Genomic DNA, 72,089 nt, shown 5'->3' with positions numbered 1-72,089 from the left:
TGCAGGATGCCAGAAGGTCCAAAACGCCCCACCACAAGCTCCTCTGCATCCATGGGAGTGGCCCTCATCTCCATGGCAACGGGTGCACATTGATTTTGCTGGTCCCTTCATGGACTCGATGTTTTTAATTGCGGTGGATGCACATTCAAAGTGGCCAGAGGTAATAAAAATGTCCTCAACCACCACGGAAAAAACAATCACAGTTTTGCGAACCATATTCGCCAGGAATGGGCTGCCTGAACAGATTTGCTCTGACAATGGACCACAGTTTGTGTCTGAAGAGTTCCGGAGGTTCTTAAAGAACAATGGCGTTAAGCATTACACATCTGCCCCATATCATCCAGCCACTAATGGATTGGCCGAGAGGTATGTCCAAACATTCAAGAAGGCTATCAAGGCAATGTGTAATGAAGATATACCCCTACAACACAAGGTGGACAACTTCTTGTTTGCCTACCGGAATGCGACACATGCGGTTACCAACCAAACTCCAGTCATGATGTTCTTCAATCGAAGACTACGATGCCGCTTGGATTTGGTTAAGCCAAACGTCCGAAGAGATGTGGAGAACAGGCAGTTTCAGAATATGAATGAAAGGCCGACCAGGAGTTTTAAGATAGGTCAACCAGTTTTGGCCCGGGACTACCGCACTGAGAAATGGCAGCCAGGAACGATTTGTACACGACAAGGACCTCTCATGTATACCGTGGACGTTGGGGAGAGCATTGTAAGACGCCATGCTGACCAGATTCTAGAGTCACTGGAAAACGTCAACTCCACACCACGATCTGATACACCTGGTAATGAAATTGACGTTCCAATTGCAGCTACCGCAGAACCGGTACTATTGGAAGCAGATGAACCAAACAAAGACATTGATCCCGACGCAACATTGCCAGAAGAACCTGATACCCCAAAGAGGCGTTATCCAGACAGAATCAGGAAGCCTCCTCAAAGACTGAACTTATAATTGCTTAAACTTAACCAATGTATCTAGCAACAGTAATTGTGATTGTAATTCGTTATCATTTAGTTGTTAAATGAAGTTATGTACTGTTTATCTAAAAGGGGAGGAATTGTTGTGTATGTACCTTTAAGAGAATAACTGGTCTCAGACTGCAGTACCGGCAGTGACCACCCCTGTAATAAAAGGCGCTAGCGAGCCTCTGTTTGTTAGTTTCACTATTGACTTCCACCAGTAAAGACTTGTTTGTTTTCACTCCTGCTGGTCCGTGTCTCAATCATTCATGGACTTAACAATTACTCCATCTCCAACCTCCATTTCCTCTGCAAGGTACTTGATGGTGTCATTGCCTCCTGGATCTGAGTCCATCAGTCCCATAACCTTTTTGAATGCCCCTTGTCAAGTTTCTGCTGCTCCACAACACCAAAACATCCCTTACCAAGGTCACAAATGACATTCTGTGTAACTGTGACCAGGGTGCATTATTCCTCCACAGCCTCTCTGCAGCCTTAGACAGTCAATCACACCATCCTCCTCCAACACCGCTCCTCCATTGTCCAGCTCATTCGGACTGCCCTTGCTTGGTTCCACGCTTAACTATCTGATCCTAGCCAAAGCATCTCTACCAAAGGCCTCTCTTCTCACCCCCACACCATCACCTCAGGAGTCCCCCAAAGATCTTTCCTGTCCCTCCCTCCTCTTCCTCTTCTATATGCTGCCCTTTGATGACATCTTCCAGACATGGTATCGGCTTCCACCTGTACATTGATGACCCCCAGCTCTACTTCTCCACCACCTCTTTTGACCCCTCCATTCCACTGTGCTGGCAGATTGCTTGTCTGACATCCAGTTTTGGATGAAATGTAATTTCTTCCAACTAAACATTGGGAAGGGCAAAGCCATTGTCTTCAGCCCCCGGCACAAACTCTGTACCCTCGGCACAAACTCCATTTCCCTCCCTGGCCACTAACTCAAGCTAAACCAGACTGTTCACAGCCTCAACTTCCTGTTTGACAATAAGCCAAGCTTCCAACCTCATATCCTCTTCACACACAGACTCCATACTTTCACCTCAGTAATTTCGCTCACCTCTGCCCCAACTTCAGCTCATCTGCCACTGAAACTCTCATTTATGTCTTAGTCACCTCCAAATTTGATCACGCCAATGCTCCTGGCTGGCGTCCCATCTGCCGCCCTCTGTAAACTTCAGCTCATCCAAAACAAAGTTGCCCCTATCCTATTCTGCACCACATCCCTCTTGCCCATCACCCCTGACCTCGCTGCCCTACATTGACTACAGTCCCCCAACATCTCAAATTTAAAATTCTCATCCTTCTGTTTAAATCTCTCCTTGCCCCTCCCTATCTCTGTAACCTGCTCCAGCCCTACACCTGCCCCCGCCCCAACACACCCTCAGCGACATGTTTTCTCTCTGAGTCCCCCAGGCCATGTTGCATGGATACAACCTGCTCCCAAGTTTCTATTTAAGCTACTCGTTAGCTATCCCTCTGAGATGAACAAGAGCAAACAATGCAAGTTAAATTTCCCACAACACAGACGGGTACCTGAAATTCGAATCTCTGTGTGTGGGAGATCACAGCCACAAAGCTGCTTCCTACCACTTCATGGTATAGTGCCTTTGCAAACTAACTTGCTTCTGTACTGGGACATCAGAAAGTAAACATTTAGAAGAGAGCTGCAATAAGTGACATATTGATATATATTTACAACATTGAGATTGAGCTCTATTTTCAGAGTCTTCTACCACATACAATACAACTGCAAAGCTACAATCAGTTGGAATTTGATTGTAAATTGGTTGTATATGCGCAACTCAGACAGCCTCTGTGGGTTCCTAAGCAACAAAACAGGCCATTGCTGTCATGGATGCTGCACTTATTATTTTTAACGTGTGTTGAACAGAGATCTCAGCAATTTGAGACCAGCAACTTGTATCTGCTAATGCTCCTCATGTTGATTTGGAGTGACATAACATATAGCACAATTTTTACATTACCTATACTTTATTGCAATCTCAATTTAAAAATCATACACAACAGATTTAAGGTATACATTAGGATAAGGTTGATGTTCAGAGAAATGACAAGTGCCACCAACCCCTTTCCTCAACCTTTCATAGCTGCATTTCTGGAGATAACTAAGCAGCAGACTATGTGTAAGAATGGGCATTTATTTTAAATAAAGGCAATAACAGAAACCGAGACAGTTACAGAGAGAATTATTCATCAGTATGATCTTCTTTACTTATTTTCAGACTCCAGATAAGGTGGTATCCAAAAAGAGACAGACTGCAGATCGAAATCAGCACTGGGTCACTTCACTGCAACAGGACATTATAACATCTCTTTTGTTCGGTCGAACCTGAGTATGCAGCAAAAGGAGGGTTATTGTTACCTACATTTAGCATTTAGTCAATAGAGCCAGTAAAAAATGAAAGAAAGCTTTATTTTATTGTTTTGTTCCCTGATTTGGCATTCTTGTCAATGGTGTTTTTAGGGCGATTACTATCCTGTCAGAACTACCATGTGCAAGACGCCAACAGATGTCTTTAAAAAGCAAAGGGAATTTCAAGATTCAGGGAAGAGTGGGGTACAGAGTGGAGCTATAGTAGGGGGTGATTTACGGCCAAATACAGAGGGAAAAACAAGTCAGCTGGGAAGGCAGAGCAAATATGTGAAGGCAAAAGAGAATATGGCAGGGCTGGAAGGCATTTATTTTAATGCAAGGAGTCTTGCAAATAAGGTGGATGAACTGAAGTTGTTGTTGAACACATGGGAGTACGATATTGTTGCTATCACGGAGACATGGTTGAGGGAGGGTCAGGACTGGCAGCTCAATATTCCGGGGTATAGAATCTTCAGGCGAGACAGAGGGGGGTGTAAAAGGGGAGGGGGTGTTGCAATATTAATTAAGGAGTCAATTACTGCTGTAAGGAGGGATGATATATTAGCGGGTTCCTCTAATGAGGCCATATGGGTAGAACTTAAAAACAAAAAGGGGGCAAGCACTTTGCTGGGAGTGTACTATAGGCCCCCAAACAGTCAGGGGGAGATAGAGGAACAGATATGTAGGCAAATCTCAGAGAAGTGCGAAAATAATAGGGTAATAATAGTGGGGGATTTCAACTTCCCCAATATAAATTGGGACAGTCAGAGTGTGAAAGGCTTAGAGGGTGCAGAATTCTTAAAGTGCATCCAGGAGAGCTTTTTGAGCCAACATGTAGAAAGTCCTACAAGAGAGGGGGCGGTACTGGACCTAATTCTGGGGAATGTAGCCGGGCAAGTGGTGGAAGTGTCAGTAGGAGAGCATTTTGGCGACAGTGACCATAATTCGGTGAGATTTAAGGTGGTCATGGAAAAAGACAAAGACGGCCCGGAAATAAGGGTTCTAAATTGGGGGAAGGCCGATTTTAATATGATAAGGCAGGATCTGGCCAAAGTGGACTGGGAGCAGCTGCTTATAGGAAAATCCACATCAAAACAGTGGGAGACTTTCAGAAGGGAAATAGAGAGAGTACAACGCCAACATGTTCCTGTAAAGGTCAAGGGTGGGACCAACAAGCAAAGGGAACCTTGGATGACAAGGGATATACAAAAATGCATTAGAAATAAGAGGGGGGCTTTTGGCAGTTACAAAAGACTAAAGACGGAAGAAGCCCTAGAGGAGTATAAAAAGTGCAGGGGCATACTTAAAAAAGAAATTAGGAGGGCGAGGAGGGGCCATGAAATAACACTGGCGAGCAAAATAAAGGAAAATCCTAAGATGTTTTATAAGTATATTAAGGGCAAGAGGATAACCAGGGAAAGGGTAGGGCCCATTAGGGACCAAAGTGGCAATCTGTGTGTAGAGCCAGAGGATGTAGGCGGGGTTTTAAATGAATTTTTTGCATCTGTGTTCACTATGGAGAAAGACAATGCAGACATAGAAATCGGGCAAGGGGACTGTGACATACTTGAACATATTAGCATCGAGAGGGAGGAGGTGCTAGCGGTTTTAGCGGGCCAAAAAGTGGATAAATCCCCAGGCCCGGACGAGATGTATCCCAGGCTGCTGTGGGAGGCAAGGGAGGAGATTGCAGGGGCTCTGACACAAATTTTCAGAACCTCTCTGGCCACAGGGGATGTACCAGAGGACTGGAGAACAGCTAACGTAGTGCCATTATTCAAGAAGGGTAGCAGGGATAAACCAGGGAATTACAGGCCAGTGAGTCTAACATCTGTGGTGGGGAAATTATTGGAAAAAATTCTGAGGGACAAAATTAATCTCCACTTGGAGAGGCAAGGATTAATCGGGGATAGTCAGCATGGCTTTGTTAAGGGTAAATCATGTCTAACAAATCTGATCGAATTTTTCGAGGGGGTGACTAGTGGGGTGGATGAGGGAAATGCTGTGGATGTGGTGTACATGGACTTCAGTAAAGCTTTTGACAAAGTCCCGCATAGGAGACTGGTCAAGAAGGTAAGAGCCCATGGGATCCAGGGTGCCTTGGCGCGTTGGATCCTAAACTGGCTGAGTGGCAGGAGGCAGAGGGTGATGGTCGAAGGTTGCTTTTGTGACTGGAAGCCTGTGTCCAGTGGGGTACTGTGGTAAACCACTGTATTGTATATTGCCACCTCTGGGTGGCGCTGTGTATGGAGGCATGCCTCAGCTGACTCCACCCACCACTGTGTGGGTCTCGTTCAGACTTGTTCAGTCACTCACGAAGAAGCATGGTCTCTTCTTAGCTAATAAAAGCCTTATTCATCTCTTCTTTCGACTCATCATCTCTTCTTCGACTCATCACCTTTTATGAAGTAATTGATAAGCGTATCAATTTTATTAGCTAAAAGTTAAATGGCGACACCTGAGGAGCAACAACAGCAACGGATACAGCAGACATTGCTGAGAGCCCTCAGACCACCACGCCTGGACCTCGACCCTCAAGATGTGGGTGCATCAGCCAAGTTTGAACACTGGCTGAGCTGCTTTGAATCCTTCCTCGCAATCTCACAGGTTACAGAGGAGGATCACAAACTGAAAATTTTGACCGCCCAGGTGAGCCATCAAGTATATATGCTAATCCGGGACTCTAATACGTACGTGGCGGCCCTCGAGCTACTAAAAAGGCAATATACGCGCCCAGTGAACACAATTTACGCCCGACACCTCTTGGGATCCCGCAGGCAGCAACCGGGAGAATCGGTAGGGGCATTTGCACGGGCGCTACTGGCACTCTGCAGAGACTGCGATTGTAAAGCGGTAACGGCTGTGGAGCACGCGCAGGGACTCGCCTGTGATGCCTTCGTCAGGGGCCTCCAGTCAGACCACACCCGGCAGAGACTGCTAGAAAGCAAGGAACCTGACCTGAAGACGGCCATTGCCCTTGCGCTCTCGTTAGAGGAGGCCCACCGAAACCTCGAGGCATACCCCCGTAACGGCGCCGAGACATGGCAATCGAAACCGTGGGACACGGGACCGCCGCCCCCGGCACCAACCGCTGCAGCGACCCAACCGAGACAGCAGCCTCCGGTAAGAACTGCTTCGATGCCCAGTAACCAGGCCCAAAAATGCTATTTCTGTGGCCAGTTAAAACATCCCAGAGCGCACTGCCCAGCTAAGACAGCTACCTGCTCGGGCTGCGGGAAGAAAGGCCATTACGCTAACGCCTGCAAGGGGAAGCCAGCCAGCAGCGCAGCGTGCGGGCCGTGGGAGCAGCCATCTTATCCGCCATTTTGTGTACCCCCGGCCGCATGGCATCCGCCGCCATCGTATCCAACGCACTCAACCGCCATTTCGTCACCGGAACCGACCACCGTCTCGGCGGATGACTATAGTGACTCACTAAGCCACATACTGGCCTCCGTGACGCTGGATCAAGCCCTCCCTCACCATCTATCCAGCTCCATGATGGATATCGCGGTAAACGGCCGCGCCACCAGTTGCCTGATCGACAGCGGGAGCACAGAGAGTTTCGTCCACCCCGACACGGTACGTAGCCACTCCCTCACGATTCTGCCAACGCACCATCGCATTTCTATGGCGTCCAAGTCCCAGTCAATGGACATCAGCGGCTACTGTGTGGTGACCCTGTCAGTAGGGGGCACTGAATATAAAAAATTTAAACTGCTAGTCCTGCCCCGTCTTTGCGCTGCCGTCCTGCTAGGGTTGGATTTTCAGTGCCACCTTAAGAGTGTCACACTAGCATACGGTGGACCCCTCCCCCCACTCACAGTCTGCAACCAACAACTTTTAAATCGCCCGCTGCAAACCACCTGCAGCCTTTCCACATTAAAAGTCCCCCCCCCTCCCCTGTTCGCTAACCTCACCCGCGACTGTAAACCCATCGCTACCAAAAGCAGGCGGTACAGTGCCGGGGACAGAGCTTTTATCAGCTCTGAGGTGGAGCGGCTCTTGAAGGAGGGCATTATCGAAGGTAGCACTAGCCCCTGGCGAGCCCAGGTTGTAGTCGTTAAAACCACTGCAAAACGCCGCATGGTAATCGACTACAGCCAAACCATAAACCGGTACACCCAGCTGGACGCGTACCCCCTCCCTCGCATATCTGATATGGTCAATCAGATTGCGCAATACAAAGTATTCTCCACCATCGACCTTAAGTCAGCGTACCACCAGCTGCCCATCCGCCATGAGGACCGCCAGTATACTGCCTTCGAGGCAAACGGCCGCCTCTACCACTTCCTTAGGGTCCCCTTCGGCGTCACCAACGGGGTTTCGGTCTTCCAAAGGGAGATGGACCGAATGGTTGACCAGAACGCGCTGCGGGCAACCTTCCCCTATTTGGATAACGTCACCATCTGCGGCCACGACCAGCAGGACCACGACGTTAATCTAGCAAATTTCCTCCGTACGGCCCAACGGCTGAACCTAACGTACAATAAGGAAAAATGTATGTTTCACACCAAGCGCCTGGCCATCCTCGGCTGCGTGGTGGAGAACGGAGTCATCGGGCCCGACCCCGACAGAATGCGCCCCCTAATGGAGCTACCCCTTCCCCACTGCCAAAAAGCACTGAAGAGATGCCTGGGGTTTTTCTCCTACTACGCCCAGTGGGTGCCCCTCTATGCAGACAAAGCCAGGCCCCTCATCAAAGCCACCTCCTTCCCCCTGACACCAGAGGCGTGTGCAGCCTTCACTCTTATCAAGAACGATATCGCGAAGGCCGCAATGCACGCGGTGGATGAGTCCATCCCCTTCCAAGTGGAGAGCGATGCCTCCGACTTCGCCCTAGCCGCGACCCTTAACCAGGCGGGCAGACCCGTGGCCTTTTTCTCAAGGACCCTCCAGGGCCCCGAGACGAGACACTCCTCCGTCGAAAAGGAGGCCCAGGCTATTGTAGAAGCGGTGCGTCACTGGAGGCATTACCTGGCCGGGAAACGATTTACCCTGCTCACTGACCAGCGTTCAGTAGCTATTATGTTTAATAATAAGCAGAGGGGTAAAATCAAGAACGACAAGATCTTGAGGTGGAGAATCGAACTCTCCACCTACAATTATGATATCTTGTATCGGCCAGGGAAACTCAATGAGCCCCCAGGTGCCCTATCACGTGGTACATGCGCCAACGCGCAGAGTGATAGGCTGCAGTCCCTCCACAATGACCTCTGCCACCCGGGGGTCACCAGGTTTTTCCATTTTATCAAATCCCGTAACCTGCCCTACTCCATCGAGGAGGTCAGGACCATGACCAAGAGCTGCCAAATCTGCGCCGAGTGCAAACCGCACTTCTATAGGCCGGACAGAGCAAGCCTGATCAAGGCCACCCGCCCCTTCGAACGCCTGAGCGTCGATTTTAAAGGGCCCCTCCCCTCCGCTGACCGCAATGTGTACTTCCTCAACATAGTTGATGAGTACTCCCGTTTCCCCTTTGCCATCCCTTGCCCAGACATGACCAGTACCACGGTCATCAAGTGTCTGAATGACATCTTCGCTCTGTTCGGGTTCCCCAGCTATATACATAGCGACAGGGGCTCATCGTTCATGAGCGACGAACTTCGGCAGTACCTGCTAACAAGAGGTATCGCCACGAGCAGGACCACCAGTTACAACCCCCGGGGGAACGGCCAGGTGGAAAGGGAGAACGCGACGGTTTGGAAGGCAGTCCTCTTAGCACTAAAATCTAAGGGCCTTCCGACCTCCCGCTGGCAGGAGGTCCTCCCTGCAGCGCTCCACTCCATTCGGTCACTGCTTTGTACTGCCACTAATGCGACCCCTCATGAGAAAATGTTCGTTTTCCCCCGGAAGTCTACATCGGGAACCTCGCTACCGGCATGGTTGACTTCTCCTGGGCCCGTCCTACTGCGGAGGCACGTGAGGACGCATAAAACGGACCCCCTGGTCGAGCGGGTGCACCTCCTACACGCCAACCCCCAGTATGCCTGGGTGACATACCCAGACGGGCGGGAGGACACGGTCTCCATACGAGATCTCGCACCCTCGGGTACCCCTGAATTACCACCGTTATCCCCCTTACCACCGTTATCCCCCTTACCACTGTTATCCCCCACCACCCCTCCCAACCCAACCCTTGCAGACGGCATGCCAAAGCCCCAGGAATCTTCGCCAACCACCCAGACACCAGACCCGACGTCGGATGCTGTAACACCACCGCCGCCACCACGACGATCAGGACGTCAGACAAGGCCTCCTGATAGACTTAACTTGTAGTACCCTTCACCCCGCCGGACTTCACATTAAACAAGGGGTGAATGTGGTAAACCACTGTATTGTATATTGCCACCTCTGGGTGGCGCTGTGTATGGAGGCATGCCTCAGCTGACTCCACCCACCACTGTGTGGGTCTCGTTCAGACTTGTTCAGTCACTCACGAAGAAGCATGGTCTCTTCTTAGCTAATAAAAGCCTTATTCATCTCTTCTTTCGACTCATCATCTCTTCTTCGACTCATCACCTTTTATGAAGTAATTGATAAGCGTATCAGGTACCTCAGGGATCGGTGCTGGGTCCCTTATTGTTTGTGATCTACATAAATGATTTGGATGAAAATGTAAAAGGTATGATCAGTAAGTTCGCAGATGACACGAAAATTGGTGGGGTGGTAAATTGCGAGGAGGAAAGCCTCCGGCTACAGGGCGATATAAACGGGTTGGTCAGATGGGCAGAAAAGTGGCAAATGGAATTTAACCCTGAAAAGTGCGAGGTGATGCATTTTGGACGGACAAATAAGGCAAGGGAATACACAATGAGTGGTAGGACCCTAGGAAGTACAGAGGGTCAGAGGGACCTTGGTGTACATGTACATAGATCCCTGAAGGCAGCGGAGCAGGTAGATAAGGTGGTTAAAAAGGCATATGGGATACTTGCCTTCATTAGCCGAGGCATAGAATATAAGAGCAGGGAGGTTATGATGGAGCTGTACAAAACGCTGGTGAGGCCACAGCTGGAGTACTGTGTGCAGTTCTGGTCGCCTCACTATAGGAAGGATGTGATTGCTTTGGAGAGGGTGCAGAGAAGATTCACCAGGATGTTACCTGGGATGGAGCGCCTCAGCTATGAAGAGAGGCTGGACAGGCTGGAGTTGTTTTCCTTGGAGCAGAGAAGGCTGAGGGGGGACCTGATTGAGGTGTACAAAATAATGAGGGGCATAGATAGGGTAGATAAAGAGGAACTTTTCCCCTTAGTGGGGGGGTCAATAACAAGGGGGCATAGATTCAGGGTAAGGGGCAGGAGATTTAGAGGGGATTTGAGGAGGAACTTTTTCACCCAGAGGGTGGTTGGAGTGTGGAACTCAATGCCTGAAAGGGTGGTGGAGGCAGGAACCCTCACAACATTCAAGAAGCATTTGGATGAGCACTTGAAATGCCATTGCATACAAGGCTATGGACCAAATGCTGGAAAATGGGATTAGACTGGACAGGGATGGATGGGCGGCGCAGACACGATGGGCCGAAGGGCCTCTTTCTGTGCTGTAAAACTCTATGACTCTATGACTGTGCCAAGTCTGTTTTTCTCATTAATTTAGCTCAACCTAGTAGAACAAAATCCATGCATAAAGAAGCTAGAATCTCAGAAAGAAACACTTCATATGACTGCACGCACTATCCATAACCAATTGTGAAATGGCATTAAGCTGCTAGTTAAAATTAATTATATAATGAAACCCTCACACCTACATTAACAGCACTGGTCTACAACATATAACAGGTGTTCTTCCATCTATAAACATATGTTAACCTAACAATCATTTCCTCTTCATCTGCTAAGAATCTTCAAACTAAATAGTTTTCTAAGTAAATTCAACCCACTTCCAAGATGATTTAACTTATTCTGAGAGTTTATTCAAAAGATGTACTACTAATCAGTAATATACACTGAATTAAAGTGTTCTTCATATGGATTCAGTCCAGTCACAACTCCAAAGAGGAAAAATTATGCAACTACATCTTTAAGAATTTGTACTGGATTGCTACAACACAAACAAATCTTTTGGTTCATCAAGTCTGTTTTTTCGCTTTACTTAAGCTGCCTAGTCTAATCCCACTAGCCTGCTCGCTCCCCATAACCTCCAAGATGCCCCTTTTTCACAAGATAATCACAGACAAGGAAGGCCATTTAACCCATCTTAATTCATCCATCCAGAACGACCCTACATTCCCCCCAATGCAGCATCAAATTGGTTTTTTAAAAATATATTCCAGGCTTTTCACTTCTACTGTTTCTGATCTGAAAGTCCATTGCAAGTATTGATCATTTTTTGTGTGAAAAATTTCCTTATCTCAATTTTAAATTGACCTTTATTAGTTTAAACCAGTTTGCCTTTATCCTACTCTTACAATTTAATTGAATTCCAGATATACCATTTCTATGCCCTTAAATATCTTATATACCTCTATAAGATGACCTCAGACACTTCCTTTCCAGGTTCAAAAACCCCAAGCTTCTCCAGTCTTCATAACTCAGACCTTTTACACTAGGAATCAGTCTCACGCCTTTTCTCTACAATGCTTCCAGCACTTAAGTGTCTCCCTTATTTCTCAGTGACCACAACAAAACACAGAACTCCAGTTGGAGTCTGACCAGTGAACTATACAGATTAACCAGGACTTCCTCTGACTTAGGTTCTACTGTTGTAGCTGTTTAGTTCAACTTTCTTTGGTTTGATTACTGTTGCTCTGCATTGGCTGAAGATGTTAAGTGGCAACAACTGAAAATGCTAGAAACACATGGCAGGCCAGTCAGCATCTGTGGAGAGGACAAGTCAAAGTTTCAGGTGCAGACCCTTCTTCAGAAACAAGTCAGCTTGTTTATCATCTGCTGCATTTTGCTTTCTACTTGTATGTTAAGCATCCAGCCTACTAAGACCAGTCTCTTTCAACTTCATCCTCAGCTATTTCAACACCATTTATACAGTGCATATGTCGACCATTTTTCCACCCTATGTGCATTAAATTTCACCTGCCACTTTCCTGCCCACTTAACATATTTTTCCAATTCATTCTGCAATTTCTGATCTGCCTCCTTTGATTCCACTGTCCCTAATTTGTTATAATTTCCAAATCTGCCTAATTTGCATTGAGTTTCTAAATCCAAGCAATTGATTTAAATTAGAAACAGTAGTGGTCCCTACACTGCATCCTGGGGCACCCCACTCTGTACCCCCCCGTCACTCTCAACATAACTCCTCTATCGAGTTGCCAATGTTTTCTACGTTTCAGCTGTGTAAACTGGCTGCTGTGTTTTCTTACATTATAACAATGACTACACTTCAAAAGTAATTGATTGGCTGTGAAGCAATTTGGGACGTCCTGAGGTTGTGAAAGGCGCTATATAAATGCAATTTACTTCTTTCTAATGTGGCATAATGAAATTCTGCACCACTGACATCACAAATGAGGAGCGCTGCCCACAGCTCATCATTCCCATTCACTGTGCAACATTAGTAGAAGTTCTGTACAAAATGCTTGCTTCCAGGTTGACTCTAGATAGCTTTTTTAGTCCATTAAGTCCACTAAGACAATGGAAAATTGAGATTTTTTCTTTATAGCATTTAGGTTTGATGCAATAATTTTGGTAGGATTCACTTCCCTTTAATGATCTTGTGCTAATGTGAAAGAGAAATAAGATGGACAAGTCCTACACTGATTAAATTAGATAATTCTGTTGCTAGGCACTTTATAAATTCAGCTGTTCAAGAGGCCTCAGTAGAGAGGAAGTTAGTATATCTCAGTATGCAGAACTTATTCATAGAATATGGATTATTCCACTTGAATAATTTCTTATTTAATTTTTAGGTCCTCTACATAACATACTGTAGGGATTGTTACTGAAGACAAAATTGACTACCACACTCCGGATCTCTAAGACTATTGAAACTGATAATATTTGGTAAATGTAAACTGCCGCTTTATAAATGTCCAAAGCTATAAAGAAGCTAACCAATGAAGTGGCTATTGCCCTTTCAACAACCTCTGCTGGACTTCTATTAAATGGTAACAAAATAGAACATACCCTTTGGAACCCTGTGTGATCCTACTTTAGAAATGTGCTAGAATGACTGCATATTGCTGTTTTATATATGTCACCCAGTCTTACATGCTTGTCACTAGCCCAAATGGTAGTTACTGCTCTTGTGAAATGGCCTTTGATGTTGTTAAGAGGATCGTTTCCTTTCAACGGGTGCAATATAGAATAGAACTATGTTAATGACCTATCTATTCACCAATGAGCGAATTCTTGATATGGTTTTTTCCCCCCCCATATGACACGGAGGAATCAGAAAATCTTTAGACACACCATTCTGTACCATTGCAGAAAACATTCCTTATATATTCACAATGAAACCCATCATTGCCTTTGGATTTGGGTGGACCAAATAAAGTTATAATGCAGTAATCTCCTAGATTAGCTGGAACGCAAAATTGCACTTGTGCTAAGAAATTGAAATGGTGATGAAGGCGTCTTCGCCCTTGCCTCAACTCATCCGCTGCTGAAACCCTCATCCATGCCTTGGTTACCTCTAGAATTGACTATTCCAACGCACTCCTGGCTGGCCTCCCACATTCTACCTTATGTAAACTTGAGGTCATATAAAACTCAGCTGCCCGTGTCCAAACTCGCACCGTCCCATTCACCCATCACCCCTATGCTCGTTGACCTACTTTGGTTCCTAGTAAGCAATGCTTCAATTTCAAAATTCTCATCCTGGTTTTCAAATCCCTCCATGGCCTCGCGCCCCCACCCCCCGAGATATCTGCACTCCTCTAATTCTGCCCTCTTGAGCATCCCCGATTATAATTGCTCAACCATTGGTGGCCGTGCCTTCTATTGCCTCGGCCCTAAGCTCTGGAATTATCTGCTTAAACCTCTCTGCCTCTTTCCTCCTTTAAGACACTCCTCAAAACCTACCTCTTTGACCAAGCTTTTGGTCATCTGCCCTAATTTCTCCTTATGTGGCTCGGTCAAATTTTTTTGTCTTATAATACTCATGTGAAGCGCCTTGGGACGTTTTACTTGTTAAAGGCGCTATATAAATACAAATTGTTGTTGTTGGTTTTCTCTGTGCCATATAAGGTACGGTTGATCCATGATCTGTCAGCAGCTCACTTACTCTTCAAGGTGACATCATGGGGTCAATTTTAACTCAGGTGCGGGGAATTGTCGGGTTCCCCGAATGACTCTAAATGGGTCTGTGAGATTGATGCAATTTTAACTCAATTGGCCAATTGATTTCCAACGTGTGGGAACCCTTGGCAAATGATTATTTCCAGTCAGAAAGTCGCAGAATATGACATCATCATTGCTGCTGCTTTTAAGGTCCACAGCAAGCCTTGCATCTTCTGCAGACTTCCAAACTTTACCATTAAGATGGCACAGGAGCCTGCAGGAGCAATGGCCAGTGGGAGGGCAAGAGCTGCCCCAAAATTTGATGAGGCTTCACTCCAGGCATTGCTGGATGGTGCTAGGGCCCACAGGGAGGTCCTGCTCCCTTCTTCAGGGAGGAAGAGGCCTCCCAGTCAGACCAAGGCTGTGTGGCTACAGGTGGCTGGGGAAGTCAACTCCTTGGGGCTCACACGGCGCACCTGGATGCAGTGCAGGAAAAGATTCCATGACCTTCATCGCACTGGAAAAGTAAGTATGAAGTTTCCATCACCCTCAATCTGATCCCCATTGCCTTTCCTCACCAGCAGCAATCTCTTCCTCCACATCCCACTTGACACTCACATCCATGCACCCTTAGCCATTCCCTCTCTCTCTATGCTCACATTCACCTAACTATTCGACCATGCAGCCCTCACACTCTGATGCTTTGAACACAACTGACAACACACAGGGAGGGCCCTTGGTCTTGCAACCTCACTCCATCTTTGTCTCCTTCTAAGTATCTATGCTATGCAATCTCTGCACTCACTCCTTCATTCTCACTCAACCTCCGCTTGTCTCCCTCATTGCAGGAAAAGAGAGCTCACAACAGGAGACAGCGAGCCAGGACAGGAGGAGGGCCACCCTCATTAGCCCAGCTCAACCCCTGGGAGGAAGCCGTCCTGGAGATTGTCGGGGCTGACAGAGATGCGGAAGGACAGACAGGTGCATCCCCGCAACCTGGTGACAGAATAGTTTTCCATCTCTCTCATTGGCATTGCATGAGTCGCTGATAATGATTCTGAAGCTACATCATATGGACTTATGATCATCTGCAAAATGCAATGTGCATGTAACCTTGGCATCACATCTCTATTTCCTTGACTCCCCCATAGAACCATCGACAGCCCCCGTCCCCAGTGTGCAGGAGGAAGAGCCTGAGATGCCAGACTCCTCAGAGTAATCTGCAACCTCTGAGGGCGCAGCGTCAGCAGAAACAAGCGCACCCAGCACCAGCACAGACACTCACACCTCGGTGGGACCTTCGGGACATAAGAGTAGAGTTGTCACCTGGTGTATCGCAGCTCACAAGTGAGCATCAGCAGATTGTGGAGACAGGGACAGCAGTGGAGAGTCCTCGTCGGAGGGCGCAGGACTCTGCCAGCTCGGTTCAGCTGCATGTCGACCCTCTGCCTCTGGGTCCATCCGTAAGATCAGAGGTGATGGAACTCCATGCACAGATGCAGGAGTCTCTGGCAGGTTTTGTCTCCAGGGTCACTGCGAGTGTGGAGTGAATGGAGGAATCCATAGCGAACATGAGCAGAGCCTTTGTGGAGTCAGTGGTGCATGAACGCATCAACACGGAAAGGATGGCTACCTACGTGGAAATGATTGCTGCCTCCGTGGTAAGGCTGGCTACCGTAGAGGAGAGGAGGGCTACGGCCATGGAGGAGGTTAGTCGCCAGGGTATGGAAAACATGGTGAGTGTTCAGAATAGAATGACATCTCTTGAGGAGTGATGGGCATCTATTGAACAGAGAAACCAGACTTTCATGGAAGTCCTTCTGAGTAGGACTGCCATTGCAGATATGGGTCCCCATGGCTCCCCGGATATGCAGCAAGGTGCTCTCAAGCCACTTGCAGGCACTGAGGGGGACCTGACCTCAAGGAAGTGGGGGCTCCTCTCCAAGCGCTCACACTTCCATGCCACTGCAGAGCCCTCGGTCAGAGCCCCGCCGGAGTCCACACCCAATTGAGATAGACATCTCAACTCCTGCACAGCCGCAGGAGCAGCAGACTGCTGACGAGCCCTCACAGGCTCGCCACCTGATGCGCCATCAATTACTCAAAAGACTGAGGTTGAGCGAGTAACAATCAGGCTTTTATTAACTAAAGAATGAAGGTCTTGTCTCGAGTGGTCGACCCGTCCAGAATACTAAGGGACTGGGAGGTAGTCACTTATATACCTGGAATAGTGGGAGGAGTCAGCCGAGGCATGTCCAGACCTGTACCTATTGGAATACACATACACATACAGACAGGTAGAACAGTGGTTTACCACACCACCCCAGAGGACGCCCGCCAAAGGTGTCGAGACAAGAGCAGCAGGAAAGCGAGCAAGGGGCCTCCACATCTGCTGGAGCCACAGGGGAACCACTACATAGGAGCACGCGTAAGAGGAAAATAAAGCACAAAGTCACAAGGGTAGTCACTTGGGTGAAATGTTGTGTATTTTGTAAAAACGCCATCAGTTGTTTGTTTTGCATAAAAATTCTGATGGCAACTGCTGTAGTTCTGGTGTGTGTCATTTCGCGAATGGGGCTTTCACATTGAGGGCTTAGGATTACTTGCAGTTGTCAGGATGCTGGTCAAATAGCTCGGAATCCGCAGAGTTTGGCCATTGTCGATGCTCAGGTAAGAAGCTGCGAGGCAAAAGAGTTTGATTTACTAGGCTAAGCAAATCTGGCCAGGATGAGTGCGTTCCTTGCATCCTGGGCAGCAATGTTCTCGCGTAATGCTGCCGCTGGTTGATGGGCCTCTGCAGGATGCTCGTTTTTGCCCTCCTCCTCCTCATCATCATCTGAAGAGGGTATGTGAGGAGCCAGTTGGTCCTCAGGAATCTGCAAGCCACAACGCTGTGCTATGTTGTGGAGTGCACAGCAAACCACAACGATTCTGGAGACCCTGGCTGCTGAGTACTGCAGGGCTCCACCTGATCTATCCAGGCATCTGAAGCGCATCTTCAGCAAGCCGATGCTTTGCTCGATTATGGATCTGGTGGAAATGTGGCTGGAGTTGTAGCGCTCATCTTTGTTGGCTGGCCTCCTGAACGGCGTCATTAGCCAAGTCCTCAGGGGATAGCCCTTGTCTCCAAGTAGCCATCCGTGAAGTTGGTCTGGCGGCCTGAATAGCGGAGGCACACTAGACTGGCGCAGTATGAAGGAGTCATGGCAACTGCCAGGGTACTTGGCACAAACATGCAAAATCTCCTTCTTGTGGTCACACACCAGTTGAATGTTAAGGGAGTGGAAGCCCTTGTGGTTGACAAAAATACCTGGATTGCGATGGGGTGCCCTAAGGGCCACATGTGTGCAGTCAATGACGCCCTGCACCCTTGGAAAGTCTGCCAGATGAGCTAATCCAACCGTTCACGCCGTCACATTGGCGCGATCCCTGGTGAAATGGATGTGCTTGCGCGCGAGGGCAAAGGTTACCTGTGTGATGCAAGTGTGTGCAGCCGACTGGGAGATGCCGCTGATGATCCCTGGAATGAGCCTGAGGCAAAAAAGTTGAGTGCGGGGGTGACTTTGATGGCCACTGGTAAGGAGTGTCCACCTGGTCAGCAGGTCTTGCTGTATCATTGCGCAGATGTCAGTCACTACCTGTCGCGAAAGTTGGAGCCACCTTTGGCACTGCTGCTCAGTTATGCTGAGGTAGCTAACCCTGTGTCTGTAGACCCTGTTTGGGGGGTATCTCCTGCGCCGACAGGCTTCCATGCACTGGCCCCTTCTGGCCTGTGCTACCACAGGTGGGTGAGCAGCAGCCTGTCGCTCCTGCTGCTGCTGTTGTTCCTGGTTCTGCTGCTGCCGCGCCTGGTGCTGGAGGCCCTCTAATGCCAAGAAGGGAAGGAAAAAAAGGCCTCCCATGCTTCTGGTAGATGCCTCAGTTGAGGAAGCGCCGAGTAGGGTTTAGTAGGTCACACTGGAGAAGTGTGTGAGGCTCCAACCTTCCACAGGTGTGGTTAAGCCTGGTAAAAGTTGCCCAGGCCTGAGACAACAAAGTCCTGCCACCTGCAAATGACGACTGATCAAATCTCCTCTTTAATGGTTGACCTGCAGCTGATAGTCAGCAAGCCAATAGTGCTCACGCCAGGTTTCACAGGCGTGATCCCCACCAGGCGTGTTTTACGTGGGAAAAGGGTTAAACAGACAAGAGCCTGTTAAAATGGGATTATAAAGACCAATCAGTGCTGTTTAAGGGCCCTAAAGACCAGTCCCGCTTGTTGCAGGCGGGACTGATTCGGGACCATCAGACACGCCTGGGTTAAAATGGCTAGGTGTCAGGAACCAGGCCGGGGGGGGGGGGGTCCCAACCTCCAGGTTTTGCGATTTTAACCCCCCACACGCCTCAAAGCCCGCCTGATAGCCGAGTTAAAATTGAGCCATATAAGTCTACAATTATCAGAAACAGGGTAGAAATGTTTAGGCAATACAAAGCTCGAGTCGCTACCTTTGATAGGTAGTAGAGTTTTCATGCCCTTCATAATGGCTACCTGTTTATGATCTAAAAATAGGGAATATGTACCCTAATACATGAGGGACTAGAGCTCTGCTCTGACAGCTATTGGAAGTAGCATATCACTTTAGTTTGCCACACGGAGTTACATTCCCTATTCTGATACTACAATAGATTTTTTGGGTGTGAGGCTGCCTCAAAGTTATGATTGCATCAATCAGCTTTGCAAATCTTTATTAACTTATGCTTGGATGATTATTACTGCATTAGGTTCAGTTACAATGATTTCATGTACAGCACTGCATCTGGGATTACAAAGATGGTGGGTGCCATCTAGCCTAAAACCCTGGCCTAAACTATTACTGCGATCAACTGTCCAGTGCAAACTTCACCAGGTCCTTCTGGATATACAGAAACTGTTCTTTGAGTAAGAATACACTTGTTGTGAGACTACAGAATATCAAGTTACATAAGTCTGTACAGATAGCATTTGCATGGAGACAACATGGACTGAGTGGAAGAATCCATTTGTATTGTCGGTTTTTCATGTCTCTCGAGATCCAGCTATTTCAAGGCAGTTAGTCACACACCAATTGGTCTGCAGTATGATAGAAGACCTTAAAGTACTGCAAGTATAAATTGTTATAAATCATACATTCATCATTTACAGTAGCATTAAATTTACATACAGCAGAGATACATATGTCAACATGCTTCAAGTAGCAACTGATACCCAGGATCAAACAATATTCATAAATAGCAAATCTCATCAACTTTATATTCTGATCCTTAAAAATGTCTCATCTTAAACAATCACAATAATCACATTTTATGATAGTCTCAGAAAGCAGATGTTAACTTCAGGGTTTTTTTTTATATACAAAATAAATTGCTATACTGCAACAAAGTGATTTGAATCTGTAAAACAAAAAATTCCAAACTGAAATAAACTGAGTTAACAATAACAGCATGGACAATTTCCTGTTTCAGTATTCTGCAAAGTGCTATCTGAATTTCAAAGGCCTACAATCTCCAAGTATAGGAATACTGCATGTATTGCTGTTGATGTTGAGAAAATAATTTTCTAGAGACGGTTTACCCTATCCTTGCAAGGTAAAGAAAAAAAGAATTCACGGAAGGTTTTCTTTTAGGTATATCTATCTATCTATATATATATATATAAACGGATCAATCTGTCTGTCTATCTGTCCTTCTGTCCTCCGGTGTGCGTCTGTCCGGCTATGCACTCGAAAGTTAGAGCGTTCCTACGCGTGCGTTACCTCCAAAGAAAGCTTACGGTTCCGGGACGGTCGTAAGCGTATTTACTTTTTGGCCGGACGAAAATTGTTCGCGCCTTATGCAAAAAACCTTCAAAATTAAACTCATTATCTGCTACTTAGCATTGATTGACTGACGTCAAGGTTCGACCAATCCTGTGCCCACGATTGACCAATCCTACAGTTCAGTCGCCTGATGGTTGGCCAATCGCTGCGTCTGTGGGCGGGACTAATCGTTTTCATCTCAGGGATGTGGCAGCCATTGCCTCAAGCTAAAAACCCCATTTACTTCCAGCTCAAAATCTGCTCATCCGGCTTCAAAAAAGTTAGTATCTCTTATGTTATTTTTAAAAGATTTACCAAAAACGTTTTATAAGTACTTTCACTTTCATCTTTCAAGGTATTAAAAAGGTAGAAATGTTGCCCGGCAGCAGATTGAGAGAGGGACACAGAGACAGGGCCCAAAAGCCTGGGACTCGATTTAAAATGTTGCCCGGCAGCAGATTCACAGAGGGACACAGAGAGGCCCCAAAGCCTGGGACTCTATTTAAACCACCCGGCCCAAAACATCCCTGGCAAAGCCGGGCTCCCCCAGCTAGTACATTATATTTTAGCTTTCATCGTTTCATATTTACTTTCTCCATCAGAGAGGAGACACACAAGAATATAAGTAATAAATATCTCACTGAGCACATTTGCCTAGAATTATGCTGGCAGGAAGCAAAAGCCAAAGTGAGGGTCTAAATTTAGATTATTAGTTTTTATGCTCACTTACCACCTTGTAGAAAATGCAATTCTGTGAAAGAACTAACTGCAGCAGCGTCAATAGTATCTGTATGACAAACTAATTGCTCAGTACTAAAGTTATTGCCATCTCTACTGACAAGTCATGCAAATTATGAATTATAATTTTTACAAAAATTAGCACCCTTGTGACTTGATGAGTATATGTGCAGTCAGCTGACCCACTGAGCCATTCAGTCCAGGGGGTCCCAGGTTCAGTGTCCAGTTTTTGCCGAGTTAGCTGATCTATGATCTGGGGTTTTGTGGTACAAGCGCCAGAAAGTTGATGATATTTCCTTGTTAATCGCCGCTCTCTAAATTAGAAGGCAATGGCTTATCTGACTCAAAGAAAATCTCAAGCCTCCTTTTGTTAGGTAAGGACATTGAGGGTTTCAGAACCAAGGTAGATAGATGGAGTTAAGATACAGATCAGCCATGACCTAATTGAATGGCAGACACAAGCTCGAGGGGCTGAATGGTCTACTCCTGTTCCTATGTTCCCAAGGGTGGTCTACTCCTGTTCCTATGCTCCCAAGGGTGCTGTATCAGTGTTTGCAGATGGAGTAACTGACATTAATGAAGAAGCTGAATCAGGACATTTGTTAATACTGGTGTTAATTAACTTAAGAAATAGCCTGTACCACATTGGATCAAAAAAATGTGGTATACCAAACATTGAAATAAATTATTCCCTAAGGAAAGATTTCATGGGCAGTAGGATCACATTCATATAAAGATTTACAAAACCACAGCAGAGGTGTTGACTTAAATTTCATGGCCATGTTTAGAACCATGAGTGCTTGTTGGGGAACATAAGCCCCAATGTTAGAGGGTCTTGTGTTGGCAGATAGCCTTCTCACCAAGTTGCTGGGCAGAACAACTTTAGAACAGGTCTCAGATAGCATTTATGCCCTTGCTCTATGGCAACAGAGCCTCGTCTTCCAAGGCAAGACATTAGATCAAGAACTGGATAAAAACCACCAAGATATTTTAATAGTCTGATGCTTTCTGCCTACTTGCACAAAAATCACATTATGCCTGCTTCAGTGTTCTCATAATAGATTCTTGCATGACCAACTACAATGGCCACTAGTGAATCCCTCTTTGACTTGAAGTGTTACAATCAGATTTGGATTGCTAACCCGATGCCGAAGGATGGGCGAATATCCAAAATATATGCAATCTTTTTTCTTGTGATCTGGAGATGGAGGCTAGCTTCAATTCTTCAGTTATACTTCAAATAAAAATACAAGCCCAAGTTTATTTGCAAATGCAATTAGGGCACTTGACAGAGGGTTACTTTTTATAAACCCAATTTCTAAAATGGGCTGTGTCTGGCTCTCTCTGCAGCCTTCCTTCAATAAAAGTATTCTGTCACCCAAGCTAGGATGCACCAAAAAGTACGAACCATTAATCATTAAGCAATTTCACTCAATTCCTGGGTTTAGGTATTTAAGTTAGTTGCTGGAAACTCTCCTAACCCATAAAACTCATTTTTGGTTTGTTCATTAGATTCAGTTAAATAAAAATTGTCTGAGTCGACATTTGCTCTAATGCAATGCAATTACCATTAAAAAAATTATAAATAAGTGGTTTAACTCTGCTTTTGGCTGAGTATTACGCAGTTGCAGTCTTCCCACTGGGACCAATTGTTTGCCAATAGCCAATTGCTTCCAGTCACGAAATGATGCCACAATTACTATTAATGGCTTTATTTTTGTTACCTAATCAAATTAAAATCTCAGCAATTCCCAGGAGCTCAACCTTAACCATACTGCTCTGGAACAACCCAGGAAATTGCAAGCCATCTGCTACATAGGAAAGTAGAAGGCCACTTGCAAAATATCACCGTGCACTGTAGTCTAACCTTGTCAAGATGGTATTTTGTTTTCAGTGGCCAATTACCAACAGCAAATATTATATCATCTTTTACAGCTAATTCCAAATCATCCAGAGGATGACTCCAACTAGGAAGTAAAGACAGCGTGTCAAATCTGCTGAAAATGACTAACATTCAATTTGAAAATCAAGGCACATTGCAGCTTAGCACCTCTGCCTAATTCACATCAGAAACTATGGGTTGTAATTATGCCCGTGTTTAGATTTCAAAACAAAGGATTTCATGAACCACAAAAACAAGGTCTCGATTACTTATGGAGGCAAAGCAATAATTTTCCTGTGATGCTACATTGTTATAATTAGTGTCTCATCTGGATTTTGTACATGCCAAATTTTGAAATCTTACTGTTTCAACAAGGATAGCAGAAAGGTGCCCAACAGCTGCATATTACTTTACTCGTTGGAAAGAGAATATTTCAATAGTATGGGACAGTGAATGTTTGATGCAGTTAGCACGAAGGAGATCTTCATAATATGCTGTAGGACTTTCTATCATTGGTGAAGGCAGTTGCAGTGAATGAGTCAAGGCTCTCCATTGGCATTTAGATCAATGCTAAAATACTGGATTAGGCATAACATTGAACTGGGGTTCAACAACACAGATTAAAGCAACAAGCTTTAAAACAATCAGGTCCTCAGTGGCATGTAAAGCATGCCACAAAAGAGAATGTTCTGCTTCCCATTTGCAACAGTGTGGGAGGGGGAAGAGCGTGCATTTACACAACGCCTTTCACGGCCTCAAGATGTCCTAAAATGCTTTACAGCCAATGAAGTACTTAAGATGTATAGTCACTGCAAGAGACGCGGCAGTTAATTTGCACACAGCAAAATCCCACAATGAGATTATGACCAGATCAACTGTTTTTAGTAATGTTGGTTGAGGGATAAATATTGGCCAGGGCACCGGGTTGAACACCACTGCTCTTCTTTGAATAGTGCCATGTGATTTTTTACATTCACCTAAATTTAACGGCTTATCTGAAAGGCGGCGCCTCCGGCAGTACACCACTCCCTCAGTACTGCACTGGAGTGTTAGCCTAGATTATGTGCTCAAGTCTCTGGAGTCAGACTTGAATCCACAACCTTCTGACTCAGAGGCGAGAGTGCTACCACGGAGCTAACCAGAACAAGCTGCTTGGAAGAATACCTAGAAAATAATATTTACTGTCTGAAAATCTACAAACTTTAAGTCTAATTACCAAAAAAGCCTTTTTCATCAAAAGTACATTGCCAAACGCCTTTGACTTGAATTTTACAGAAAACCAAAACAAAGCTAGCCCAACAGCAAACCAGGGTCCCTAGAGTAAGAGCAAGTTCCTAAACATACAAGATCAACTTCTGCACACTGCTGCAGCAAAGCATCCTGCAAAAAGTTCCTTTAATAGCATCGTGGAGAATATGCCAGCCAATACCTGCATAATGTTACCTATAAGTATCTGGATGAAATGCCAATAAGTGTACTCCATGTAATGTGCCCTACTGGAACTGCACTAAAAGTCAAGTCCATCACACGCATACTTTTGGCACCCAACTCACTGCAGTGTTTTCCATTAATCAACTTCCTGTTCACTGCATGCCATTGCCTCCCAAATTTCTGGGCATTGGTTGAAATACCAGTTGCTCAGCGTGGAAAGTAGCTCAATAAAATTATGCATTCTCTTTCCATCTCGGGTTAAATTTGTGTTATTATCTTCCTTTCTGAATTACTACAAATGAATGGGTTGCACTAGTTCCTTTGATCGCAAATGCCCCTTGGTTTTCCTGTGGGACTGGACTCTTGGGTTTCTGGAGGAGACACTTTCCCTCCTCCAGCTTATTTCATAGGGAAAGAGGGCCCTGTCCCAAGCAATTGCCAACTGCACTAATCCCTAACCTTTATAGTCATCTCAAGGGATCCTGGTCGACAGTCTCTCTAATTTTTATCCTCCCTCATCCAGATTTACTTGCTTGCCCCAAATATTTGTTCCCTCATACTGGACTGCTAATTATGCCCATGACTGTCCCTATTGTAAATTCCATGATTTGCAGTCCCAACCACTTCTGCTAATAACTAGGGCTAAATCAGCCTCTTGGGACTCTTCTCAGCTTACTTGGTGAGTCGCACTACAGCACAGTACCATACTTTGGCTACAGGTCACACATCCATAGCTCTGCAGTTTAAATAATGTAATTCAAGAAAGTCAGATAGGCCACATTCAGATACATTCAAGTTGACAAACCTGTCCATTTGTTGATGAGCTCATCATTCTTGTGGCACATCAAGACCAGGTTCCAAAACAGTACACTTCTTATTTACACAAGCAGATCCAAAAAGATATATATTACAGATTATTACAGATCTTGGCATTTTTCTATTTGTATCTTTGCTTGCGCTCCCCCTTTCCACCTATTGAAGTTATCCTATGTAATTTAGTGAAAGACTTGTAACCACCAGTACTTCACTCTTACGTAATTCACAATGCTCTCTCCAGATGCAACCCAAGCTTCAAAGAACATTTATAATTATGCTGCTTCTTGTTTTTCAGTTAAGTGAATGACTTTTGAGTGCTCAGCCATATCATATGCAGAAACCAATCAGGTTTAGTCTGCAAATCCAGCAACTAGAAAGTTCACATGCAGTTTGTTTGGATGATAAAAAGTGCACTCCCCCCACCAGGTACACAGTCCAGTTACTGTCCAGAGAATTTAGCTGCAAATTGGCAACAGCAAAGGCTTGGGGAACTCCCAAGTGTGTGCAAGCATATTGCTGGGGTTTACCAACTAAAACACTAGTTTACCAGCAGAGAACACAGGTAAACTTCTTAATATGTCCAGCTAGGACTACCCTTCAAGTGTTGGCTTGAAGAATTAGCTGGAGCGGAGTGTGAAGGATCCTAAACCCAAGGACAAGTCTACTCCTCCAGATCCCATTAAAAAGCTGGGCAACCTGGTAAATCATCAACAGTGCTCAAAGTACCACAACCTACCTGGCTTAAGTATCAGATTACCAAGTCTGCTAGAGGGATGACTTGGTTCCAATCTTCCATCAACAAGCATATCATCTTGGAGCTGATCTAACTCCAGTGAGACTTCACTTATCTCCCCCTTCACCTTTCCTCCCTCCACAGGAAAGTCATTAGTTGGTTATTAGGAGATCTAGAATATCAAGGTGACTGGGACACTGAAAGCTACCCTGTGCAAGTCCTTCCACCATGTTGATGAGACAGCTCAGGCTCGGCATGGCAGTTGCTGACATTGTTATTTTGAGGCAGAATATGAGATAAGACACTCATGGATTGGGTTGCAGAAACACATGCAGTTGCTTCTAAAGCTGCACACCTCCAAATATTGGAACCACCATTTAGTGGGGTACAGAAGACAGTGGCAATGTGCTCACATATTGTTAGCTGAGCTGTTCATCATGCTGCTCATGAGTAGCTTCAAGTATCTCCCCACCAATATTTTGAAATCCCAACATTGCAGATATTTTTGTAATTTGTGTGTCATTTTCCTCACCTTTTTCGGCTAGTTTTTTCCCTTCCTCTGCTCCTAAAAAGGTACTGATTCTTAATGGAGAGGTTCCATAGATGTGACCCAACTGGCCATTCTTCACACGAGAGCCTGGACAGCAAGTATCAGAAGGCTATATATCGGTGGGAACAGATTCCCCACTTGTGCACTTTCTGGCACCGTACAACAGTTAAGACCAGGATCCCTGCCCAGTTTTCATCTCCCTAAATCTTTGTCCCAGCCGAGATCTGCACAAACTAGAGATTGAACTTGGAACCTAATCTGTAGGTTCAGAACTCATCTGACCAATCAAGGGAGCTGCAGATACTTAAATATAGCCAAAAATTCAAGAACAATTTTTTAATTCCTTTATTGAATTTTAAACAAAAACAATGTAATAAAGTTTCAGAACATTTAAATGTACTTGACAATTACAATTGAACAATGGAAAAAAATGTGAGTTCACATATCAAATGACTATAGAAACAGGTTTATTTACAAATGGTGGTTAAAAATGTATAGAGTCCTTTTCTAATGCCAGATAGCAATGTGCCATCTTTTCAATCCTTTGCCAACACCAATTCAGATGGGCAGCCAACTGAACTTAACTGTTCACATACACTAACAATCGGTATATCTAAGCCGATGAAATATTTCATAAAAGGAACAGTTTGCATATTAATGGCAACTTATAACATAGGAAGCAAGATTATAGCTGCTCAAAAGCTGCACAGGTCTCAATATTTTTACATCTTCCCATAATCAAACATTGTTACAGAAGAAATTAGAAATATTTTCTCAAAATGGATTTTTTAATGTAAAGTCCCAATCATTGATCCAAGCTGCATTGTATAGAAAAAGAACGACACTATTTGACATGCTGCCTCAGAAAACAAGTAGGCACATTTTTATCAATGTGACGTCTATCATCCAACGGATATTGAAAGCTTGGGAGAACAAGATAAAATCAATACTGGCTCTGCTGGCTGCTGTGTTATCTACTCAACATCAATAATTTCTTTCATGAAATTAGGAAAATTAATAAATGTTTGGATAAATGGTAGAAAGGATAAAACCCAGCTGAAGAGAAACTCACTTGGGCTTTGTTTCCGCGTCTGTCACTTGCCGAATATAGATACTGTCTTCAGGGTGATCAATGTCACCTTTCTCATACATGTATGATGATGCTATAGCAATAGCAGAGCCATCGTTGCTGAAGGCAAGCGATGCAATGCTGGTCGGGTAACGGTGGAACTGACACAATCTTTTCTTATTGAAGGGGTCCCAGATATTCACAAATCCATCAGAGCCGCCTAAATTTAAACACCAAAAAAAGTTTACTGCAATTTACCTGCTACATGTGTCTGTAAAATAAAACACTGCTTTAACTTACTATTTTTGCCAAATATAATTTCTGTTGGTTTCATTTGAAATTCACTAAAAAAAGGTAACCATTCAATAATTTAAATATATTTATCAAAAATCTCAAGTTGTCCTGCATTCAAAATTCATATCAATCTTCATTTATGTGCAAGTACTTTAAAAATGGTGTTTTAGCATGGTAATACAGATTATCTACATACAAGAGATGAAGGACTCCAGTTTGCAAAGACTTAAAATCAACCCTTCACAGTTCAACACATTTTCAAAGTAAACCAAACGTTTACTGCTTTCCTATACATTACCACCAATCTTGCTTCTTTCAATTTCTGACCAAATTCTACTTCTGTAATTTAAATCTATAGAGATAAAGACACAACATGTGGAAGTACAGGGGCAGAGCCTGAAATAAGCATCTTAAATAAAGACTACTGCTGAGTCAAGTCCTTCAATACTCATCAGTTCCGCATTACTGAATATCAAAATATTTCACCATCCAGGACAAAGTAGTCCACTTGATGGCACCTCAACCATTAGTCTAAACGTGCACCCACTCCAACACCCACGAACCATGGCTGCAGTGTGTACTATCTACAGTGTGCTGCATTGCAGCAACTTGCCAAGGCTTCTTCAGCACCACCTCCCAAACCTGTGACCTCCACCATCCAGAAGGGAGAGAGTAGCAGATGCATTGACAACACCATCACTTCCAAATCACACACCAATCAGACTTGGGCATACATCACCGTTCCTACACTGTCACTGGGTCAAAATCTTGGAACTTCCTACTCAACAATATTGTGCGGGCACCTTCACCATGCGGACTGCAGCTGTTCAAGATGGCAGCTCACCAACACCTTCTCAAGGGCAACTAGGGATGGGCGATCTTTCCAACGATGCCCACATCCCAAGAATGAATAAATAAAATAGTGGCAATATTTTCAGCATTGAGGTCATTTGGGAATTCCTTCCATCTCTGCCCACCCACCACCCCCCCCCCCCCCCCCAAAAAAATCTATACTTCATACAAATCATTAGCATCAGGAGCCATTGCTCTTAAAATTTAACACAAAGGCTGCTTTCAGAGTTAAGGGCCTTCTGTAACCACGTCAGATGATTAATCCCCAAGATAGCGGAAACATTTTTGTCTACCTATTCCGACAGATACAGTTTTCAGCTCAAGCAATGAAACATAGTGGGGCAGAGTTTCCACTTTGGGTGCAATTGGCAATCCGGGTTCAAATTGCACTAGTTTTCGGAAGTGTTTCCCCCCCTAAGTTTCCACACAAACCCATTTGCATATCGCCAAATGTAAAATCTGTCAAGAACCAGCACAATCAGGCAGCATTTTAGAACGCAACTTTTTTAAAGAAAAATTTGCTTTAAAAAATGTTCCTGGATACAGGAAACTTTGGTTTATCCAGAGGTTGTATGTCCAGAATACTCGATCTAACGGCAAAAATCAGGAGCTGTTTTTTTTCCCCCAGTCAGGCACTGCAAGGTCTGTAGCTAAAGCAACAGCTTCAGCTAGAGACGCTTGCAGCTGCAGCCGACTCTTTAGAAGCTGTTGCTAAGCAACAGTGTTTGTTGTCAGATACGGAGATGAAAACCTCCGTATGCTTCAACATTAACTTTGTATGTCCGGCAGTTTTGATAGATCGGCAACACGCCGGTCCCGTCAGTGCCGGATCTCACAAAGTTTCCTGTATATTTAAGAGTGATAACTTGGTGCAGTTTTATTAATGGAGCTGAAAATGGGTTTCACAAAAAAATAAGCATTTTTAATCAGTGTCTAGTCCATCACCCCTGAGTAACCCGATTTTAAATCACTGAAAATTACTTTAAAAACCTATACAGAACCATTTGCTAGTTATATTGGTGTATAGTAGTCATTTTTATTTAATTAAAAAAATGACTATTCAAAAGCTTTTAAACTGTGCCTATTAATGGCTTTGTGCTCAAAAGGACCAGCTTAATTTTAAGAGCCTCGAATGCCCACAAACGGGCACAATTAGCGGAAAATCGCAATGGTGATTAATTCAATCTGGGGCATGGCCAGTTTATAGGGCAATGTTTAAGCTAGCGCATAAGATCGTGGAAACTCACTTTGCGCTGAAGGTAATTTGCGCTTGAAATTACACAATCTTTTGCACTGGTTTGGCCAATTTTGGATGAATTGCGCTGAAAAGTAACTGCCTAACCTAGCAGAAACTCCAGGCCAGTAAAGTTAATTGTCATGTTAACCTCATTATTATATTATCTGAAAATATGCATTTAATATAGTTTAAAAAAAACGGAATCCTAATTCTGCTCCTCCTGTCCGCAATTCCCTTCTTTTCCATTCTGTCTTTTTTTTTAAAACTTCAGTTTTACTAATTGAATTTATCTTTTCTATACCTCATTTTCTTAAAAATAACTAAAAACCTTTTTCATTTACCTTGTTTCCTGTATATTCTGAAGATGGAAGCAACTGTCAAAATACTGGCTTTTCCTTGGTTCAAAACAAGCTCAAAAAGATGAGTTTTCTGGCAGATCAAAATCTCATTAATGTAAAAGACTGACCAGCTTGCACCATAGATTTGGCAGGTTCCATTGTTAGGGCAAATAAATGTATCAAACATGGTGGAGATCTGCTGAACAAGTGTATTTACTGCTAGGCCCTGGAGCCTGACAGCAACCAAACAAATTCTGCAGTACAGTTTCCTGAAACTGGTTTTTAACATCACAAAATATAATCTTTTATGGAAACCAGATAGTTATTATAGCTATCTGGTTTTCACTAGGTTCATGCAATGAATCAATGAGTTAAACAAACACTTTGCCAAGTATCGTTTACTACTGTGCTCCAAAGCAGTCTAGTTGAACACCAGGTAGTGTGTGACTGGCTTACATATGATTATAATTCTAATTCCATATTCAATCCCTTGCAAAAATAAGAGTTTACTTCAGAAACCTTCTGAATGCTTCCAGGCTCAACTCTGAACTGCTCTGCTTCCAAGCCCCACCCTCAAGGCACAAGGTTCCATTCTCTCCCCGTCTCCCAGCCCACTATTTGGTTTCTCACCTGCTATTCCCCGGCAGTCTCTCTGTACCTGCTTCCAGCACCCATCTACATCTTTCTGCATACCATTCTGGAAAGCAGAAACAAGTCCAAGCTTCTCTTCTCCACCAACCTTCCACCACACTATTCATCCTCACCTCAAGACACCAAATGTGAGGAACTCAATTTGTGCCCAAAATCAAAGCCACCTGCACACTTGCCTCTGCCTTCCCATCCCCTTTGGCACCCAATCCGTCTTCCACCTGACTAAGTCTTCACCGGATCCCAAGTCCTGACGACCCGACTACTTCAGCCCATGTCGCTATCTTCGGTCATTCTCCAGCACCTTAAAGATCAATGATTCTCCCCATTCTTCAAAAAAATCCTCAGGCTCAAACCCCTACTTACCTCCCACTACTTTTCCTTTCACTCCAAAATCCTGTAACATTGTTTTCTCAGGATTTCCTGTTTGAGGCCCTTCAATCCAGCTTCTATTCAGCACTGAAACCGCAGTGATCAAGTCAAAAATGACACCTTGTGACCGACAGAGGCTCAGTTTCCTCATTCCTCATTCTCCTTAAACCTTTTGATGCCACCGACAAATCATCCTTCTCCAACGTTTCTCCTCAGCAGTCCGCCTCCATGATGCATTCCTGTTTCTATTCATATCTAGTGTAATGATGTTACATCACCTCCAATAGTTTCTCTTCCCATAACCACAGGCTCACCTCTGGGATATTTCATAGCTCCACCTAGTCTCCCCCTCCTTTTAATCATGTAGATGTCACGCTCTCAAAGTTATCACCCAGAAGCATGGGTCGACTTTCACACGCTATCAACAAAACAATCTGCACATAGACAGACCTTTAAGATGCTTTATAAATGGAAATAATAAAGTGAATGGACACCAAGCTATAGGAGGAATTAGAGTAAAACTACAGGAAACTTTGTGCTATCCGGAGGTTGAATGTCCGGCAGCTTCGATCTAACGGCAGAAATCAGCAGCCGTTTTGGTTAGGTTTTTTTTCTTCTCCTAGCATTCTTTTCACAGGCAGGCTCTGGAAAGTGTCTTTGTAGCTTAGCAACAGCTTCAGAGACGCTTCCAAGCTACTGGGCCGAGTGTTTACAAGCTGTTGCTGAGCAACAGTGTTTGTGGTCAGATACGGCAGGCTCTGGAAGGTGTCTCTGTATCTTAGCAACAGCTTCAGAGACGCTTCCAAGCCACGGGCCGAGTGTTGACAAGCTGTTGCTAAGCAACAGTCTTTGTTGTCAGATACGGAGATGAAAAGCTCCTATCTGATAACATTGACGCTGGTCTATCCGGAAGTTTTGAGGCAACGGCAGCAGCTCGGTCCCGTGGGTGCCGGATAGCACAAAGTTTCCTGTAATACCTGTAACATTGAAAACTTCACCTAAAAAAGGTGAATAGAGGGGAGAAAGCGCTCTTGGGAAGGTGGTTTGAGCGAGTAGCACCAAGGAAGCTGAAGGCTCTACCACCAATGGTGGGGCAAAAGAAGGGGGAACAGATTCAAAGGACCCAAGGACACAATGAGTTTGCAGAGATGGAGAGGAGGGAGGCAGTGGAGGGATTTAAAAGGAAGGAGGTTTTAAATGTGCTGGGGAACAAGGCGCCAATGTAGGCTAGTGGACAAGCGTAATTGAGACTTAGCTAGGATAGGATATGGGCTGCTGCATTTTGCCACCACCACCAGCTTTACCTATCCACCCTCTCCACTGATTCCAAGACTGTTGCCAGATCTAGCCAAAATTTCCTCCAGTTTAATGCCAGCAGAATCAAATCCATTCTCTCAAATTCCCACCAGCACCTACATGCCTGACTTTCACTTAATTAACCTCCCCAGCTGCTATCTCATTATGTCCAGAGGTTTTGAATCTTAGCAGAGCTCAACCCAAGGTGAACTTCTTTTCCCACAGCTGTTTGCAGCAAGCTTAGAAAGCAGTCTTGCTGACAAAATTTTACTCTGTGCTTTTACATAGGAAGAACAAGCTTATAAGCATTGCTCAAGTTTCAACCATTTTAAAAACTAGCTATTAAAGTGATCAAACTTCACAATGTATTCTAACTGAATAGTCTTGCACCCAGGAGAGAAAATGAGGCAATTTACTTTTTTTGTTGCAACGCATACAAAAGAATCAGAGGGCATAGCTTTATGAGATGCACTGATCAATCATAATCAGGAGATGCATTTTAGTTCAAATGCTCTTTCCATATAAATTTGAATCTTTAACACACCAAGCAGCAGAAAAAATATCTGCCATTCCAGTTCTCCAATGGCAACCCATTAGCCAAACCTTTCATCAGTTTACTCCCACATAAGATCAATCCAGTAATTTGTTCGATCAATTTTAAATTCAGCCCATCAATTTTAAATTTCATACCATTTTAAATGGTCTTTGGTTTATAATCTTGGTAGAAACAGAAAAAAAATGTTGAATATTAGAGAACATTACACATATTAAACTTAACCCCATCCCTTAAATTAAAAGCTGAATTTGTAACTACCCTTCAAAAACATTCATAAATTTATGCAATTATGTAACAGACACACTCAGAATGCTCTACATTTTCAGTTTTTTAAATAACATTTGCAAGATTAAAGTGATTCTAAATCACTGCAAACATATGGGCATAATTTTCTAAAAATGTCAATTTCACAAGATCGGGTTCTGCGCACGTCCAGCTGCAAATGGTGATTGCATCTGGTGTGATGTGTGGCTTTATCCCATCTCGTCTCTTGTGTACCAGTGCGGCAAAAGCACTGAGATTTTACGTTTCCAATGCTGTTGGGTCCATAAAATTTAAACAAATGCAGCAGTATAGAGGAGAATAGTGTTAACCATTCCATCCTCTGGTCTTCTGCTGACTAGGATTTGAAGAAAGCATAGCAGACCTGTGCTGGAAAGTAACACGAGGGGCTAAAAGAATTTACAGTAGATTAGTCAAGTAGTTAAAATATTAGTTAAGGAATTTCAAACTTAAAAAAAGACAATGAGGCAGAAATTGCAGTCCCCACGGGTGGGTACGCGCTGTGTACTCACCCGTAGGGCCAACGGAAATGCCGGTTTTAGGCATGCACTGGAAACCGGCATTGCCAATCTGTCAAGAAAGCTCGACAGATCCTCCGACTGCGCTTCTGCAGGTGGAGAGTTCTGTTTTTTGGAGACCCTCCGCCCGCAGAAAACACTTACAATTCTTGCGCCTGGTAAAAAGCAGGCGCAAAGCCTGCTTTTACCAGGATAAGAGTTGAAAGAAGTTTAAAAAAATATATTTTTCCACTGATTTATCATTTAAAAATACTTTAAAGAAAGATAAGTTTATTTTTAGCCCCATTAATAAAATTTTTTCCAAAAAATAAAATTTTTGTTTAAAATACCTAATGTAATTTAAAGTCATTTTTAAAATGTGATAAAAAAAAAATTATTTAAAGTTTTACTATGTTTTTGGGGGTGATCTCTATTCATAATTTGGCAGGTCTTCCTGTCAAAATGTATGAATGGAGGTTCTCTTCTGTGATTGGCTCCCCATGGCCCACGTGATCCCAGGGACGCTGCGAACCGCCTGCGCCTCTGGGATACGTGGGCCCTGCGCACCGGCAGTTTGGAGAGGCCCAGCAACGGAACTCTGCACCTCCCGGGAGCCCTCCGGTCCAGGCGCAGATTTTTCTAGAGGCCTGCGAACGGAATTTCTGGGCCAATAAAACAGACTCCACACTTGTTTTGATAAACAAATCACATCTGGAAAAAAATGCCCAATTTAATCCAGCCTAACTGACTTAAAACCCCTACACGTGCAAATCCAGTAGTGCTTACATGCAAGTCATTTATTTAAACCTGAAATAGCTGAAAATATAACTTGACCAAAATAGGATTTTTATTATTATTTATTTATTTTTATTTTTTTTTATTTAAAAAGGAGAGCTCATTAATCCAGTCATTTTTAGTTATGTCTTACCTGTTGCAAATGTGTTGTGAACACTGTGGAATGAAATGGCGTTGACTGGATAGATCTGTTCAAGACTGTTTTCTTTTAATCGATGACATTTAAAAGCATATTTTTTCTTCTGCACTTCTGGGTTAGGATCAAGGTACTCCACTGCAACACGTCCTTCAATTGAACTGAGAACATAGCCCTAAAAAGGAGGGAAAAGTTCCAATTATGTAAAAACTAAATCCAGAAGTTACACAAACTAGATTTTTAAAAAACCCTGTCCCATGAATCAGCAGCTGTTGATCATCTCAATGTCTTAATACTTCATCATTAGATGCAAGACAGGAAAATCAATTCATAATTTAGCTCTCATCTGCCACTGCTCAACCTATTCTGAACATATAGAAATATATTAGAAATACAGGTATCTGACTGGTACCTGTAAAGTGTGGGCCAGTAGGGCTGACTAGAGTACACGCAGAGTATATAACTGATGGACCATAGTAACATCGCCAGCTGTGTCTTGAGCTTGGCAACAAGAGTTCTTCATGTGCGTTTTGCATGCAGCCGCAGACTTCCACAACCCTGTTGTAGTGCTGCTTCTCTCATATCAAGTATCCCATGCCATGTTTAAAAAGATATGAATCCAATGGATCACCTAGACACTTCTTAAACACTGCTTTCCACTGTGCTAGAATTCTATTACACTAGTGCAAAGCCAAAGTCATGATTCAATACATACTAGAGATAGTCTCTCACTTCCTGACTTCAGTGCTTTCAGGAGTTAGATTGGCACTTGACTACTATGTTGCAGATTTGCATCAGTGGGCATCCAAAATTGCTTTGCATCGACTTGAGTGCAATTTACCAGCATTGTTAAACTAAGCCTATCGTTTGGTAGCGTTTCTAATCTAACACAACTAATTTAGCTTTTCCACTACAAGAACTGTGGCAGCAGCAGCAAAGACAAAGTCAACATGGCCAAAAATGGCTGTCACCACATTAGCTGCTACCTGCACAACTGAATGACTTCTACTTCATGTGTCCTAATAGCATGAAAAAAATCTTCATGCCCTATCTGCTGCACCCACAAGGCATGCTGATTAATTACTTCTTTCAAAAACAAATCAAGGTGGGTTGCACCCATTTTATACCAGTAGAGAGAAGCTGATGTGTGCCTCAATTGTAGAATAAACAGGCAGCAGCCAACAGCCTTACTTTGGCCAACCATCCTCTTTAAACCATCATTGTTTTACTAGCAGCAGAGTGAAACTATAAACGTACATAATCACCTTGAAAATTGAAAGAGAGAGATAGGTTTCAGCCTGAGTAAAATAAGTTGGGCGAAGGTGGATAATTGCAGTATCACGCATGAGGGCAGGAATTTCCTAGGGTGTCTGTACCTTACAAAGATGTCCATTAAAAAAAACATTACGAAAGAGTAGTAGTTGATTGCTCATAAAAGGTGCACAAGCAGAATGAGATAGCTATAGGAAAAGCAAATAGGGTTTTAGGCTGTATTGCCAAGTATAACACTAGACTATACAAGGCTTTGATATATTTGCACTTGAAAGTACTCTGATCTGTTTTGGTCCCCACAGCTGGTGAAGGATAGTGAGGCTTTGGAAATGGTGCAGAAGGCAGTAACCAGGATGAAACCAAATCTTAGATATTTTATTTAAGAGTACAAGCTCAAAAAGTTGGGGTTATTACTTTGGAGGAGTGCAGGTTTAGGCAGAACATGATTGAGGTTTTTAAATGAAAAGATTGGATGTGGTCTGGTTAGATAGGTTACTGAAATGCATTTGGATGCTAAAACCAGATGCAAGCATGTGAAATTGGTAGACAAAGTGATGAGATGCCAAGAAGTGTTTATTTTAGATCCATAGTCTTCTGGAACAAATTTCCATAATATGTGAAGTATATGAGGTTGGTACAATGCTTCAAAAGGGAACTTGACAAGTTCCTGAGAGAAGAGAACATTGCCAATTTGAGGCAATTAGTCAAGTCATTAGTGAGCTCAAATGGCAATGTGTGCTGGACAACAACAGTCTCCTGGAGCTTGCTCAATTTCCTTCGTAAAATTCCTTTTGGGCTAGTTTTTGTGCTTACCAAGAAATAGCATTATTAGATAAGTTAAAATGGTGTGTGGTTATACAATCTATTGGATGCAGTGATCTTAATGGGCCAAATTATCTTTTCGAAACCTTATTTTTCCAAGCCACTGAAACATGTTTTGCACTACATATTGTTGTACATACAGTGTACACTCAACCACTGAAAAATATAATTGAACCAATTAAAAAAGATTGCATGCAGTACACAAACGAGTAGTACAATTGCTGTTGTTAAATATGAATAACATATGAAGTACCTGTTTATTTGGAAATGCTCTAATGCAGCGGGTTTGATACTTCAGGCTAGATTCTCTCCTTTGCTGTACATATCCCATGTTCCTCAGGTCCCACACCAGCACACGACGGCTAGCAGTTCCAACAATTAGACGATCCCCAGAAACAGAAAGAGTGTACACCTAAAAAGGAAAAAAACACAATAGCTCTTCACCATTTTCTCTTAAAATTGCATAGATGCAAGAGCAAGCATGTATATACTTATGCAGCCGTCCAAATCCTGTTTTATATACTAGGGAAATACAAGCAACAGGAAAGGTAGGAGTGTCTAGTGTGCTTTTTACTTAATATTGGTGGCAACCATCTTAAGCCAATTGGCATTTTACATGTCATGCAAAAAAAGCATCCAGTACATAAGTAAACTTTCATAGTCTGTATTAAATTCAAAATAAAAAATAAATGACTGTGCTGGCTCTGTACAGCAAGTGTATCATACTAACTGTTTCAAGAGCCACTCGTAAAATTATGTACAGACAAAACTTATGCATTATAAGCCATGTTTAACCTGAACTTTAAAGTTATTCTACACATAGCAATGTAAGCATGCCCTTTTTTAACAATCGATACATAAGATTTTCTGATCAAAGCAAAACTTGTAAAATACTAATTTACAAATATTTTACGTGCTTACGGTTTTTACTGTTAGTGTATTCAACTTGCTAGAAAACTGTTCAATAATTGCAAAATGAAAGCAGTGGTCTGTGGTGGCTTTACATTACACTAATGTTTTTATCCTGTAGAGGATTTTGCATTGCTTGGCTTATTTTACAAGTTTAATTTTATGCCTTCAAGTGAGAGCTGGACCAGTTCTTGATTGGGGTGGAGGTCGCATCACAGAGGTAAGTAGCTTTATAGATAACCTTGGTCCATGTGATCTTCTGGACTGGTTTCAATCACCTGAGGGTGTCAGAGTAATTTTCCAGAATATTTTTTCCCCTATTGATCCTGGGTTTTTGGCCTTGCCCAGGAGGTGATGATGCAAAGTGTTTAGTCATGATGTTTCAGCCATCATGAGATGCGGGACAGGCTTGATAGACCAGCTGGTCTTTTCCTGCCCATCAATTTTGTATGCAAATCAGAAGCACCTGTAATTCATGGGAACCAGGGGGATGAGTGCATCAGGTTGTATATGAACCAAAAGCTAGTAACACACTAACTTTTGTTCCCCGACCCATGGAGCAAGAATAGCAGAATTCACAAGCTAGTATTCCTTCCCCCCACCCCCACCTTTTTGGCACTTTCCTTTCACCCTCACAAATGCACAGCTGAGCGCTTCAAGGGTGAGCGTCAGCAAGCTATTTGACTATAACTGGGGTGGGGGGGAAATGCAAGGAAGAGAAAATCACAACCAAGCCCAATCTTATTCTTGCCCAACCCTCTCCTCACCCACCCTTCTGCAGTATATTTCCGGCAGAAATCGCTAGATATCTATTGGGTACAACATCCAATCTATCCCTCATAAACCTGGGGTGGGGCTGAAGCCAACTGGGATCTTACTGGTTTAGCTATGGTAAAGTACTCCAAAAAAAAAATCAAAGACACCGTGCAGTCCTACTCTTCCAGATTACTGACCGTCACACAATTTGGTGTCATCAGCAAATTTAATAACATGCTGCCTATGCAGTCCTCCAGATCATTAAGGAACCCTGGGGAACCCTACTCATGACTGGACCCCATTGGGGCCGTTCTTCCCATTTCACCCTCTACACCAGGAAACCGAACTTTCTCAAAACAATCCTTCATGTAGCACTTCAGACAATTCAATGAATAAAATCGATGTTGTGTTCCCCAATACCTTCACTAGATGCTGGAACTCTGAAGTAGGAAGAAAGATTAGCAAGCTAACAAAGGGAGTATACAAGGGAATAAAGGTTTGCAGGAGGACTAAACAAAGAATGGCTTCAACTGAAGACAAAGGTCACTTAGTACTAGGTCATCCACTTTCTAGGATAGTCATAAACTAGATCATGAGCAAAGCAATATTAAGTAGAGACACAGAGAGCAGGGAGCCTAAAGGTGCAAAGATAGGCCAGAGCCTGATAAAGGACATGGAGCATGCAAATATTATCCTCACTGAAAGAAAAGGTCAACATCAGCTTCCCAGAGACTCTATGTCCATTGTACAAGAACAAAACAATTAAGAAAAACTGAAGCAAGCGAATCACTGATTTTCAGGTGAAGGAAATGGCATCCAAATGTACACACATGGCAAAGTAAGCAGGATTAAAAAAAAGAGATGAGATGTATTGGACAGAAGCAACAGATGAGATGCTTGGGGATATCTTGCAAGAATGTTGGCTTTCAACTAAGAAGGGGTTACAGGGATCGGGTGGGATATGTGTCGGTGCAGGCACGATGGGCCGAAATGGCCTCTATCTGCACTGTGGGGTTTCTGTGATTCTGTGAAGACAGTGACCAACACTAAAATAATGAGAAGCAGAAGTTTATGCACGACAGAACAATATAGCAGAAGACGGTAATGGACAGAACGTGTACAGTATGGCTGAAGATCTATAGTCTTCCTAGATGGTAGAACAAGTGCCTGATGGAGAGAAAACATGAAAACCCAAAACTGAGATGGTGAGATTGTGTATGAGAAGATTTGAATGCAAGAGCACAAACAGGCAGACAACTGTAGAAAATGGTAAAGAGCATTAGCCAGCCCTTAGGATTTCCAAGGCCAGCTTGGTTATGATGACCGAGCACGTGTCCTTGATCAGTTGCCTTCTTTGGAATGGCAATTCTACAGTAATAGTTCATAAACTATTATATTCCACACAGCAATCATTTCTATCTGTACTTGTTATAACTATTCCATTCATAACCAAATATTCATTCAGCCAAATTACAAAAGGCATTCATCGACAGCATCAATTACTCTTTTTGGGATTCGATTTCAAATATCCACTACTTGGTGAAGGGGTGTGGAAAAAAATCTAATCTCAAATCAAAGTTAAGTAACCTGCTTGCATTAACCATTAAAAGTTTGTTGTATCTTTTTGAACAAGAGTTGCTCCCCACTCTTCCTCCTTACTTTTCTCAAGCAGATCTGCAATAAGCTTATGTTGCTTACAAGTGGTGCATCAATTTAAACATAAATTTCAATGGAATTCTGCCAGCAGATTCAACACTGAAAAACAGCTAACCTGCCTGCTAGGAATTTGCAGGCTGGGTGCTTCCAGTTTGTAGTACTCAGCTGCTGAACCAAAGGCCAGCACTCATTCCTCTCAACCACCACCAACTGGGAACATCCCACCAACCCCTCTTCCCTTACTACACAGCAGCATCGCCAGCAACCCATTCTGCCAAACTCCAAACACAAGTCAGTGCCAACACTATCTTCAGAACAAAGCAGTCTCCACTGCCCCAAATGCAATACCTCCAGCAAAACCAATGAGCGCCTCTAGTCAAGTTGTTCCAGTACAGCTACAACACTGGCATCTATCCAACAATGTGGAAAACGGCCCAGGTGTGTCCTGTCCACAAAAAGCAGGACAAATCCAATCCGGCCAATTACTGCCCCATCCGTCTACTCTCAATCATCAGCAAAGTGATGGAAGGGGTCATCGACAGTGCTATCAAGCGGCACTTACTCACCAATAACCTGCTCACTGATGCTCAGTTTGGGTTCCGCCAAGACCACTCGGCTGCCGACATCATTACAGCCTTGGTCCAAACAGAGACAAAGGAGCGGAATTTTAGGTGTGAGGCAAGAGTGACTGCGCTTGACAGCAAGGCAGCATTTGACCGAGTGTGGCATGAAGGAGCCCTAGTAAAACTGAAGTCAATGGGAATCAGGGGGGGAAACTCCACTGGCTGAAGTCATACCTAGCACAAAGGAAGATGGTTGTGGTGATTGAAGGTCAATCATCACAGCCCCAGGACATCGCTGTAGGAGTTCCTCAGGGCAGTGTCCTAGGCCCAACCATCTTCAGCTGCTTCATCAATGACCTTCCCTCCAACATAAGGTCAGAAATGAGGATGTTCACTGATGACTGCCATTCACACCTCCTCAGATAATGAAGCAGTCCATGCAACAAGGCCTAGACGACGTTCAGGCTGGGGCTAAGTGGCAGGTAACATTCGCGCCACAGAAGTGCCAGGCAATGACTATCTCCAACAAGCGAGAGTCTAAACACCGCCCCATGACATTCAATGGCATTACCATCGCCGAATCCCCCAACATCAACATCCTGGGGGTCACCATTGACCAGAAACTTAACTGGACCAGCCACAAATACTGTGGCAACAAGAGCAGGTCAGGGGCTGGGTATTCTGCAGTGAGTGTCTCACCTCCTGACTCCCCAAAGCCTTTCTACCATCTACAAGGCACAAGTAAGGAGTGTGATGGAATACTCTCGACTTGCCTGGATGAGTGCAGCTCCAACAACACTCAAGAAGCTCAACACCATCCAGGACAAAGCAGCCCGCGTGATTGGCACCCCCTCCACCACCAGCGTACCGTGGCTGCAGCATGTACCATTTACAAGATGCACTGCAGCAACTCGCCAAGGCTTCTTCGGCAGCACCTCCCAAACCTGCGACCTCTTCCACTGAAGGACAAGGGCAGCAGGCTCATGGGAACACCACATCCTCCAAGTCACACACCATCCTGACTTAGAAGTATATTGCCGATCCTGCATCGTCGCTGGGTCAAAATCCTGGAACTCCTTACCCAACAGCACTGTGGGAGTACCATCACCACAGGGACTGCAGTGGTTCAAGAAGGCGGCTCACCACCACCTTCTCAAGGGCAATTAAGGATGGGCAATAAATGCTGGCCTTGCCAGTGACGCCCACATCCCATAAAAAATGAATTTTAAAAAGAACAGCCCCACATGTCTATTACTGTACTACTTTCCTACCCTCCTCCTTTATTCTTCCAACGATATGCATCCTCTATGCAGTGTAGAAGTAAAGCTTGACTTGATTTGTTCTGGGAACTACTTGCTTGGTCATTTGCACAGCAACTCTAATGAAATGAGACCCCAAAGGTGCTGCATGAGGTGGGGTCAAACATTCAGCAAGAATGGGGCAGGGGACCAAGTTATGGGAGGTGACTGAAGACAGATTTTGAGGTTGTTAAAGGTGGAGAGATGCAGCTAGGTAGAGGGATTTAGAAACAGACTTCTAGAATGCAGAGGTATGATAGCGGAAGGCTCTGCCGATGATGGTACAGTGTACCTCAGGGTGAGGGGTAGAAAGGGGCTGAGAAAAAGAATAAATGCATGGTAGGCCAGCATCATAAGAACACAGATTGTGACTGGAGACACAGAGCTGGATTATATTGTAAGCAAGATTGTAAATTTTGAAATCAATTCATTGAGAGACACGGATTTCGGATAGGAAGCATACAGCAGAATTTTAAACAATTTGGAGTTGGTATAGGAGCAAGGCATGGAAATCATGGAGAAATCGATCCTGGAGCGGACAAAGGCCTGACTGAGTGTTTCAGCAACGGTGAGGTCAAGATAGAGATTGATGTGGAAATAGGGTGTGAAGTTCAGCTCAGGGTCAAACAAAACAGAGAGACTGAACTCTCAGGTGGTGGAATACAGCAGTAGGATGCAGAGTTTCCAACAGGAGCTGAAGATGGATTCAATCTTACCAATGTTAAAGTAACTCACCCACAGCTTGATGTTTGAGAAGCAGTCAAACACAATCGCAACAATCGTGGAGGCAAGGATGGTGGCACAGAGTTGGGTGTTGCCAACATACATTGGAAGCAGACTTCCAGATGTCAGCAAGGACAGCGTGCAAACTAGAAATAGGAGGGGAGCAAGTATGGAGCCCTCGGGCACATCATTGTGGCTGCAGGAAGAGGAGCCATGACAGGAATTGTGCTAGTTATGCTGTAAAAAGTAGGAGGGAATAATGAGAGCACAGAACCACAGAAGTGGGCCAAAGGAAGTTGAAGAGCACAAGGAGGAATAAATAATGCGCCATGGTTGCAGTCGAAGGACTGTCATAGGTGACTTTACCAAGGGCAAAACAGGTGCTTTGGGAGAATGGAAGCCAGATTGAAGGGATTCAAACCCTCCGCACCTGTGCTACCGCTCCATTTCATTTTAAAGTAAGAAAACACTATGTGGCAGCGTTGTAATTAATTTCAAAACCTGACTGGACACAGCACTGAACTAAATCATCCATTTAGCTACTCCTGGTTGGTCACTAGTTTACCTCATGTCTTTGAACCGTATTAAACGAACATGTGAAGATTTCTGAAATAGCTTTTTACAAGAAACATAAAAACCAGGCGATATAGCAGAGGAAGATCAATGGAAATGGCACAGGGAGGCCTGCTGCCTTATCTCCACTCCAATCACTGCCCCTCTAAAATGTCTTTCTCTACCCCGTCGCAGGGAAGTCAGCTAGCTGCCCAAGAAATCGGCTGATAGACTGGTTTCCCCACTGCTGCCAACCCCAAGGACCAGTAGGACAGGGGCGACGGTAGATCCTCAGGCACTGCCCTTGCTGCTAGTGCCCTAGAATACTGGAGAGACAGAGCCTAGTAATGGGTTCCTCTCCATCTCAAGACCCACCTGACGTTAAGAATCTGCTCAGCTCATGGCGAGCTTTCTTACAACTTAAAAAAAAAGTCTTCAGAGTTCAGCTTCCCCATGAACAGTTCCTCCTTCTCCTTTTGGTGCTGCAGCACTGTGGCCCACTGCAGCACCACCAACTCGCAGTAGCAGAATCCAACTTCCCACCAGGAGCCTGCCCCGCATGCATAAGGATCTCTGACCCAGGAAAATGGGTTAGGATCGCAGCAGGGTGAACTCCCACCCCGACTCTCCTCTAACAGCAAAAGTGCCCTGAGGAAATTCCCAGCCATAGTAACTTGGGACTCTAGAAATAGCTACACAGTGAAAATTATGTTTCTGTCCTGACTGATAGTGGTAGTGGATAAAAGAAACTGGGAAGCAAGTTTTGGTAAGAACACCAGCTGAGTCCCAAGGACCACCTGTCAGAATTGCAGGCCAAATGCTGCTGATCTAAAATGAAGACTTGCAGGTCTGCAAGTCAAAACTAATGCCAACAGTGCTATCTTCCAGACAAGAAGCTTTAGATTACACATTCGAAGAAATTCAAAGGATGGGTGTTTTAACTTCTGTAGAACTAAATGAAGCTCCTAATTGGGAACCAATGAAAGTCTACCTGGGCATTATTTCCAAATACAGGAAACTTTGTGATATCCGGCACCGACCTGTTGCCGTCCCATCAAAACTGCCGGACAAACCAGCTCTAATGTTAAAACATGCGGAAGCTTTTTTGAGCTCCGTATCTAGCAACAAACCCTGTTGCAACAGCTTCTAAACAGTCGGCCGTATCTTGCAAGCGTCTCTGTAGCTAAGCAACAGCTTTAGCTAGACCTTATAGAGCCTGACTGGTGGGAAAAAAAAGCTATGAAAAGAAAAAAAACTTACTGAACCGACTCCTGAATTTTGCCAGTGGCTCGAGCATGCTGGACAGTTAACCTCCGGATAAACCAAAGTTCCCTGTAGCCTGCTTAAACAGGACACTGAGTCAATCCCCATACAAACCAAATACAGGATGGGACGGCAACAGCTCGGTCCCGTCGGTGCCGGATATCACAAAGTTTCCTGTATAGGTAATGAAAAAAACAAAATAGCTGCAACATTCCTAATTAAAATTGGGTGTCAAATCAACTTCAAATAAATGCTAGAGATACCCTACAAAGTGAATGACATTTATGAGAAGGGACTAACTGACTTTGTAACAAATATTTCCCATTTTTGACACGTCATATTAGTGCATGACCTGTTTGATCGAAGTCAAGACATCGACTATTGAAGATGTAACAGTCGTAACTTTCAATAAATCACATCTGAAGTTCACATGTAACAGTTGACCACCCCCACCCTCTCTATTTGAATGCAAGTCTCTCCTACAGGACAGTGAAATAATGAGATGTAAACAATCTGCCCTTATGTTGTCTACCTCAGGTAAGTGTTCAGTCCAAGAGTACTACCCCTCAATTCAGGCACCAATGTGTTAATTGGCCTGCTTCCCATTTCTATAAATTAATGTAGCAGATAACATAGTATTGTTTGTCCATCCACATACAGACTTACCAAGAACAACAAATGCTCTACAGCCAAACTTTACTGTTTGTTACCAGGGTGCATAGGGATGTTAAACTTGTCTTTCACCCATCTGCCTTGACATGAACACATCTATTACAGTCAATTGTGGAGGAGGTTCCCCTCTTAAGATTCTTTAGTCTAAGCCTGGTCACTTCTTGACATCTAACAAAGCAGTACTGTGAAACTATTGACTGAGCACATTTAGCCAAAGTGATTCTCATTCTCTACCAGCATACAAACTGGAGTTATATCATCCCCTTTATCTACCTTCAGTTCTTCCACTCCCCATTTATTTAACATCAACCACCAAGAGCATATTGCTCCCCATAAATTATAGAGGTCATGATGTGCAAACTGCAGTCACAGCCTTGGAAATCTGCTCTTTAAAACCCAGGCAACTACTTTTAACTTAAAATCAGCCCTTTCCAAACTTTTACACCCACAAAACTTGAATAGAACATGCCAGCGAATAATAAACACCCATGCAAATAGGACTGAATTGCTCAGGCTTCAAGAGTCGATTGACATGACCCAAGGGCCATATATGGCCCATAGGACCACAGGTTATACATCCTGATCTAGGTGACCAGTGTGTTTCTACCCCACCCCACCACCACAAAAGCATTAATACAATTCATAAAACAAATTCATCAATGTTTTGTGGGAGGGGGGGGAAAAAAAAAATCACCATTTAAATCGACAAGCATATTATTCTCAAAGCCATGCATGAAGGAGATGTAATACATTGCACACTACATAAAGAGCATTAGTATGGGCACATTTAAATTAAGTTCTTTAGTAAAAACTAATACCTCATAAGTACTCCAACACTTTTTTAGCGTGGATGCATACAAACAAAAATCAATCTTACAAAACCAATAAAAAATGGTTATGCGTCCCAAAAACAAGGTTCGACATCCCAATGGAATCCCAAGCTGCACTGGCTTTTGTATTCTCTGCAGCATTACTTTTAGCACTAAGTGCAGGTAATATAGCAATCTCAGCTATCTCAATCAGAGTGCACAATTAAAAACTTCATAAATATTTGACCTCTGATTACCTTCCATCACTTTAGCTGCTTTTCGGATTCCCCTTGCCATGATTTCAAACATGCTTAAATTGAGGCCTACCATTTGGACATAGTAAATTAGAAAGTCTTAAATCACATTTTTCTGCTCGACTTCGAACCACAACTATGCTTAAAATAGTTTCTCTTAAGATTATGATAAACTGAAAGCAACAATTATACAATGTAATAATAGATACACAACAGTTTCATGAACCAGTTTTTGTAACTCCTGCATCTTTTTTCTCATAAGCCATCATACATATACATACACTATTTAGAATGAATTTATGACTACAGCCACATACAGTACTCCAGTCAATACACCATATTCAGCCTTACATCCCCACAGGGAAAGCCAACAACTAGCAGTCTTTTATATATTCACACACACACACATTAATAGTTTTTTAATCTTTTTTGCTGAATTCAAGCTTGCAATTTGGATCAACAGTTTAAACAATATATAATGCATGTGCTTCTTTAGAAATACTGGTTGTCAGGTACTTTCTGCATTGCGAGTGTGATCTTCCCAACTCCTAAGCAGTCATAAATCAAACGATAGAGCTGATGGGTCATGCAGATTTTGCCAGTCTACTCTGTGCACACATTCATCAGGAGAAGTATTACTCACTCAGATAAAAAACCTGATGCCATAATGAACCCCAGTGAACCAATAAACAGCTCCATCGACAATGCCTGTCTGTTCCACTCCATTCTGTCACAGATTCATCACTAGCTCTTGGAACCTAACGTGCTATAAATCATACCCTCATTCACCACAACCTATTTTCTCTGAACTAAGATCTTACTAAAAATTAGGCTAAGAGTAATGGGGTGGCTTCATGGCCACTTAGTAGATAATGCAGTAGATAATATAGTCATAATAGGGTGCTTAAGGTGGGCAGTTAACTACACAATATTTACCTATATTACCATATAAGCATTATAACTACAAGATTTGAACCTTATCTATATACTACAACTTGGGAAATCAAAGGCTAAAATTACTTGATCAAAGACCATTGAAAATGCACCTCTATGCTGGTAACATTTTTGTTCCACAATGAAAATGCCATTCTATTTTTCACAATACCAGACCCCATTAAAAATTTTCCTACACAGGAATGGAAAATAATGTAACACACCTGCATTCTCAGCTGCCTGGAAGTATATGATCTACTTAAAATGACATAGATCCGGAATTTGCAGTTGTAATGACAGCGAAGCTGTCAGTGTTCGCCATCATTACAACTGTGAAACTGACAGCAACTTCTGGAGTACACACATGCGCAGTTAAACGCGGAAATCCAGAAGTTGCTGTTAGTCATCTCCTGCGCCTCCACAGGGCGTGCTGTTGAACTCCCCACAGCCGGCAATCAATTGAAATCACTGAACTGACGAGAATTTGAGCTTTTACGCTGGAATGATGCTCTTCGAAAATGCCCCAAAAAGTTTAGCTTTGTTGAATGAGGTACAACTGGGTTTTTAAATGGTGTACGGAGTCATAATTACTGCTGAACAACCAACCATTCTGGCACTGAAAAACTAATTTTACATTTGTGAAATGTCAAATTTTTCTATTATGATAAAAATTACATTTTTAAAAAGTTTGTTTATGGTATTTCAGCTTCTACTTTAACCCCATGTGCATGTTTCAATCTTTAGTTTGCTCTTTCTAAAATGATTAAAACGTGAAGGAAAATCAGTGCCTTTTACTTCCTCGTTTGCTGTCTGTGAGAATTCTTCAATGTGATTGGCAGCTTAGCCAGCTTGATGACATCACTGTTGCTGGACACTGGAGATCTCCTAGACTTGGCGCCAGATTCAAATCAACGTTGAGAGGTGAAATCGATTGCTAGATCTTTGTGGGCAGCTTTCTTCAAGGTCAGCGGTGAGAGCCAGCACATCACCACTGACTGCAAAATCCAGCTGATTGACTTGACTTTGGGCTTAAGTTGAGCTTTCCACCCCCCACCCCCTCCAAAATAAAGACATACATTTTCCTCAACTCATTAAAATCGCTATAAAGAAAGAATTTGTAAAGAAAAAAAAGATGCGTTAATGTTTTAGGTACAAGACCCTTCCTCAGTGCTCAGGTCTTATACCAAAAATGTTAGCTTATCTTTTCTCTTTACAGATGCTGATTGTCTTGCTATGCATTTCCAGTATTTTCCATTTGTATTTCAAATTCTTAGCATTTTTGCCTCATTTACAAAATGATTCAGCCCAAGGAGACAGGGCTTTACCTAAACTTATTTCAGAATAGGATAAAGAACTCTGAAAAAAGTTGATCTTTACACTGACTTGCAATTCAATTATACAGTACTCTAGTGTTCTTTATTTGGTACAAGCACATGGATACTTCCCAATATACCAAAACAAAATAAACGTGATTTCACTAGTCAACAACACTTTACATAGGAACAGGAGTAGGCCATTCAGCCCCTCGAGCCTGTTCCGCCATTCAATTAGATCATGGCTGATCTTATTCTTAACTCCATCTATTTGCCTTGCTTCTGCAACCATTACTACCCTTGCCTAATAAAAATCTATCAATCTCAGATTTTAAATTTTCAATTGACCTAACCTCAACAGCATTTTGGGGGGAAGAGTTCCAGATTTCCACTATGCTTTGTGTGAAGAAGTGCTTTCTGACATCACCCCTGAACAGCCTAGCTCGAATTGTAAGGTTATGCCTCCTTGTTCGGGACTCCCCACCAGAGGACATCTATGCCATCAATACATTTATCATCTTAAACACCCCAATTCGATCACGCCTTAATCTTCCATATTCAAGGGAATATAAGCCTAATGATCACAACAGTGATTTATAATGGTTAATAATTACCCAATTCTATCTTACACTTCTAAAGGCAGATCTTGTTAGATAACAGCTTACATTGTGAATAATGCCAATAGCTTTTACAGAAATATACCATAACCGTACATTTGCTTACACTATGCACATTCATGTGTCAAATAGTCAGTTTTTGAGCATTAGTTTATAAACAATATTATTGCATACCCTTTCTGGCTGTGCGAATGTTCCAGCATTGCAAGGCGTTCTAGGATCCCATAGCTTGACTGTTTGATCCCAACTTCCTGTGACCATTACATTCACTTCTGGACAGTATTCAACACAACGAATTGTAGCATCGTGGGAACCCACAATAGATTCTATAAAAAAGATAAAATTAACTGAATTGTGCTTTACATCAGGAAAAGCTGGCTGTTTGTCCCTTATAGGAGTAATGTGTAACTTCTTTATTGTAAGAAATGCATGCTTTAAAAGCTCATTTGTAGTATAAAGCCCAGTGGGAAGGTTCTTGGGATACACTTTTCAAAGAGAAGGCAAGTCTAGGGTGGGGTATCCAGGCATTCCATCTGCATAAGCCACATAGATGCATACCATGGAGTCTCAAAGGCCAGAAAAAGTTTAAACCCATGGTTCCATTAATTTTCATCTATCTCATTCTCATTTATGATTTACTAGCTACTCAACTGTACTAACAATAACCCTTCCTAAGACTCAATGCCCACACCATCAAATAGGACAAAGCGTAAATATAATTAAATTGCTTCAGCTTCAAGGTTGCCATGTGTCCCACGAGTTGAAATTTGGACCCACCCCAGTCTAAATAATTTGGGGGCGATTTTGCCAGCCTTGGGGAGGCGGGTTTGGAAGCAAGACTGCCGGGAAAATGGCAGAATTTGGGGGCGGGTGCCCAACCCGCCCCCAAGCCATCTTGCCAGGAGGCAGGTAGCTGTCCCGCGCCGGGTCCAGTCTCCTTGGAGGCAGGAAGGGATTACATCCACTTAGCTGTCTGTTAACAGGTAGTTAACAGGCAGAAAATAGGATTATCCCCATTTTGCCCACACAAGTGCGGGCTTCCCGAAGGCTCCGAAACCCGCCAGAGTCACTGAGGCGAGTAGTGGGTCTGCGGGGGTCCAAAAGTGTGCTGTGAAGGTGAGTGATGGGTGCAAGTGTGGAGATGTGAGTATCTGAGGTAAGTGCAAAGTGTTAGAAAAAGTGTACTTACCTTTATTTCTTCCTGCAGGCTTCAAATCGGTGGATATGCGGAGAGTCTCACACCTCCGCGGTAGTGATGACAGATGGCCGTTGCATTCTCCAATGCAACAACCATCTAATTTCTACAAAAGAAAGAGGTTTGATGAGGTCTTGAATTCAAGAACTCATCAAACTAGAGAGAATGTCAGTGTTTGACAGCTTCACAGAGCTGTCAAACGATGACAATTCATCTGTCAAAACTTTGACAGATGAAACGTCATACATTGACGTTCTCAGTAACCGGCTTTCGCTTAATTGGCCTGCTAAGCCCGCTGGGCAGGCTTAACAAGGTCAATCAAGGGAAAATAGCGTGCGTCGGCCGGAAGTTGATGGAGGCGTGACTGAAACCCGACAAGTGGGAGTCCTGCCTCCAAAAACGCCCCATTGGCAAAATCACCCCCTTTTTGTTCAAAGTACTGCTTCCTTTTTTATTTAAAAAAGAGAATAATCGCATCTGAAATTTAATTATTGAATTTATTAAGGCCACTTCAGTGACATCAATAACAGGAAGGGTCTACAGGGGCAGGGGTTAGAAAGAGGTTCAAACCAATCCCAGGGCCATTTTGGGATCACCCTCCTCCGAAGCACAGCCCTCAGTCCAGTTATAGTTATAGATATAGATGTATCTACGACATGAGGGTTTTCTCCCTAAGAGTAATGCGGTAGGATTATTATTTGCTAATAACGGTGGTTTACCCCTCAACTTTACTTCTGTAAAGTTCAGCACAATCTGAATATGACCCCACTTAGCATAGAAGACACTTGGGAAACTTCCCCATTAAGATAAGAAAACCTCGGAGCCTTTAATCCTAACTTTTATGAATATACAAGAGAATTTTTAATGAGTGAAATTAAGTACATTTGTGCACCACTATCATTTTCCTCAATCTATCAATAGAAAAATCTTCCATTATGAGGTCACCAGGGATTTCTAGGCAACTGAGGTGCACTTCTAAACTGCAGTGGAGACAGAGGCGCTCAATCAAATTCTAAATCAAAGACAAGAGGGAATGTCAGATGTGTTTAAAATTATGAAGGGATCGGCTAGAGTAGATAGAAACAGGCTGTTTACAGTGGTTGAGGGGTCTAGAACAATGGGACATAGATATGATTAAATGTAAGCGATTGAGGACAAAGAACGAGAAATGGTTTTATAGAGGGTTGTGAAATATACTACCAGAGTTAGTGACTGAAGCAAAGACAATGACAACATTTAAGAATAGGTCAGATAGGTGGTTGAAGGAAAGCGACATAAAGGGATACTGGAACAGAATGGGCACGGGAGATTAGGACTACTGCTCACATGGAGGATGAACATGAACACGGACGGTTTGTGACGAATAGCATTATATTATGTTCTAATTTCTATGTTAAAAAAAACAAGAGATGGGCTTTTGACTTCCCTAATTTAATATAATCTGCTGTCAGACTTGGTAGACCAGTGAAACAATCCAATGAAATAATTCCTTTGAACTAATGATGCTTTCAGAGACTTAGGAGCGTAATTTAGTTTATATAAAAATGAGTTCAAGAACATCATGCAACTTCTTACACAGCATGTTTAATACAAGCATTTCTCACCTTGGTCTGTGTTTAAATCACGCATTTTCAGTGAAAGGTCCAATCCGCCACTCCATGAATGAGTTGGATCCTATTTACAAGGGCGGGTGGATATTAAACACGATGTTAGTACATAACATACTTTGATCAAATATTGATCCAACGTTTACAATGAAGTTTACACCTGTGCTTCATTTCCCTTTTGAAAGTTCTCCTATACTTTTAAAAGTATGTCCTTCCGGACTAAAACAATACAATACTATGGAATAGCCACAAGCTATGACATTCTGTAAAGGATTCAATGAAAATCTGCACTTCATCCTTCAAAATTAACATTTTGTGTAGCTCATTCCCAACTCATGAATTTAAGAATCCAAAAAACATGATTAATATAATTAAGTTACTGTCCCAAGTGCTGCACTCAAAATAACTGACCAAGAAATGCAAAGGTTTCCATAACTTCTTGAAAGCATATTTCCAGTACATTGGTGTTTCACTGTTTGCTCCACATACTAGCAAAAGCTGTATGACCTGCTACAAGGCCCATTTCAGTGTCACACTGAAGTCAGCTGTTAGGAGGTGCACACGAGCAGCCCAGGGATGAACTTAATTCCCAGTGGGGCCCCTGCTCTTCTTCGAAATAGTGCCATGGGATCTTTAACGTTAATCCCAAGAGCAGACGGAGCCTCGATTTAATGTCTCATCCAAAAGATGTCACCTCCAACACTGTAGCACTCCCTAAATACTGCACTGGAGTGTCGGCCTAGATTTTTGTGCTCAAGTCTCTGATGAGATAGATTAAGAGAGTAAAATCTCAAGGGTAATAAATCTCAAGATTACTCCTGATGCGCATGATAATCTATATAGGAATAAGAAGATAAAGGAGTTAAATATTTGGCTGGAGAAAGAAAGGATTCAGAAGGATTCAAATTCCTGGGGCATTGGCATAGCAGTGGCCTGGACTGGAGTGACAGGCCTACACCTGAACAAAGCTGGGACTAACGTCTTCACTGGAAGAGAAACCAATGCTCTGAGAAGGGATTAAACTAATGTAGCAAGAGAAAGGAAAAAACACAAGGAAGCAGAAAAGAAAGCAAATGGGATGACTAAAAGAAGAAAGTTTCAAAAATAAATCAGAAAGAGGGAGATTAAAAATAAGATTACTGAGCAGAGAGTGCAAATTTGAGTTTAATGTAAACCAAATGGGGAATTCAGAGGAAACTTCTTTACCCAGAGAATGTGGAACTCACTACCACAGGGAGTGGTTGAAACAAATAGTTTAGATGCACTTAAGGGGAGGCTAGATAAGCATATGAGGAAGAAGGGAATGGAGGGTTATGCTAATAGAGTTAGATGAGGAAAGACAGGGAGGCGGCTCGGGGGCAGGAGCATAAATGCCGGCATGGACTGGTTGGGCCGAATGGCCTCTTTCTGTGCTATATATCCTATGTATGTAAATACACAAAGTATTGTGAATCAAATTGGGGGGCTACTGGCATAAATAAATTGCTATATGTGGTATGATAGAACATTAACCAATGTGGCTTAGGCTAGGGCAAGTTTGGGCAATATTTCAGATGTTACATAATCTCCAATGAATGTAGAGTCCAACTGGAAGCTTTTGTCACCTACTCAAAGCGATATCCATGGAGCTACTTTGCAAAACGTTTTCCGACTCTGGTAATCATAATTCAGTGATAAACTAACTAAACGGTTCCTTACATGGAAAGCACAGTCCAGAACAGCCGCGGAGTGCTGGTACTTGAGGCGCATGTTATTGGATGTGATGTCGTACAAACGAACAGAGCTGTCCCAAGAGGACACCAACAGGAACTGAGAGGTGTTTGGGCTGAACTTAATGGCAGAGATGCCATCTTCAGGGCACTGGTTTAGTTTGAATTCATTTGAGCCAGTCATCTGAAAATAAAACAAAATATTTCAGTAAGTTCTGCACTAATATCATTGACAAACTTAAAACAGAGATCAGAGACCTAGCAGAGGGGATTGATTTGTTACAACCACCAAAAGAGATTACTACTGGCCTAGTGTAAATATCACTCAGTATTTGGGGGGAAAAGCAAGGGCAATGTGTGCAATTAATTCAACCAACTACACCAGAGTTTTTTGTTCTCTCTGATTACAGTATCAACTGCAATGACTATCATACCTTTCCCTTAAACATGAAGACTTTGTTGTGATGGGAAAATTAAAGAGTTACAAGAGTGGGTCCTCTTTCTTCCAAAAGATAATAAAGCCCAGTAATGACAATGAAAATGGCTCCCTCGCATACATGCAGCCAACTGCCAGAGCACGAGGAAAAATAAAAGTTGAATCATACCTAATACATAATGATTGTCAATTCCAATGGAAGATGAAATTATTAATATGAATGAATCAATGTTGTGAAAATGCAAAACTATCCATATCTGTTCAATATACTGTGTTCAGAATATTACATTATTAGTAGCATTGCCTTATGGTCAAGTATCTAACTTTTAGGCCTCAGGGTCCTGAAGGGTCCTGCAATATCCCTGTGGAGCATAAACACTGGCATGGACCTGTTGGGCTGAATGCAAAGTATTTACAGCATAAAAACGGGCCAATCAACCCTGTCCGTAAAATGGGAGCCACGTTATTCAGGCAAACTAAAACAGTTGTTTTGGTCAATTCCTTCAATCATTTAGAAATGAACAAAATGCAACTTATTTGCTCTTTAAACTATGTGATTTTTAAAACCTTATCTAAAATGACTGGAAGCATTCTCATCACTTCCATGTACATTAATACTCATCTCCTGTGCTTTGACACACAACCACAATATTTAAAACTGGTAACATGATGGATATTAGAAGCAATGGTTCGTAATCAAGCATGTAGGTACTGGTCCAACAATAATAGTAACTGTGCACATAGCCCTGGAAACATCAAGATATTTTCCCAACCAAATGTATAAATTGGTTTTAAAAATTATATACTTTTAATAATGGGTTTGGTTCTTTGTTACTTCAGCAAGCGGGACCCTGAGCTTCCAGTTGCTTGTTACTTTAATTCTCCATCCCATTCTGATCTCTCTCTGTTGGCCTCCTACGCTGTTCCAATGAAGCTCAATGCAAACTCGAGGAACAGCACCTCATCTTTCTACTAGGCACTTTACAGCGTTCCAGCCTTAACTTTAGATCTTAATCACCGCTCCCATTTTCTCTCGGTCAGCAGGTGCTGGTAATGGAGGATGACTGCACCAGAGCTCTGGGGGTGGAGGGTTTTGGGTTAGTGTTTGGGGTGGGGATCTCCTTTTGGTACACAGCCAGTGGGATGATCTGCACCTCTGGGGTCTACCTGCCTTTGCTCTGCCACATTCCCAGGCCACGCCAAGCCTTTCCACATTGTCAGATTTCCCATGTATCTCTGCCCCTCTTATCATTTGCACCTGCTCTTTACCCATCTTTATTTCTATACTTGCCCCATTATCACCCCCTTTCGCCTTGCACCACCATCCCTTTTGTCATTTTATCATTTCTGTCCTCTACCCTATCACAGATCTTTTCCTTTTGTTCTTTCCCTAGAAATAATATTAATTAGTAAAATAACTGCTTTCAGACAAATTTATCTTAAAGCTGTTCACTGGAAAGATGCAGTCACTTGGGGTGTTAAGGAGACATTTTCATGCCCTCTCCCTCTACACAAGTTCCCCTACCTATAATCCTGGCTACCCCTCGACCTCGCCATTTCCCACGGCGAGAGCTGGACCAGTTTCTAGCATATGTAATAAACTTGGTATCCTATTTGACATGGAGCTGAGCATCCGACCCCATATCCTCTCTATCATAAAGACCACTTCCACCTTTGTAACATCACCAGCCTCCATCCCCACATCAGACATTCTGCTGTCGAAACCCTCATTCATTGCTTTATCACCTGTTCCAATGTACTTCTGGCCTGCTTCTCTTTCTGTAAACTTCAGCTCATCCAAAACTTTGATGCCCATTTCATATCCCACACCAAGTCCCACTTGCCCATCATCCCCATCCTCACTGACCTACAGTCTTCCAGTGTCCCCAACACCTCAAAATGTAAATCTTCATCCCTATTTAGGTCTGTCCATGGCCTCACTTCTCCTTATCTCTAAATTGCTCCAGACCTACACCCTCTCCAAAGTCTCCTTTTCACCCACTGCAGCATCTTGTGCATTTCTCCCTCCCTCCATTGGCAGCTATGTCTTCAGCTACCAAAGTCATTCTTCCACTTCTTCACCTCCCTCTCCTCCTTTAAGACCCTCCTTAAAACCCATCTCTTTTATCAATCTTTTGGTCACCTCTTCTAATATCTCCTTTTTTAGCTCAGTGTCCATTTTTAGCCTTGCATCTCTAAAGCAGCTTGAGAGATTGTTCTGCATAATATGAATGCGAGTTGTCAAATCTATTTGCTTAGTTACCTAGGCCCACTTCTCTCCAGGTCAAATGGTACAGTGGCCATTATTAACTAGGCTAACATAATAGTGTTCCAGACTCCAACCCCAACATTGTCAATAAAGAGTGTCCCAGACTGTCTAGGGAAACAGGTAGGAATGCGGTCTGTCCCTAAACAAAATGGTGTCAGTGGCAGAATAAGAGAATTATTAATGCACTAAGTTGTATGCGTCCCTTTTTAGATATATGAAAAAAACAATTTTGGCAAATCACTGGTGGCAGAATCCGCCAGTAAAAGCGACCTGATTTACATAGCAACTTTAAGCATCTTTAAGCATTACAGTCGAAAACTAATGAAGGGAATATTGCTTGAAGAAAGGCCTCAATAATTGGGAACTGAATTTAAACTGTTGCTGACAAATAAAATGGCCGCCATAGCAAACTGATGTGCATGCTGGCGCTCAATGCCGGGCCGAATCCCAAACCCCGTTCGCACTTCGTTGGCCATTAAAGGCATTTATTTGACGGGCAGTGTAAGCTGGGATCGTATCTTCCCCGGCTGTGTTTAAGTTTCAATGAAACGCCGCATACTCTCCCCGTAAATCCGAACAGCCCGGGCGGACTGCCACTGATCTGAACACCGCACAGCCTCAGGCCTGCAGCCTACACCCGCCCGAGCGAGCGGGCGGCGAATCGCCGACTGAAGTCGCACTGGCGGCTCGCAGCACGAACAGAAGGAGCTGGTGTGAACCAGCAAGAAAACCTCCCGCCGGCAACCCTTGCGGACGCCGCCTCCCTCGCCAAGCGAATCCGCCACCCGCTGGTCTCCCTCCATCCGCTCCGCGCCCATTTACCTACCTTCCTCCTTTCCCTTTTAATTTCTCTTTTTCAAATAATAACCGAATCAAAACCAACACGATTCCGCTCCGAATCTGCCGGAGCGCGCGCCGCGGCCGGTAACGATCCTTCCTTCTGATTGGTCGGTTTGAAGGAGGCCCGCTTTGGCGCGCCACCCTTTCGTTTGGGCTGAGGATGTGACGTCACGGCAGCTCCCGTTGACTCCCAGCCACCCAGTGTAGGTCACGTGACGCGCCCGTTTGTCCAGGTTTCTTCCTTCAAAACTGCAAGATCCCAACTTCAACTTGAACGAGCGTGGCCCGATTTCAGAGGGGAATTGCAAATAAGGAGAATAGGTTGCATTGAAACACAAGTTTTTTTAAAAAAAAGAAAAGTCCTGCGAAGGGAAGATCAATTAACAAATATGTTACAGGTTTTCGCATAGAGCAAGAATGCAACTTTGTAATGTTTTGCAACTTTAGAGAGCTCCAACAGCTTAACTACTTTGAAAGCGTAAAATTTGTAGACATATATTAACGCAAATGTTAAAATATTGTAAACCACTATATTAAATTGAACCACTATGGTTTAAATTTTCAACCACGGAGGAAGTAACTCTTACAGATTTAATGACAATGCAATACAGTAACGTGTATGCATAGAGACTATATTGAGGGTATCAGTAGTATTAAAGTAATTAAAATATAACATGCATACATAATAGATGAATGTTACCTTAGTGGGTTGTTATCTAGTGCTTTCCGGACATTCAATACCATGAGTTAATGTGCATTTATTATCCATGCATGTTATTCAAACTGTTACTATTAATACTATTGACTCTGTTCATAAATATACCTTTGCATTACTATTGTTAACATTTAATAGCTATACTTTGATTTCGTCGACATCATTTGTTCTGTAATTCAATTTGTGATTTTTATGTTATATTAAAACAACAAATGTACTTGTAGGGCCTTCTGTTATTCCTGTAAAAAAAATTGCGCTTTTCTCCAAAATGATCCAACGGATTAATGCTAATGAACATTTTCGAATTGTTCTTAGTTCATTATAATGATTTTTTTTGTCCCAACACACCCATACCATATTTGCAAAGCATTACAATTGCCACGTTCCAGAATAATATCAGTGCTGTTTGAACATTTGCGTTTAATTAGAGATTCATTCTAGTGCGGAGCCCACTTTCAGTTCTGAGGTAATCCACAAATAAACAGGTACAAAGTACGTTATATTTGAGTAATACTTTATAACGGAAAAGAAAAATGTCATAACTTCTACTCACAGAGAGAAGTTTATCTTTAAACGTAATTTATTTAATAAAAAATAATAGTCTTCATGTACTGCTGCTTTTAACTTGTTTCTGACAGATCTGATACATGCCTTATTACCCAAAGTTTTCGGAGATCGTAAGTAAAGTTTGCAAATTCGGTCTAATATTCTAGCAAAAGGTTCAAATGCAAATTAAAGCAAATTAGCTTTTGGTGTCTTGAATTGCACCGTTACGCAACATGTGGTGGGAGTTCACACTACATATTTATAGCACTAACATTAAAAAAATCACGATGCACCCTTCAAATACAAGAACATTTTCTCTTGTTATATCAGTTAATGTTCATTGTAGTAGAAATAAAACGTAGATACGGTATTTCACAATGAAGGTAAACATTTAGTAGAAGAAATACGTTACTCCGCCCAAGTTTTGATAAAAGGTTATTGAAAGCCAATGCTCATATTAGAACAAGCTCCTGGGTTGCAGTTCATTCTTATGAGATGTTGATAATTTAGACAAATAATATTGTCGCAGATTGGTTTCTGTATACCTCTACGTTGAACTGAAGGGCGTGCAGAAAATGTGGAATTTCAAGCTGGGGATAAGGGCTCATATCACATTATTAAACGATCATGCGTGTTGATCGTCAGTTAATTTCAACAATAGTTGAAAGTATTGATCGTTCATTTTAGAAACGTTTAAGTAAAATAAAATGTCTGAGTTAACTAAGTAGAAATGTCAATGTACGCATTGTAAAATGGCACATGACCGTAATATTACACGAAAACTCTGTTACTCTTCCAGCTTTTCGTATTCTTGATTATTTACTGCATCAAAAATATATAAATGCGTCGTTTGTGAACTGTTATAAAATATACCCTTGAAATTAAATTTTAAGAGGCGTACTACGCTATCTTGCCTCGTATAAATGTAATTTTTGACCACCCTCAGTATACATAGTTAGTTCAAAAATGCAGACTTTGCCCTTTTCTATTATTTAAGATTGTCATTCTGTTGGAGTGAATAATGAAATACGTTTTAACATTTTTGCAACTGAGTCGAATAGCGCGAAAAGGTGCCTTTATAGATTATTTAAATTAAAAAATACTGCTTTCCAAGATTTTAATTAAATACTCTGAATTAATCTTACCTTGCAGCCCAATGCATTGCTCTGAAAATGCCAACCTAAATTTATTCCTCATATCAAAGGCGCTAAATTTAAGAATAAGCAAAATATTTGAGAAGACCTGTATTGCACGCTATAATTGCTCTATTAGCTTTTCTGTAAGGTTTGTGTGTTAATTATTTGGGGGTCTTATGTAACAAGTCGTGAGATTTGGAAGTACTATTTATGAGAATTGCCAACTGTAATCTTTTGCACAAAAAGTTTTACGCTTAGGTGATAGCAACACATTCAGATTGCTTTGGGTGTATGATAACGTTTCGGCAACATTACACACAACGCTCTACTTTTTTCTGTTTCAGGTTTTCAATTTATTCATTTACCCTATAAACAAAATATCCTTATATAAGGTTAGACATGTCGTACACACCTGTCTGTATTTCCTGTTGCAAAAACTATAACAAGCGCCACTATGTCAGTGTTGCTTTCGGTGCCCTGAGTGAAATAGTTCTTAAAAAAAGCAAACAATGTGCATAGTAAGCAGGTATATTGTTCCTTCTGTATCATTGTTGTCTATGAATTTCCCTTGTCGAAAAATGACTTGCTATTATGTCAAAAATGAATTCCTAGCACCAAAGTCGAGTAATATGCTCAGTTCAGGTGTATACTTTGTGGTTCCCTGTTATCCATTAAGAAATATTCTTATAATCAGTACAGTACTTCATTTTCTTCAGGTGTGTGTTTTTTATATCCTGAAATTTCTATTTTGATGTGAACATTTTTAGCATAATGCACCCATCTGCAATTGTAGGAAATAAATAAGACTTATTATCAAATAAGAAACTGCAAAATAATCCATATATACACTGTATATTTAATACAATTTATAGAGAAGCACATTGTCTTTATAATTATGCAAGTGGTTGCATATAAGAAAGATATATTTTAAACAGATACGGATATTATATAAATATACAATTTAATTGTTAAACAATTATAAAGAGACGTGGAGCAGAAAATGTCAGTATTCGACTTTGTTGTAGAGGTTGTAGAAGGGAAGAGCTGTGAGGTTGCTGCCTGGGTAGTACAAAGGAGCTGGGAACGCGATTGATCTGGGGACTGGCACCCTCAAAAGGGAATTGTCTCTGAAAACTAGAGGCATTCCTACTAGAGTCTGCGCTGACGCGTGGGCCATGTTGGCCGCCTCGAGTTCTGCTGAGAGCTGCCGCTTCCACTTGTTCCTGCGGTTCTGGAACCAGGTTTTGACCTGGGTCTCTGTGAGCTGGAGGCTGGTAGCGAGACAAGCCCTTTCCGAGCTGCTCAGGTAACGTTTCATGTCGAAGGTGGATTCTAGTTGGTAGACTTGGCTCCGAGAGAAAACGGTGCGAGTCTTCTTCTTGGCCGGATTCCCTTGCCTGTCTCCCTCCCTCTGTCTGTCTGTTGATGTCTGCGTGCAATTTTTCTCTTTTTCTTCCTTGTAAACCTGACCATCTTGCGACAGGTACTGCTGCCTTCTTTCCGTGCTTTCCTGCCCAGCGCTGCCAACTCCTTTAGAATTACCTAAAAAGCAGAAAAAATAAGGCATTTCTCAGATATATTCTTACTGATCTTTGAAGTCCTCATCTTTCCACTACACCTCTACCTTTATTATTATATATATATAATATACTAAAATAAGACTCACTTGCGGCGTCAACACGCCAAGAATAACGGAACAACACATAGTTTACATTCATTTTGATAATGTTTTTCTGCTCTGGAATGCCGGGACGCATGACATGCATCACTGCTTGAAAACTTAACATGAGAAACTGCCTTTAAATATAATTAAAACTATATTATAAGGTGTCAGTGGAGAGCAAGAATGAAGTTTTAATATTGGGTGGCAAGGAAACGTATTTTGCCAACTCTATACGCTAACATATTGTAAACTATCCTGCATTAATATACAACCTATATATGCCTCACCTGTATTTTCTATATTTTCTGTCATAATTTTGCTACATGCCGTTGCTTGACTCCGTTGTTCAGGCTTTTTAAACTCAGTGAAAGACGAAGGGGGAAGTATATTCCCTAATTTGTATTGTAATTTGCGATATTAAATTTGATGAAAATAAATGGTCATATAAGTACATTATAGCCCCGAACCAATGTGGTGTGAATGATGGCAGGAACAGGACTGCTGTCGTAGTCTCGTACCTGGGGCTCCAGTCATAACGTGGCTGTTAAACTTAAATCCTTGAATTCTATTTACCAAATGGTTGTGTTATTTTATGAAATGCTAAATTGCTGGTTTCAAAAGTCAATCGTGCGAGTGTTTTCTGTCCGCAGTGAAATATGAAATGTCCTTTCTGTTTGCACAATGCAGCTTCACCGACTAAATCCATCCAAAGTATGAGAGACCGCAGATACTGTCTGATCTGCTGAGCGTTTCTAGCATTTTCGGTTTTTATCTAAGAGTCATCGTTGGATTGTAATGGGTCGAGAATGTTGGGACATGCTTGGGCGTTAGCGACAATCCTGTCAGGGACATTTATATATTGTATTACGGCACAACTTATATATATATATATATAATAAATTTAAAAAATCAAGTATAAATCCTGTTTAAATTTAAGCATGATATTAAGGGCAAGCGTATCGTGTTTCTCAAATCAAATTATTTGTTTAACACTATACGCGAAAAGGAGTTGAGGATAATGGTGCACGATAAATATAAAGGATTTTGCTTTACTTACTCACACAAGTGTAGCTGATAGTCTGGTGTCTGCGACAGGGCTCGGTGGGGCCAGAGTCAGAACAGAAGCAGGCTAGGTCTTTGTATCCTTCCTCGGTTAACTCTTCGTCCGAGGAGTCGGATAAACAGCGCTTCCTGGCATTTACTTTTGCATTGCCTTTGCAACCTGTGCGTTCTTCCTCCGACGTGGTCCCAAGTATGGACTGTATCGTAAAGCTGGAGATCGGGGCTGGAGAACACTTTGTGATGTCGTCTTTGTTGCTCATTCTGTGTTCATAAAAAAAAAAAGAAAATAAACTTACTTACTTACAATCGCTTGCAGAAGTGTTAGACTGCGTATATTGTTGTGGCTTTGTTCTGCAGTCGCTTTCCCTGAGCATGCACGGGCTGAATGCATTCTCTGCGTCCCGTAAACCTGTATTGATCTGCTGCCTAGTCAGTGGCGTTGGCTGATTTGCATGTAGGTTTGAGTTGCTGCAGCCAATCAAAAACAGCAGTCAGTCCCGGAAATTTTGAACTTTACACAAGCGGAGGGATGATTAGGTTAACCCAAGGATTTGATTGATTGTTGATGTTTGCGATGTTAAAACATATTCTTGCTTTGGAGGAGGACGATGCAATACAGTGTGACAATAGATGCGGCCTCAATGCGCGCACGTGGTGATACTGACTTGTTTGCTTGTTTGAAGTTTTAATGAACGGTAGGCTACGGTACAGGTCACTTGACAGTGTGACCGTCTGGCTAGATACTGGGCTCAGTGGAGGCTGGTTATTGCTCACTGGAAATCAGGAATGGGGCCGCTAATAGTTACAGGCTTATAAAAAGAGTTAGATTAAGTTGGTAACTGTTGTTCCTGAGTCCTTCTGCGGTGATGTTGCTGTTCTCGGGCTGGGTAATGTGGGTTTGCCATAAATCAGAATTTTCACAATTATAAAATGTTATGAGAGAATTTTAGAGTAAAGAACACTATTCAAACGGGAAATTAAAATTGCAAAATTCCTTTTATTTGTTTTGTTGAGATCTAGAAAATCTGAAAATCGTGACTAATTCTTCATTTCCATTGTGACAGATGTGGCCCGGTTTGGTGTAGGCCTCCCTCTATTTGTAATTGTGAAGATTGGTGGCGTGAGTACTAGGCTGTGACTGCAGCAGCCTAGCGATAGTGAGATCAGCGAAATGTTGGGTTCTGTTTCAATAGTGGAACTCATTTATGGAACGTTCATTTCTGCAAAATGCAAATTCGACTGCAGTCGAGTTTTATGCTGTGTTTAGTGTAGAGGAGGTTACCATGATCTCACCTGGAGCCTTGCGAGACTGTAGTGGAAGCTGGCAACAGATTCCGCGAATAACAAAAGGCATTCGATTTGTTGAATGAGTTTGGTTTTGTGTCTGAGGTTACCCATGTACTGTGGCTGCCTATGGACATCGACGCTGACTGGTACTTTGGATTGAATCTGATTACTGGTCTGTAGAAGATTGAGCGGCTCTGTCTGGGTTGCTAGTAGGCTTAAACTAGTAACAGATCTTGATTGATTTCGGATAGTGATGGTTTCTGGTTACTATAGGTACATTTGGCTGCTAAGGGCGCCTATAAAGTACTTCCACCTAGATGGGTTTTTTTTCTTAACCGAAGGCTGAATACGTTTGGATACTTAACCACCACCAAGCTTAGTATAGTAATTTTAATACCAATGGAGTGCTACTATTGGTTGGAAACCGGCCAGGGTGGGTGAGTTTGGTTGAGGTTGAGTTATCTAAACTTTACCAAAACCTGAATGTTGACTAGGGGGTGATGGTAAACTTGGTTGCCAATCAGTGCTCTGATTGTAGCTGGTGGCTGAGATTTGAGCAGCTGACGGTTGCTTCTCTTTCTTTCGAGCTAGGTTTGGCACTGGAGTTTTGTTAGCACGTGACTGACATAACATAACAGTTGATATTGCAGTTTTAAACTGACTAAAAAAACGAAGGTTAAGTGCAGTTAGATGGGTCATGTACCAGGTACAGCAATTACATTGGCGTCAGGCATCATGGCGACGCCGGGAAAGATGCAATAGGAGATCGCAGCAGACATTCAACAAATTATTGATATGACAGGAGGGGAAATAAGATAAACAACTTAGTAAAGCGAATTGATGTCAGTATTTTAAAACTCGTCATTAGTATTCAATCGGACGGTGATTACCAGCGCCTAGATACAGTTACTTGACTTTCCTATTGGAATGGGCGAAATTGAATAATTGATGTTAAATGAACCCTCTTTTATGCTTGGATCGATCGTTAATTCGCCACTTCATTTTTATATTCTTGAGATCAGGGATAGAGACAAACTGATTGGAATTAAGTTACCGTAAGTTGAGTTTCATAAAAGCATTTTGAAGATATGTCTGGTTACAGAAATAAAATTCCAGACAAATGGAGAGGCGCGGTTGTGTATTTCTAGAGTTGCATCCAACGTGCACACTAGTACTCCACAATTGATCAAAGGATACACTGTAGAACTAAATATACAAGACAAATTCAAGCATAGCAAATACAATTTTGTTAATTATCCCCGTGTAAGAACAGTCTTAAACACAATATGTTTATTCTCACTGCACTGTAAATGCTACTCATGCTTTGCAATGGATCTGATAAAACAGCAAAGTTGCGCAGTTGTTGTCCGAGACATTGAACACGTCTACAATAACCACTATCAACATATATACAGGCGTGAGTAACACACAATGCATTTAGTGCTCATTGGACCGTCAGTTGATTAGTGAATAAATTAACCAGTTCCTTGATCGATGACAAAATCTCCAACACCGCTGCTACATTAGTTGAGGTAGATGTACCATTGAGAAATGGATTAATTTATGACTGTCTAATTGAATCCTAGGTTTAATTAAGGAACTAGCTGGTTAGCCAGTTGATCGAAGTAAGAGGCACCTATTCCATAGTCTGAGTATTTCATGATGTGCAGATAGGTTAACCATTAGAATAACGCACTAACCGTGCTGACCAGCCAGAGTTTGTAGGGCATGATTTTGATAAATGGCGGTAATAGCTGGTTAATAAACACAAAGCTAGAAATTTGCAGATTAGTTTTTAAATCGCTTTCCTGGTACATTAACTCCCCAAAGTATTGCCTTACTGATTTGACTGACAGTTCCAGGTTCCCCATAAAGTTGGTAGGATGTCGAAAGATTAGCAGTATTCCTTCTATTGATTACCTGATTACATAGTGGGACCTTGTAAGAACAAGGTTACTTGAGGCCAACTTTTGAGAGTGTCGCAGTTATTAAAAACTTCAAATTTCACTGATATGGTTTTGATGATAGGCAGGAGTTTGCCACTTCATCCCCTCTACCTCTACATTCACTTCACTGAAATTACAGACTTCGGCGACTGTACGTCAATTGATTGTCCTGTATCTTAACAGTTGCAAAAAATCATCTCGATTCACAAATACAGATCGATTGACATATATAGGTTCTTGTTCCAAAAGTGTGTGTTTTTTTTTTACATTCATTCAAATACAATCGTATTCTTCTGGGCCATCTCTAATAAGATCGTTTCTTCATATACCAAGTGTTACCCAATTAAACGTCACCCCTGCTAATACTTGGCTTCTAAAATTGAAGCTTTCTGTGGCAATCCTGAATCGATCTTATTGGAGTTCGACTTTGTTTACTTGCTTATTGTGCCGGCTGCTGAAAGCTGACTGCGGACAGAGCCTGGTTAATTGATTGATTGACAGGGGCTGCGCTCTTGTCCTGCTCTGGGAGGCAGGTGTGAGAGTCCTGCTCCGTTCTACCACATTAACCTTTTCATGCTTTCACGGGGTCGCGACACATTACAAATGGTCAGCTTTAATCATAGTGTCAGCTCGTTAACGTGGCGCGCCCCTGCAAACAGCGCTGGATGATCACTCTTCATTCCGCTCTCAGTCAGGCTCTGGGGCTGCAGCCAGTGTTTAAACTACAAATAGAAACTAGCAGCTTCGGAAAGTTACAAACCGGGCGTAATTATCCACCGTGTCCCTAATGGAGACACTACACAAAGATGTGATACGACTCGTTGGGAGATCGCCATTGATTTTAATCTATTTGAAATTTTCGAATAGTGTGGTTTGTATATACATTTCGCCAAAAAAACACATAGCCATCTTTTCCAGATCATAATAAGCATTCATTTGCTGCAAATATTGCAACAGAAGTGAAGTTATCATTACTCATACTTGAGTTGGGATAGTATTGTACTTAAACTGTATTAAAGATGTACTTACACCGTGTATGATTCCTGCTAATTAAGTTTCTCTTTAAGTTACTCAACTAAAATGTAGATTCGTGAGGCATATGTGCACAGGAGCAAACATTTTACTGTGGGATATATTGCCGACAGCTAAGCAAGGCATTGTGTTTGAATGGAGTTTGGAGCTAATAAAGATACGGCGTGAAATCTACATTGACATATTAAATAGGCACATTTTGTGAACCTTAACTATTTAAAAGCCTGTTAAATGCGCGCATCTGCTTAAAGAGAGAGCTTTAAAAATCCACATTATTATAAAGCGGGTTTCGTCCTAAGACACCTCTGCTATTCTCAGCCATGTAGCTTGTGTCTGTAGCTTTTGGAGGTTGTCCCCTCACCCCGTATTCTCTTTCGTAATCTGGCCAGAGGAAAAAGTAGCTAAAATAAATCTGATCTGTAATCACTGCTACTGTAGCACGCCGGTGACTGCTGTAAGCACAGATTGCAAGAGCACAGAAAATGCAATTCTCCCTCCCCCAGCCCCCCAAAAAAGTACCGAGGATGTCAGGCGCGCATTGTCCCTAATGAAAATTGATCTTTAGTAGGTTTATGCTGCTAGAAAATAGCCTCCTGACCGCCTATAATATTGCAAAGGTTCCACCTGCAGTGACAGATGAAGTCATAAACAAGTTTGATCTGCGAATCAAGCTTCGATAAATATTAAACACAGTCCTTTACACGTGTGTATTATGATGTATGGCGCGTCCAACTTTAAAATAAGGAAATTACCGAAGAAAATGATATCAATAAATTTTCTAAGTATAAACGTTGATTATGTTTCGATTTTCATTCAAAAGCTTGCTGTTCCTGGTACAAATGACATCTCACAACGGGCTGCAAAAAGGCTCCCTATTCCACGGGAGCCTGGAGGTGTACAATTTATGTAATCGGGGCTGGAAAATGAATTGTGTAATTTATTGGAAAACAGAAGTCATCGAGATTAGATCAGCATAGCCTATCAAAGGGCCACAATCCATCAAGTTCCAATTAACAACCTAAGACGCGTAAACCATAGAGCGTTAATGGGTTTCCAATCTACTGGACTGATAGACTCATCAATTCCTCGGGGATGAATTAAGAAAATCGACCGCCCCGTAGCGTGTAGTGTCATTCTTTTCTGCAACTATATGTCAAATTAAAAACACAATTAAAATTTAAACTGTTTCAATCAGAGGTGCCCTGCAACCTATGTTTCACTTAATAGAACTTTGATGAAAATCTGATGGTTACACTCCATCATTGAGGCGAATGGGACTCAGAGGTGCAAAGGATTCTTTAAACTGCGTTTCTAAAAAAAAAAATAATAGACCCGGGTGATGTACGGCAGGGCTCACACTTACACCAGGTAGAGCAAAGTACTGGTCCCCAACTGAGCAGCCTGTGCTTCAGATCTGCTATTTATTTTGTATGTACGATGAAGTCGTTCTGTTGAATAAAAATTCGGGCACCGTTACGAAGCGCGAATCGCGGTTAATTACTGAGTGAACCTATTTGAGAGATGCCTTTACAAGAGGCAGGGCTTGGAAATGCATACAGAGAATGAAGACATTTAGCAGCAGCAGTTAAGCTGCATTCGGACTTTCCTTTTAATATGAGGAACACAATTATTGAGAGTTTGGGGATGAAATTTGAACGCATCCTGGATATCGCGTGCTAATTTTGCCTCCCCTTTTCCCCTTTATGCTAACAAATCAAGGTCACAACATTCCAGCAGCGTACGATGAACAATGCAGCTCATTGAAACAATATTTTGCAGACATTTTGCGATCAATACGAGCTAAAGCATAATGCTATGCCAATCTATTAATGCTCTTTAATGGCCCCTCGTTGAGTTTGCATCGCACAAGTCGATACAGGAACGTGATTATCTCGAAGATACTTTGTCCCTCGTCCCTTTTTAATAACGTAAACACGTTGTAAGCAAAAATAAAGTTTGTTAACAAAACATACTGACCTATTAAATGGCACCGGTTCCCTGCGGAAAGTCGCTAAGTATACCTGAGAGATAGGCACAGATTAGTGCCACAGTTAAACAGAGATTTTGGAGAGTTCGACGCAAATGAGTGCAGTTGTTAAACTGTAAAATACCCGCAGGCCGCTGAAGCTGAACTGAGCTCACCCACAAACGATCTGCATGATGGTTCTGAAGACTGTTCTGGGTAGTGATGGAAAGGTTTTATCTGTTTGGCATGATTGTAGTGTTTGCTATACAAAAGTTCCCTGTGTTTTGCACCAAATAAAAGAAATACATGTGTGTGTAAGGTACAAACACGACAGCAGAATATACGCAGGCATATTTACAAAAATGAGCAGGGCTCACGATGTATCAAACAAAAGCAGAGATTTGGAAATCGCAGCGTTTAAGTGCTAAGCAGGAGCTGTTCATATTTATGATTAGTCTTTGTATTAATAGCGCCTCTTATTTCTGAGATGCCACTCTGTGTAACAGAAACCATCCTTTCCTTGTCCTATATGCAAACCAACCACGGCTTTTAAACCAAAAATGTTGTTTGTCTTTAAAAAATATATAATTTTTGGATACGTTTCCATTATAATGATTGTGTAAATATGGACAGAATAATAGTTCACATGCTTAATGGAAAACAAGCCAGCGTGCATCTTTATTTTCATTTAATATTTTGTTTCCAAAAAAAGTTTTGCAGAACAACGTAAATGATCAACGTTACATGTAAAAGGGCTGCTGCTTAGGCGAATGTTGTGGTCAAGATCTAAAGGCTCCTAAGCTGAATCTTCTGAGTAGGAATCATTTCATTTATGCAGGATTGTGGAAGTGACTGTTAGAAATGATATTACAATAAAATTTTCCCTCAACAGTTCTGTCTGACCATTAATTCAGCTAGAGAGCGAGAAAGTTATTTATGTGGGGGACTGGGAGACAAGTAAAATTGGTGGCTGAGATAGCTTTGCTGAGGAGGAATAATAACATAAAGCCAAAGGATGACTGATAGAAAGTCGAGAACAAGAAATCAGTCTACATTTTTCTCAAATATTTTAATTGAGTCAGTAACCATTATATTACTATTAGCATATAAGCACAGGTGTAAACAAGCTGTTTTTACCTAAATTATGTAGAAAATTCTGAAGAAAAGCCAGTCTGCTGTTGGGAATAAACCTGGTACACTGGATGCACTCGTGTGGAAAAACTAAGTAATAGTGAAGCACGCAAAATTACTAAAAAATAAATATTTTGGAGAGGGAGGATTACTGCAATCGTATATCTTCAAAATTGAACTATATTTAAATGGTTTAAACATATTTGAAATGGCTCCCACGTTCAAAAGCGTGATTATATTTCATTATATCACCATATTATCTGAATTAACAAACTAATTGTAGTTTTAAACCTTATTATTGTAATGGCTATACATTTGAGTTACCAATATAGAGCACAATGTTGTAAGGGAGGAGTGTGTGTGTGTGTGTGTGGGGGGGGGGGGATCTCACAACGCCAAAAGATCCAAAAATTGGCACTAACCAGTATTTCTATTTTCTTTCATATAAAGTTAAATTGATTATTGAGGTGAGGTTGGCAATGAGTCAGAGACAGCACAATTACTGTATCAGTAAAGCTGTGTCAGTAACAGGGTACCACGCCTTTTTTGTGCAAGGGTGTCTTTTAGTTAGCAAACGTTTTGCAACTTGATAATTTAAAAATGCTAGTCAAGGTGTAAAATATTCAGTGTAATCTTGTTTTTATTGGACCGGTCGGTTCTTGATAGAGTATAGATTAGGAAAGACAAGGTACTTTTAGGACTCTCAATACAACATAAAAGTACTTTTGCATATTTGTAGTCGCTGTTTTCTGTTGATTAAACTGCTGAGTGTTTGCTATATAAACGTCTTGAAAGTTCATATTGACAATGTTGTCGTGAAGTTAGTACCGCCAACAATACGAGGCACGATTCTGTTGTTACTTTACACAAGGGGCAACATATTTTGGCTTCTGTGTTGTGTTTATTTTCAGCCACGACGCATAACAAATTAAAACAGAATCAAAGGCAGAGAGACACCTATTTAGCGCCTTGTCACTTGTGAATCATCTGACAGAACTGTTGACAGGTTTCATGTGATAAACTAACAGCAATGCTATCTGAAAATCAGAACACGGCGCTGCTGGTTTCTTGGATGTCAACCATAAAAATACAAATGGAATAAACTCGAGTTGCTCGTCTGTAAAGGACATCAACCGTGACCTTCTGCAAAAATAGGAATGGTTAAAATATATTTGCAGTATACAAGCACCGGCACATATCTGTGCAGTCAAGGGATTACTAAACTCGGTCGGTCTGTACTTGATCCAGCAACGCCATCTGACTGGTTTGTTTCACTTTGTTTGCGGCCTACCATTTAAATATCACGCCAATCTCAGAATAGAAACTGCCCTCTTACTTGTAGGAGCTCCATGTTCAACTAAAAGGGACTGTCACTTAACATAAAGAGAATTGTTTAACCATAATGAAATATATTCTTATCCTGTGTGTGTACAGACACTTGGCAGGTGAAGTCACTGACCCCTCCAGCTATTGCGAAATACATCTACAGGTTATACTTCTTAATAACTGCAAATGGTTTCAGTTCCGCAAATCCTTGGCCAGTCAATCAGTCCCTCCCCCCCTCCCAATATTCTTCACTACAAATTGAAAGAACTTTTGAAAAAAAAAGTTTTGTTTGAAAAAAACGTTCTGCAGGTCGACCATCGGTTTCATTGCAGTTTCCTAACTTGTTTAATTAACCATTGTCTGAGGTTTCAATACTAACACTGTGAGGGGAAAAGTCAGATGTGATTGAATTGTAAAATGTGAGTCACAAAATAGACACGAACCTCACTACACTGATTATGAAATACAGTACACCATGTATCAGATAACAATTGACAAAGAATGCTTCAGAAGAATTATATAAAAGCGGAGGTGGCGTTTTCTTTGCTAGATAGAATTAGGTATTTCTCAAGGCTAGATGCACTATTGCATTGTGTAAAATATCAATCCAGTTTCCCTTTAAATGATTATGTCTTTAAGCATGGGCGCCATGAAATTTTAGGCCTATCAACTGATCGTGATTCGCTATCTGCAAATATCGTGTCGTTTCTGGCCACAAATGGTGTTTGTATACTTTATTTACAAAGCAGCAGCCTTACTGATTCTTGAGCTAGTGTTTGTATGAAACTACACATTTGAGTAACAAGGAATGCTTACATTTTATTTTAGTTCACAACAAGTCTGTTCAACAAAATTCGGCATTACAATATCAAAAACGCCAATATTTTATTTCATTTCTTTTGCTAAAACATACAGAACACCCATTATTTTCG

At 42.4% G+C, this 72,089-nt stretch overlaps 3 protein-coding genes across 4 annotated transcripts in view; all 3 read right to left on the bottom strand.

Moving 5' to 3' along the window:
* Positions 1-26,836: 26,836 nt before the first annotated feature.
* bub3 (BUB3 mitotic checkpoint protein) lies at positions 26,837-57,497 on the bottom strand. Of its 2 annotated transcripts, none has more exons than XM_085994610.1 (7): positions 57,334-57,497; positions 53,792-53,986; positions 52,091-52,160; positions 49,466-49,617; positions 37,227-37,385; positions 34,877-35,054; positions 26,837-27,796 (listed from the first exon to the last, which is right to left on the bottom strand). In XM_085994610.1, the coding sequence occupies exons 2-7, from the start codon at positions 53,984-53,986 to the stop codon at positions 27,576-27,578; spliced, it is 975 nt and encodes a 324-aa protein (XP_085850736.1). In that variant the 5' UTR covers positions 57,334-57,497; the 3' UTR covers positions 26,837-27,575. The 2 variants fall into 2 exon arrangements, with proteins under 2 accessions (XP_085850736.1, XP_085850737.1); XM_085994611.1 differs by lacking the exon at positions 57,334-57,497 and adding an exon at positions 57,067-57,252.
* Positions 57,498-60,604: 3,107 nt separating this feature from the next.
* On the bottom strand, positions 60,605-63,024 carry LOC147113473 (homeobox protein HMX2-like). Its single transcript, XM_085994018.1, has 2 exons — positions 62,465-63,024; positions 60,605-61,286 (listed from the first exon to the last, which is right to left on the bottom strand). Exons 1-2 carry the CDS (start codon positions 62,727-62,729, stop codon positions 60,748-60,750), a joined length of 804 nt encoding a protein of 267 aa, XP_085850144.1. The 5' UTR covers positions 62,730-63,024; the 3' UTR covers positions 60,605-60,747.
* Positions 63,025-71,967: 8,943 nt separating this feature from the next.
* Positions 71,968-72,089, bottom strand: part of LOC147113472 (homeobox protein HMX3-like) — a 3,231-nt gene continuing 3,109 nt past the window's right edge. The window contains 1 exon segment of the mRNA XM_085994017.1: positions 71,968-72,089. This exon segment is cut by the window's right edge and continues 1,302 nt beyond it. The gene's annotated coding sequence lies outside the window, so the exon portion shown is untranslated.

Source organism: Somniosus microcephalus, chromosome 8, assembly GCF_052327205.1.
Source record: "Somniosus microcephalus isolate GS21.2 chromosome 8, FLI_Smic_1.0, whole genome shotgun sequence".
NCBI classification, from domain to species: Eukaryota; Metazoa; Chordata; class Chondrichthyes; order Squaliformes; family Somniosidae; genus Somniosus; species Somniosus microcephalus.
The sequence above is the reverse complement of the archived record's forward strand: the minus strand, read 5'-3'. Positions and strand labels throughout refer to the sequence as shown.

Excerpts from the sequence above, each read along its gene's own strand:
- LOC147113473 (XM_085994018.1), bottom strand. The coding sequence starts at position 62,729 with ATGAGCAACAAAGACGACATCACAAAGTGTTCTCCAGCCCCGATCTCC. Across the intron at positions 61,287-62,464 it reads TATCAGCTACACTTGTGTGA|GTAATTCTAAAGGAGTTGGC; the intron begins GTAAGTAAAGCA and ends TCTGCTTTTTAG.
- bub3 (XM_085994610.1), bottom strand. The coding sequence starts at position 53,986 with ATGACTGGCTCAAATGAATTCAAACTAAACCAGTGCCCTGAAGATGGC. Across the intron at positions 49,618-52,090 it reads TGATTTAAACACAGACCAAG|AATCTATTGTGGGTTCCCAC; the intron begins GTGAGAAATGCT and ends TCTTTTTTATAG. Across the intron at positions 37,386-49,465 it reads CATTCGCACAGCCAGAAAGG|GTGTACACTCTTTCTGTTTC; the intron begins GTATGCAATAAT and ends TTTCCTTTTTAG.